This window comes from Pelodiscus sinensis, chromosome 4, assembly GCF_052426305.1.
Source record: "Pelodiscus sinensis isolate ZL-2025 chromosome 4, ASM5242630v1, whole genome shotgun sequence".
In the NCBI taxonomy this organism is placed as follows: Eukaryota; Metazoa; Chordata; order Testudines; family Trionychidae; genus Pelodiscus; species Pelodiscus sinensis.
The window spans coordinates 30,832,421-30,904,509 of NC_143055.1; positions in this window are offsets into that span (position 1 = coordinate 30,832,421).

Sequence of the window (72,089 nt, forward strand, 5' to 3'; positions counted from 1 at the left end):
GACAAATCAATATTAATTCCAAATCAATTTGGATCCTGGCATTTTGGTGATTGTCAGGCTGTGCTAAACAATTGTATATTTTTAAAAAAGCCAATTTAAATGCAAAGGAGTAAAATACTAATTGATCTTTGAGAATCTTGCAATACTGCTAATTTTCTTGAGTTGTGATCACAGGTTTATATAAACTGATGTAAACTGCATGGTGTTTAGTCATATTAATTGAATGCCAGGCTAATCTTGTGTGCTCTGTTCACCCTTTATGAATTCCCATCAGATCATGCATCAATATTACATCACATAACTTGCTAGGGCTGTGAATAATTTCATGTAAAAATAGTCAGATTTGATCAGACCTTCTCATGGTTTACATTTATCTTCAATTCTCATTTCTTGTGCAAAAGCATAGAATCATAGAATCACAGAGCTGGAAGAGACCTCAGAAGGTCATCAAGTCAAGCCCCCTGCTCTAGGCAGGACCAATCTCAACTAAATCAACCCAGCCAGGGCTTTGTCAAGCCGAGACTTAACATGACATAAGCAATATATAATGCAATATGTTTTCATGGGAAGCTGAAGTACCATTGGCCATCGGCACAGTCCCTGACCCATCCCTCTTCCTTGTCCTCCCCTGCCCTATATCACCACCTGCCTTAAGAACGATACAGGGGGCCACACACTTCCCTTCCATGGGTGACTCTGGTGATGACAATTGCAAAAAGGGAAACAATCTTTTCCAGGGTATGGTTTTGATATGGATGCTTCATTCAGTCATGCTACTCATTTTTTCTAGGATATTTGATAGAAAATGTAGGTAATTAAATTATAACTCTTGTCCTTTTTCTGTGACTTACTCTTGCATTCTGATCAGAAAGCTTGTATAATAGAAAATCTACCTGTGGTGACCTGTAAACAATGACCCTCAGATCTTTATATAATAAAGGACCTAAGCCCATCTGAGGAAGTCTTGCCTACTGCAGCCACAAAGGAAACATTGATTTTTGATACAAGAATTCAAAAATTTGCTTTGAGCTATGTTGGATAATAAAAAAGATGGGTGGGGTGAAGGAATTACAGGTTGAACCTCCCTGGTCCAGCATCCTTGGGACCTGACCAGTCCCAGATGAGGGAATTTGCTGGACAATGGGAGGTCCCCTGATACTGGACCTTCAGCCCACTGCCCCTCCCTGCTACTAGTTCCTTTGGTCCAGCTAGGCTGCCTGCTGGCCAACCCCAGCTCGGGTTTCGCTATCTGCCGGGTGGCACGTGGCCGGCTATATTGCTTCTGCCAGGCTGCTGTGGCCATGTCCAGGTTTCTCCTCCTGGGCTGCCATATCCGCAGCCTCAGTCCCGCTGCCAGGTTGCACGTGATCCTAGCTGTGCTGCTTCTGTCGTGCTGCCGCGACCCCACCTGGCTTCCCCCTCCTGGGCTGTTGCAGCTGCAGGCCTGGTCTCACTACTGGAGGCAGGCAGCCCCAATCATGCTGCCACTGCGATCCAGGCAGCTGCAGACCTACAGCTAACGCTCAGGATATTACAGCCCCACCACTGCCTGGGCTGACATGGCCTAGCCAGGTTTCCCCTCCGGGGCAGCCAGGGTCCTGGCCCTGCTGCTGAGTGGCAGCCAGCCCAGACAACTCTCCACTGCTGCCTGGGCTGCCCCGGCACTGCCTCTGCCACCGACTCATGACACTCCCAACGGCTGACTCTCCTGTTCCAGGGTTCTCTAATGCAGGAATATCTGTGGTCATGCTGGACATGGATGTTGCCAGGCGAGAGAGTCCCGGTTAAGACTGTACTAACCTGGCCATTGTGTACAGTATTATTAAGCCTCCTTCGGTCTGGGAAGAAAGATTTTATGCGCAATGGTTGTGATTTCCAAAAGAAAATTTAAAAATGCAGATCTCATAGATTTTCAATGCACTTCACTATGCAGATATGAACTAATTTCAGTGAAACCTTTGTTATCCAGCATTTTGTTAACCAGAAAACTTTGTTAACCGGCATTGGCCCCAGCCACAATACTGTCACATCTTCAGGCGCACAGGCCTGGCTTGCTTTACCATGATTGACTTAACAATTTTTTATTTAAGAAGTACTAATCATTTCTAACTCAAAATAGAAACGTGAGACCAACTGTGTCACACTACAAAACTACCAAGATAAAAAACTTGAGTTTTATTATTATTGTCCATTGGTTTTTCCTACATTGATGGGACCCTCAGATAACCAGAATTTTTAGATCACCAGAATGCCCTAATCCTCGAGAGTGCCGGATAACACAGGTTTTACTGTAATTAATATCATACCCCTTTGAGAGAAGTGAAAATAGTACTACCCAATTTTCTAAATCAGGTAGTGAAATAAAAGGGTACGTCTAGACTACCGGGTTTTGTCGACAGAAGTTTTGTCGAAAGTATCTGTCGACAAAACTTCTGTCGACAAAGAGTGTCCAGACACATTGAGTTCTGTCGACAAAGCAAGCTGCTTTGTTGACAGAACCCTGTAGTCTAGACGCAACCCTACAGGCAATAACACTTTCTGTCGACAGAACTCTGTCGACAGAAGGTGTTATGCCTCGTAAAATGAGGTATACCAGCGTCGACAAAACTGCTGAGTTCTGTTGACGTTATGTCGACAGAACTCAGCGGTAGTGTAGACGCTGGTATAGTTTTGTCGACAAAAGTCCACTTTTGTCGACAAAACTCAGTAGTCTAGACACACCCAAAGTGATTGTTCAAGTGAATCAATTGTACAGCTGGGTTGAAAATGCAGATCCTCTGGAATCCAACCCAGCCATCAGTCCTCCATACCATATTGCTTTGAAAGATATCATTTTTTGACTTTGTAACTGTGCTGGACTGAAAAGTACATTCTCTCATAGTTTTACTTTCTTTTCCCAATGATAAATACAAATTCCATTTGGCTGCATCTAGACTGGCATGATTTTGCGCAAATACTTTTAACGGAAAAGTTTTTCCGTTATAAGTATTTTCACAAAAGCACGTCTAGATTGGCACGGATGCTTTTGCTCAAAAGCATCTGTGGCCAGTCTAGACGCGATTTTGCGCAAGAAAGCCCCGATCACCATTTTAGCCATCGGGGCTGTTTTGCGCAAAACAGTTCTTCCCTGTCTACACTGGCCCTCTTGAGCAAGTATTCTTGAGCAAGAGGGCTTTTTCCCTGGTGGGAGCGTGAAAGTATTTGCGCAAAAAGGACCGATTTTGTACATTACAAAGTCAGTGCTCTTGCGCAAATTGAAGCGGCCAGTGTAGACAGCTGGCTAGTTTTTGCGCAAAAGCAACTGCTTTTGTGCAAAATCTTGCCAGTCTAGATGCACCCTTTTTGTTTTATATTTTTTATACATAGTGAATTTTCTAATCTGACTATTTTACATGCGCACTAAAAGTAAACTGCACCAGAGTAGGTCTACAAGTGATATGCATATAGATTTGGACAAGAAACTTAGTTTTAAAAACTTTTTTTCTCTGAAATTTGGATTAAAATTGCAAATAGATTTGCCTTTGAGATTTGTTGCTTGATTTACCAGGAAGCTTTTACAAATAATAATTTATGTAGAATGAAAAGTAAATTTATTTTAAATCTATGACTCAAATTATTATCCAGGTTATCCCCAGAAAACTGTTAGGCAACAGGGAAAGAGACATCAATTGATAGTTCTGAAATGTGACTTAGTAACTAACGCAGAGGACTGGAAAAAATACTTTCTTGGGGAAATTAAATATCTTTGAAAGGAGCATTATCTCTTCCAGAGTGTTTTATTTAAAAGAACACTCTTCCCAAATGACACATTTTAAGGTACTCTGACAGGGTATACTGGGGTATTCACAATCTCCTGCTGAAAGTCCTTCTGTCTTGGCAAGCTCCACATGAAGAAAGCATCTTCTGGAGAAAAAGACCAGTGAGTTCAGACCTTTAAGAGCTGCCTAGAGACATTAACCAGAATCAACTACTTGTAAAACCATTAAGAATTGGTCCTCTAGCAGTTAGGAAGGCCAAGAGCAGGCAAAAGCCAATTAGAGTCCATTGGGCAAGATAAAAAGGGCTGGCTGTTTTCTCCACTGGTTAATTCTTAGTGAAGTCTGTGTCAGGAGAAAAAAAGATTTTTCACATCTTAACACAAGCTGGTCAGGGACCATACTTTGATTGTATCTTTTGGAGCAGCAAAGGACTGTTTATCTTAGAAAATTTAAAGATCAGGTGCCCCTCCTGAGTTAAATATCAGTTTAGTGTTGTAAAATTAACATGAGCTTGCTTTGAGATGCCCCACTGGTGCAGGTAAGCCTGTCTCAGGTATTGGACTTCAGTATCAATATGGCCTTCAGTATTTTGTCTAATATTCCTTTATAGGTCCTCGTGTGTAAAGGGAACTGGCAGACTTTCTAGATTAATACGAGGTGAGCAAATACCAGCCCCCAGGCCGGATCCAGTCCACCAGGGTTAGCTTTGTGGGACATCACACAGCCACATTTATCTGCGTCTCCACAGGTACATGGATCACAACTCCTGGATTTCTGCGGATTGCTAACCCTGGTGAACTGCCTCTGTTTTATTGCCCAACCTTTCTCTAGAAGAAAAAACAGTGAGGATCATAAGGACAAGAAAAATGGGTAGAGCTGCTGAAGCACATACTTGCAAATAAATGTCCTGCTGTGTGATGATAAAGCAATAGATATAAAAAATATTTACAAAATCAGTAGACCTATCCAGGGGTGTAGAGAGCGGGGGGGCAGGAGCGGTCAGTTGCCCTCAGGCACCACGCTAGGGTGAGTGCAGGGAGAAAGGTGCACGCGGGTCTGGGATCGCCCAGCCCCATCACAGCAGCCATGGCCATGTCAGACCCTCGCATACTGTTCTCCCTGCGCTCGCCCTAGCGTGGCAGCCAGGGGAACTGCTCTCCTGTCCCCACCCTCGCTATGCTCCTGGACCTATCCATACAGACAAATTCTCTACTTTTGAATGTACGATATCTGCAAGTATCAGCTAATATGATTAATGTAGGTTAAGCAAAAAGGTTTTAAAACTGTTAGAATGCATTTTCCAGATGAACGTCCTGAACCTATGGACATTTATTCGTGTACTTACCTATTAGGCTAGTCCTTTTGATTTCAATAGGACTACTCCTACTACTGGAATATTTGCAAGACTGGGGACTACTTATATTAGTGTAAATCAGGACAGAACTCAGTCCAACATATCTAAGAAAAGGTTCACAGAACACAAAGTTATAAGAGAACTGTATTTCAAGAAAGCAATTTTTGAACATTTAAGAACTATGGGAGTATGGTGTAATCATGGGAGGAGATATTAAATTTATCTGTGGAAGAAGGTTGGTGTATCTGAAAATAATTGAAGCACAATAGACTATTTAATTCCAAAAGAAGCCTCTGCTGTTTTGTAAAGGTCTGCTTTCAACAATGTAAGATGAAATAAGAACGTGATAAGAAATAAACATGGTCACATATGACTTTAAGAGAAAAAAAATAGGCAGCCAAAGAGAGGGAGTTAATGTGAGCAGTTTGCAGGGATATAGGAGGAAGAGGAAATACGAGGAAGAAAACAGAACAATTAGAGGAGACACAAATCACCTATCATTCTAAAATAACTGAGCTACTATCCTTTTAAAATTTGCCTTTAACTAGAAAAGTAAAATAAAATGGACTGGAAAAGGGCAAATATTGTGCCCATCTATAAAAAGGGGAATAAAAACAACCCAGGAAACTATAGACCGGTCAGTTTAACGTCTGTCCCAGGGAAGATAATGGAGCAGGTAATTAAGGAAATCATATGCAAACACTTGGAAGGTAATAAAGTGATAGGGAATAGCCAGCATGGGTTTGTGAAGAACAAGTCATGCCAAACTAATCTGATAGCTTTCTTTGATAAGATAACGAGTCTTGTGGATAAGGGAGAAGCGGTGGATGTCATATACCTAGACTTTAGTAAGGCATTCGATACGGTCTCGCATGATATTCTTATTGATAAACTAGGCAAATATAACTTAGATAGGGCCACGATAAGGTGGGTGCATAATTGGCTGGATAACCGTAGTCAGAGAGTTGTTGTTAACGGTTCTAAATCCTGCTGGAAAGGGATAACAAGTGGAGTTCCTCAAGGGTCTGTTTTGGGACCCGTACTGTTCAATATCTTCATCAATGATGTAGATATTGGGATAGAGAGTACGCTTATTAAGTTTGCAGATGATACCAAACTGGGTGGGGTTGCGACTTCTTTGGAGGATAGGGACATAATTCAAAATGACCTTAGCAAGTTAGAGAAATGGTCAGAGGTAAACAGGATGAGGTTTAATAAAGAGAAATGCAAAGTGCTCCACTTAGGAAGGAACAATCAGTTCCATACATATAAGATGGGAAGCGACTGTCTAGGAAGGAGCATGGCAGAAAGGGATCTAGGGGTCATAGTGGACCACAAGTTGAATATGAGTCAACAGTGTGATGCTGTTGCAAAAAAAGCAAATATGATTCTAGGTTGTATCAACAGGTGTATTGTAAGCAAAACTCGTGAAGTCATTCTGCCGCTCTACTCTGCACTAGTTAGGCCTCAGCTGGAGTACTGTGTCCAGTTCTGGGCGCCACATTTCAAGAAAGATGTGGAGAAATTGGAAAGGGTACAGAGAAGAGCGACAAGAATGATTAAAGGTCTAGAGAACATGACCTATGAAGCCAGGCTTCATGAACTGGGCTTGTTTAGTTTGGAAAAAAGAAGATTAAGAGGGGACATGATAGCGGTTTTCAAATATCTAAAAGGGTGTCACAAGGAGGAAGGAGAAAATTTGTTCCTCTTGGTTTCTGAGGACAGGACAAGGAGTAATGGGCTTAAAGTGCAGCAGGGGAGGTTTAGATTGGACATTAGGAAAAAATTCCTAACTGTCAGGGTGGTCAAATATTGGAATAAATTGCCAAGGGAGGTGGTGGAATCTCCCTCTCTGGAGATATTTAAGAACAGGTTAGATAGACATCTGTCAGGGATGGTGTAGGTGGAGCTTGGTCCTGCCTTGAGGGCGGGGGGCTGGACTCGATGACCTCTCGAGGTCCCTTCCAGTCCTATTATTCTATGATTCTATGGCTACATGAACAGTTAGGGTCATATATTTTCTTTGTTCTGCAGAGAATTTTCACTGAAGTCCATGGAAGTTTAGCAGAAGGATCAGTGACAGTAGATGGTCCTTAGAATACAATAAAAGCCTTTTAAGCACTGTATAACTGCTGATACAAATCAGGTAAGAGAATACTTTAGGTATGTCTACACTTCAAAGTTAATTCGAACTAACAGCCGTTAGTTCGAATTAACTTTGATAGGCGCTACACATACAAACCGCTAGTTCGAACTTAATTCAAACTAGCGGAGCGCTTAATTCGAACTAGGTAAACCTCATTCTACGAGGACTAACGCCTAGTTCGAATTAAATAGTTCGAATTAAGGGCTGTGTAGCCACTTAATTCGAACTAGTGGGAGGCTAGTCCTCCCCAGCTTTCCCCGGTGGCCACTCTGAGCACCACCAGGGAAACTCTTCTGCCCCCGTCCCGGCCCCGGAGCCCTTAAAGGGGCACGGTCTGGCTACGGTGCCCGTGCCAGGTGCAAGCCTGCCAGCACCCAGCCAGCAGACCCTGCACCTGGCACGGCATGAGCCAGCCACCCACTGCCACCCAGCCCTCCCCCTCTTCCCGGGACCAGGCTGGCGGCTCCCAGGAGCCTGCCTGGGGCCACAAGAGGTGGGCGCCTGCCTGGTCTAGTGCGGACATCGTGGACCTCATCCACGACCTCTGCACTAGGCACAGGAAAGTGGCCGTCTAGGGCGGAGTAGCTGCCAGCCTGGCCAGCCAGGAGCAGGTTTGCATGAAAATCAAGGTGGTCCAGTGAGACCCCCGATCCTGAGCCCTGAGCTTAGAACGGCTGTACTGGGTCAGGCCAAAGGTCCATCTAACCCAGTAACCTGTCTGCCGACAGCGGCCAACACCACCTACCCCGGAGGTGATGGACCGAAGACAATGACCAAGCCATTTGTCTCGTGCCATCCATCTCCAGCCTTCCAAAACAGAGGCCAGGGACACCATTTCTATCCCCTGGCTAATACCACTCCATGGACCCAGCCTCCATGAATTTATCTAACTTCTCTTTAAACTCTGTTCTAGTTCTAGCCTTCACAGTCTCCTGCAGCATGGAGTTCCACAGGTTGACTATTTGCTTTGTGAAGAAGAACTTTCTGTTATTAGTTTGAAGCCTACTACCCATTCATTTCATTAGGTGTCCTCTAGTCCTTCTATTATGGGAACTAATGAAGAACTTTTCCTTATGCACCCTCTCCACACCACTTGTGCTTTTATAGACCTCTATCATATCCCCCCTCAGTCTCCTCTTTTGTAAGCTGAGAAGTCCCAGTCTCTTTAGCCTTTCTTCATATGGGACCTGTTCCAAACCCCTGATCGTTTTAGTTGCCGTCCCCTCTCCCACCCTCTCTTTTCCCCTCTCCCACCTCCTTTTCCCAGTCTCCCCGAGTTTTGTTCAATAAAGAGAGTTTCTATTTTTGAACACACGTGTCCTTTATTTTGTACATCAGGAAGGGGGGCTAGGGAGGGGTAAGTGGAAGGAGGTGAGGGAGGAATGGGGTACGAGCCCCCGATGGGGAGGACTGAGGTGGCTCTGCGGGCTCCTCGAGGTGGAAGCTCTCCTGAAGCCCCCCAATTGACACCCCCCCGGATGGCAGCCTGCGGCAAGTGCAGCCGGGCTGATGGCCGAGTGCTGTGATGTGCCAAGTGTGGGCATTCAGGGCACTCCAAGACAGGACTGCTTTGCTGTCCCTCATCGAGTTAGACAAGCGAGTGGGGAACCCCTGAGTGGGGGTCGGGTCCCTTTAAGCACAGCCCTCGGCTAGCCTGAGACAGCAGCTCCATGCTCTAAGTCCTAACCTGATGCCCTGCCGGCACTGTTTCCGGCCATCCTTAACCTTGGTTCAGGGTCCACTCAATGTGGACATGCTAGTTCGAATTAGCAAAACGCTAATTCAAACTTGTTTTTAGGTCTAGATGCGCTAATTCGAATTAAGTTAGTTCGAGTTAGTGCTGTAGTGTAGATATATCCTTTCAAATTTGCACCTTTTCTCTTCTGTGGCAGGAAGCAGAATTTTGAAAGCCAGTGTGATATCACTTGCAGGTTACTTCAGGAGTAAGATCTAATATCCTCTCATCTACTGCACGGACTATGGGCTTTTTTCAAAGGAACTAGGAGAAAGAAATCCTGCTGACCTGAGCATGAGGTAAGTGGAATGAATGCATCTACAATAACAGATCCTTTAGCTAAGTGACTTTGTGAAGCTGTTGCAGCAGACAGCTGATTCCATTCTAATGCTTCTAAATCGATCTACTTTTTGCTTTCCACTCCCGTTGGATCATTTCCACTTTTTCTGCTCTAGATTCCTGTGACGGGGTGAAGCAGCCTCGCACTGAACTCTCAGGGCTCAGCAAGGGATACCTGGCTGCCGAGGCCCTGCCCCTGCCCCTGCAGTTCTACCGAGCATGCCCAGGCTGCAGCTCATCTATAAAAGCCTGAGGAGAGGCTCAGTCTGGGCTGGCGGCTGGAAGGGAAGGACCTAGAAAGGGAGCTCCTGACCAGCATCCACCAGCGACCGTAGGAGAAGCCAGCGAAGGCACTGGGGCCAGTTGGGACATCGCTGGGGTCGTCCACATAGGAGGAGATGCTCCTGGGAATGTGGAGGACCCTGTGAGTATGTGGGAAGAGATCCTGTTGGACCAGGAAGGAAGTGGCCCAGGGAGGGTGCAGGGCAGTCTCTCCTGCCCCGGGAACCTCGGCACATTTCGGGTGGATTCCCTGCCGAGGGAGTGGTGGGCCGTCCTGCCACTCACAGGGCCCTGGGCTGGGACTTGGTGGAGTAGGGTGGGCCTGGGTTCCCCTACCAGAGGTGTGACCCCACCCCCATCAGTGGCCTGCCATCACAGCCCTGACTTAAAGGGCTCCCCATAGACTTTGCTTAAAGACTCCTGCCAGTGGGCCCTGCCTTAAAGGGCCACCCCACGATTGTACATAGAGACTCGGGCCAGTGGGCCCAGTGTTAAAGAGACAGTTACAGACTTTGCATAAAGATTCTGGCCAGTGGGCCCCAACATAAAGGGCCTCACTGTGACTGTGCATAGAGCCGCAGGCCAGTGGGGCCAGTGTTAACGTGACAGTATAGAGAGACTCAGGGTCTCATCCTGGCCCTCAGAGGTGGTTGGGAAGATAGCCCCGTGACAATTCCCCTCTGTTCAAATATAGAATTGCCTTACTGGCTAAGGGTCTTATTTGGAATAGCAAGTGTTTAAATCTATGCCTGTTTGGGAAAATCCTTAAGCATACATTTAAATAATGTTGATTTAAAAAAGAAGTGCTTTCCTTTGGGCCTAAAAATGCAGTTGAATAACTTAGAAACAGAGCTTATGCTCATATGCTGTAGAAAAAAAATGGGCAACATACAATTCAAACCTCATTGTCAAGTTAGAAATGCATTGAAATATAATGTTTAGGTTTCATTTGTCTATTAAATATTACTTATTTGTACTCGGCTAATGGTGAGGAGCTCTAGGCATGGATCAGGACATCACTGAAGTTAAACTCTGGAAAAGACATCCAAACAAGGCTTTTATATGGTTATACAAATACTGGTTGGGGTGGTCTAGGTTTACTTGCTTCAGCACAGAAGGCTGCACTTGATGACTTAGAATGATAGAATATTAGGACTGGAAGGGGCCTCAAGAGGTCATCTATTCCAGCCCCCTGCGTTCATGGCAGAACTAAATATTTATCTTTTAGACCATCCCTGACAAATGTTTATCTAACCTGCTCTGAAACTCTCCAATGCAGTAGATTCTGGAACCTCCCCAGACAATTTATTCCAGTGCTTGAGCACCCTGACAATTAAGAAGTTTTCCTAACGTTCAACCTAAACGTCTCTTGTTTCAATGTAAGACCATTAATTCTTGTCCTATCTTCAGAGGTTAAGAAGAACAATTTTTCTCTCTTCTTCTTGTAACAATATTTTTTGTTCTTGAAAATTGCTATCATGTCCCCTCTCAGTCTTCTTTTCTCCAGACTAAACCATGGTAATTACTTTTGAAAATTCCTTGAAGCGCTACATATTTATGTTTCTATGACTGTGCAAGATGCTGGTACAAATAACAAAAAAGAGGATCCTGCTACAAAGAGTTCTCTTTCTGAGCAATAATTAGTATTATCCCCAAATGTGTTGTAGGCACCTAAAACACAAATTAGGACTAAATTAAGTTTCATTGTTTGCTACTTCCTTTGAATCCACCTTTGATTTAATGATTGCTGCTTTCCTGTATTGTAGAGAACAATATGTTGCATTTGCCTCATAGCACATTACAGGCAAGCAAATGCTAAATTAATAAACCCACTTTTTAAATGTTATTAAATTGTGGATTACAACACTGGGCTTCCTTGTGCTTATTTCTGTCGTGAGCTTGCTGTCAGGAATTGTTTGATGTCAGAGCAAACATTGTTTGGCAAAAACTAGGTTTGTTTATTCTTAATCTGAGTTTGAAAACTGTAGCATTTAATATGAAAATGAAATAACCTAATCCTAAATCAAATCTTAATTTATATTAATTCATTCTAAACTAAAGTAAAGGCCTATTAATAGACGTGTGTATAAGGAATGTAGCACAGACTGACTATTACATACTTACATGTATGGTTACTAGTGTGGTTACCATGCAGTTCCACCTAGACCACAGCAACAGTTAAGACCAAGAGACCTCTGCAGCACTGGCTGGGAGCCAGCTGGCTTTTAGCTCTGAAGGTAGAGGCTCTAATACTCAGCTCTAGAGGGCCCAGGTTCAAAAGCTGTCTGGTGGTGGTTACACAGGCAAATACTTGTTTATATTATACATTAATATGAATTGGTTAATGGTAAAGCCAGTAATCACCTATCATATGTAATACTGAAGCACTGGTGTAAGTAATTATGCAGTTATTAGTATATAGAAGGAAAAAGATTAACCCCTTATGTGCCTCTTTTTCCCCTACTAACTGAAAAATAATGTCACTTAGCATTTAAAATCTGAAGAAACTTCAGAAAAGAATATTCCGTGTGAAATATCAGAGGAAAAAAGAGCCATGAAATATTAAGTTACATTGTTTTTATACTTTTTATGTGATTAATAGATTAGTTTGTTGTAAATTGAAAGTGCCTACTAGATTATTTATATGTTAATGTAAATATGAAGAGCAATGCTTCAAAGCAATTTAAGTATCAAAACTGTGCTTATCAGCCATTTATATAATCCTAAATGTAAATGTGAAGATGACTTGTGTCCTTAGCGTGTTTACCTTGGTTCCCTTGGCAATGCATAAACATTGCTAAGGGAAAAGACTGTTTATCTTCTCTTCTGTCTTTTCAATATATGAATTAATGAAAATTATCCTTGGTTTTCTAGGATTTTTGATTAAAAATAAACATGTACAATTTGCGTTTCATCTATGCAATATTCCTTTATGATATTATTTTAAAAAATAGGGAATTCTTCTGTAGATGTCAGTTGATATGCTGTAACTTTTCTATCCAAAACAAACATTTTTGCATAACAACAATTCAAAATATATTTTTTAACTATTGAACTCAACACTAAATGTTGGTGTAATAATTATTCTAATACCCACCACTGCCAATTTTTGGTCCCATTTGATATTTTTCTTGAATGCTAAAATTGATGTGTATCCTCGTGGCAATTAGCAAATAATAACTAATAGTTATATTGTCTCTGTCTGCAGAGTTCCGGCCACACTAGGCAATAAAAGTTGATCCCATTACACTTTTGGAAGCAAAGAATGGAGCAGGTATGCAGCTGTGTATGTTGGCCAGGGAAAGAATGAGGATTACTAGGGTGGGGTGTGTCTACACTACAAAGTTAATTCGTTATTAGTTCGAATTAACTTTGATAGGTGCTACACATACAAACTGCTAGTTCGAACTTAATTCGAACTAGCAGAGCGCTTAATTCGAACTAGGTAAACCTCATTCTACGAGGACTAACGCCTAGTTTGAATTAAGTAGTTCGAATTAAGGGCTGTGTAGCCACTTAATTCCAACTAGTGGCAGGCTAGCCCTCCCTAGCTTGCCCTGGTGGCCACTCTGGGCCAAACTAGGAAAACTCTTCTGCCCCCCTCCCAGCCCCGGAGCCATTAAAGGGCCATGGTCTGGCTATGGTGCTTGTGCCAGTTGCAAGCCTGCCAGCACCCACAAATTGTGCAGCAAGCCTGCCAGACCCTGAACCTGGCACGGGATGAGCCAGCCACCCACTGCCACCCAGCCCTCCCCCTCTTCCCAGGTCCAGGCTGGCAACTCTCAGGAGCCTGCCCGGGGTCGCAGGAGGCAGGCGCTCACCTGGTCTAATGCGGAGATCGTGGACCTCATTGAGGTTTGGGGGGAAGCCTCCAACGTCCATGATCTCTGCACTAGCTACAGGAATGCGGCTGTCTACAGCTGCATTGCTGCCAGCCTGGCCACCAGAGGCCACAGGCGGACCCGGGAGCAGGTCCGCTGCAAAATCAAGGACCTGCGGCAGTCCTACTCCAGGGCCTCCCAGCCAGGGGCTGACCTGGACGCCTGCTCCCACTTTGAGGCCCTAGACCGCATCCTGGGGGCTGATGCCGTCCATGCCCCCCTGGTGGTGATCGATCTCGGAGAAGAGGGACCCGTCCCGGACACGGAGGAGGATGCCGAGAGCCAGGAGCCTGCAGGGAGCCTGCCCAGGATCCCCGAGGCATCCCACAGAGCACATCGGCTGTGTTGTCCGAGGCCGAGGAGGGCTCCGCATGTGAGTGCCATCATGCTCCCCTTATGTGTACGGAGGTACGGGGGGAGAGGGAGCCCAGGGACCATTGCCTGGGCCTTGCCCACCATGGAGCAGCAGCTGGGTGTCATGCAGGGGCCCTGGCCTTGCAGAGGGGTGCTGGGTTTCCCCCACCATGTCCCCAGGGAGAACTGACCACTGCTCTTGTTTCACCACAGCCGCAGCACCTGGGACTGCAGGGCGCACCACCTTGCCTGCAACAGCCACCCGCACCTGGGCCAGCAAGTGCACCAGGAACCAGGAGGAATACCAGCGGTGGCTCCTGCGGCTCCTGGAACACCAGCTCCGCACCCAGGACCACTGGGTCCGGGAGGAGCTGTGGCTGTGGCAGCGGAGTTTGGAGGTGCTGGAGGAGCAGGGTCGTGCCCTCAGAGGCCACCTCCAGACCCTGGTGGACAGGTTCCTGCCTCCTCCTGCTCCAGCCTCTGCAGCCGTCCCAGCTCTCGCTCCTCCTCCCACCCCTACTCCCCCTCCCGCTTCCTCTGCACCCCCATCCCTCCTGCCCCACCCTCCACACCCACTCCCCCGATGCTCCCGCACCCACAGTGCTACAAGATGGGAGAGCCAGCAGGACCCCCAAGCCTGATCTTTCCCTTCATTTCCTCCCCTTCCTCCCCCTTCTAGCTCCCTCCTCCCAGGTTTCCCCTTCCCCTCTCCCCACCCCAGTTATGTAAAATAAAAGACATTTTTGTTGTCAAAACAGGTGTGTTTATTTGACATTAGGAAGTGAGGTTAGGGAGGGGAAAGGGGAAGGAGGGGGGGAGGGTGGAAGAAGGCCCCAGTGGGGCATGCAGGGAGAGTTCAGTCCTCCTCCTCCACCTGGAAGCTCTCCTGCAGGGCTTCCCGGATCCAGACGGCCCCCCGTTGGACCTCCCGGCCGGTGGCAGTACGGGACTGAGCGTACTGGCCAGACATGTGCTCAGCCTCAGCCATCCAGGCTGGCAGAAAAGCCTCCCCCTTTCACTCACACAAATTGTGCAGCAAGCAACATGCTGCCACCACGGGAGGGATATTGTGCTCAGTGAGGTCGAGGCAGGTGAGGAGGCACCTAAAGCGTGCTTTCAGGCATCCAGAGGCCCCTCGATCATGATGTGGGCCCTGGTGAGCCTGGCATTGAAGGCCTGGTGGGAGGGGTTGAGGTGCACTGTGTACGGCTTCATGAGCCAGAGCTGTAGGGGGTAGGCCGCATCTCCCACCAGGCACATGGGCATGACCACGTCCCCGATCCTGATGTGGTGGTCGGGGAAGAAGGTCCCGGCGTGCAGCCTCTGGCACACGGAGGAGTTGCGGAATACCCTGGCGTCGTGTGCCTTGCTGGACCAGCCCACATTAATGTCCGTGAACTGGCCCTGGTGGTCACACAAGGCCTGCAGGAGCATAGAGAAGTACCCCTTTCGGTTGATGTACTGGGAGGCCTGGTGTTCCGGGGCATGGATGGGGATGTGTGTCCCATCGATGGCTCCCCCCCCCAGTTGGGGAAACTGAGGGCACTGAACCCCCGGATGACGGCGTCCGGGGTGGCGAGGTGGACCACTCTGTGGAGCAGCACCCAGTTGATGGCCTTGACCACCTGCAGAGAGACACAGCAAACCATGAATCACTGGGGTGCCCAGGTGACTGGGAATGTTCGTTCCTTAGCACTGCCAGAAGCAACCCCTGCGGGCAGCGTGTAGTACGGCCAGGACAGACTGAACCCTCCCGTGTGGGGCACTGTCGCCTCCTCCCCCCCCCCCCGTTTCCCCTGGGATGGCCCATGCCCTCCTTGCAGCCGCCCTCCCCCCTGGCCCAGTGGCCAGTGAGAGCCGTACCTGCAAGAGCACTGCTCTGACGGTGGATCTCCCCACGTCAAACTGGTTCCTGATGGATTGCTAGCTGTCCGGCATGTGGAGGTTCCAAAGGGCGATTGCCACACACTTCTGGAGGGTGATGGCAGGCCTCATGTGAGTGTCCCGTCGCTGTAGAGCAGGGGTGAGCCACTCGCAGAGCTCCAGGAAGGTGTCCCTCTTCATCCTGAAGTTCTGGGTCCACTGTCTGTCTCCCCAGTGTTCCAGGATGATGCGGTCCCACCAGTCGCTGCTGGTGTCCAAATGCGGCGGGGCACGCTGGCGTCCGGGCGCTGCTGCGGCTCCTCCATGGCCCCCAGGGAGGCTAGGTGGAGAGACAGGGGGCTGACATGCACCAGGTGGTGCCAGGCAGCCTCCAGCCATTGCTGGCAGGCTTGCAGCAGCAAGTCCAAAAACTGCACCAGAAAGCCCAGGGCGAGCGGTGGCTTCATGTTGCCAACTGCGGCGGCGTCCCCAATGGGAACCACCGACACAGGCAGGTGCAGCGAAAAACGCTTTGCTGTCCCTCGGCGAGGTAGGGCAAGCAAGCGGAAAAGCTGAGAACCGGCTGCCCAGGGGGGTCCCTTTAAGCATGAGCCTCAGATAGCCTCAGAGAGCAGCCACACAAAGCAACTACTGACCTGATGCCCTGCCGGAATCGGTTTCAGCTGCCCTTTAATGCGACCCAGCATCCAATCGGTGTGGACACGTTAGTTCGAATTAGCAAAATGCTAATTCGAACTAGTTTTTAAGTCTAGATGCGCTAATTCGAATTAGCTTAGTTCAAATTAACTAATTCAAACTAAGTTAGTTCCAATTAGTGCTGTAGTATCGACATACGCGTGCAGTGTGTTTCCAGTGAGAGTGGTATGTGAGGCATAATCATAGGTATAGGTTTAGCAATCACAGCTTGCCAAGACATCCCTGTGCAATGTCGTGAATGTACAGTTGCTTAGTGCCTTGATGGTGCTCATACTTGGTCCTCAGAGCAAGTAGAGGAAGAATATTTATCTCGTATCCCAAATAGTAGTGTGTGTGTACACATATTCCATTCAGCAGGTACTGGATGAAATGTCTGTTTCTTCTCACTATGTCACAATTTCACTGATAGTTAATAATTTACTTCGGATAAATGCATTGTTACAGTCATCATTGACTATTAGGAATGTCTCTATGTTGTATAGAATTTGATACAGGATGTGGTCCCTGGTTAACAAGGCAGACAAAGGATGGAACATGCGCTGAGTGGAACCTTGTTTGTATGTCCAGTTGTAGCTCTTTTCTATAATAAATGCCTCTCTTTAACAATGATTCTATATTTTGTGATGCTTTGAAAAGGTAAATGGAAAGAGACTAGCGGTGGGTTTAATTAAGGCTAGATAGTCCTGCTGCCTCCCCAGAATTGCCCTTGCCAAGCCCTGCTACTGAGTAAATCATGATACTCCTCCTTCTTCTGAGACCTGCTTCAATCATTATACAGCTTGTAGTCTCCTAGCAGAATCGTAAGTAGCAACATTGAGGTGGTGGTCTGTTTACTTTCTTCTTGGAAGCTGTCTGTTTGGCCATTCCGTTTTATAGCATGCAAGGTTTATTCATGTCTGAACCTGTGGATTAGTTATTCTACTTGTCAGGAAATGTGCCCAGAATCAATGTGCATTTGAAGTACCTCAGCTGTACGGGCACTCTGCCAATACAATTCATTAGTGAATGGAGTTCATGGTATAACTGAAAGGTTTGAATTTTATTATAACTTACAGGATTGCAAAAAGAGTAAGGCTCACATTTTCAACCGTGTGCACTAATTTTGGTCTCCTTTATTAAACTGCATTTTTCCGTGGCCCTGATTCAGGAAAAGATTTAATTCGATACTTTAAGCATGCCTTAAATTCCACAATTTTGTTCTGAAAAAAGATACTTTTCTGAATCAGCATCTGTGGTAGCTAGTTATTATCATTGTATCTCTCAGTTGCAGCAGAATTTTCACAATTCATAGCCTTCAAATGTATTTTGGAAATTTTTATTAGGATGTCTGGCTGCAGCAGGTAAGCAGTGAAAGAGATGTTGCTTATTATTGAAAGTAGTATAGTATCTCCACTGAAAGAAAATACAAACAATTTTGTATTTGGGGATAATATATTATTTCAGACAGAACAGTTACTGTCATTTTTCCAGACCAGTGTGTATGAAAGGATGCAACAGTTTAAATAAAGGGTTAGCAAGACTGCTTATGGGAATTCTTTGGAATACACTGCTATCTTGTGACAAAAGAGAGAACTGCAGTCTGAAAATGCTTCTGAAAAAGGGCTTTTACTCCTCAGCCTATCAAAGCCTAAGTGTGTGTAATTTTACAGTGATTAAAGAAACATTTGTTGTATCATAAAATATTTCCAAATATGTAATATTATCTTGCATGCAGAAAGGAAAGTTTTAAATTTCTTTTTAATTATTAACCTCTTAGTGCCAAGAAGGTGTTGACCATATCTCTTCGGGTGCATCTAAACAGCATCCTAAACTAGAAATAAATTATTTTGATTGTATTGCAAAATAGCTTATTTCAAAATAATGTGCTATTTCGACACATCCCTTAACCCTCGTGGAACAAGGATTACAGGGATGCTGAAATAGAGTGCCATGTTTGAAATATAGTTCAAAATAACGGGTGTGTTTAAAAGACATGGGGTAGCTATTTTGGGATACATCTGTCTAGATGTACCTCTTTGGATATTTTAACTGCTGAGATGAATGGAATGTTTGAGCTTACATTAAGAACTCTGAGACCAGAATGTTCTTCATAAAATACCTTTGTTGAATTGTCTTCCCCTTCGAATCAAGTAGCATTTCTATTCAAATCAATATGCTTTGTCTCCCCCAAACAACAACAAAATCCCAAATGTAAATAAGTTTTGGTAATGTTGAAATGTTTCTCCGATTTATGTTGGTATTGCCGCATCATTTGGGTAAAAAGCTCTTAGCTTCCCTGTAAACACCCCATTCCCCAGTTTAAGAAGTTTATTTTGGTATTTTTAATTAAATATTTTGATTTTTTTTTAAAGTCTGAAGCAACTTTTGTTTCAACATTTCCTTATTTTTTAAAAAAATGGTTGGAATTTTAAAAAGTTTACGTCTTGATTCACTGCAAAAATGCCATATTTCCCCCCATCCACATGCTGTTTAAAGAATACAGCTAAATAGGGAGCAGAGGCCACAGTAGGAAGTGATCCAGGGAGCAGGCTTTGGGGTGTCTACCTTAGACCGCATATCTAACTTGGGCCATTAGTTAGAACCAGTTGGAGCAGGGAAGGCTTGGATTCCACTAATGCTGGCGCCCTGATTCTTGCCACTGTATGATACTATTGCAGACTCTCGCTACTGGGCAATGCTGCTATACACTCTTCCATTGGGAGATGCAGTCGCAAACTGTTGCCATTGGAAGACACTAATGTGTTCAGAAACCGAACCCCTGGGTAGGATAGGTTGTGGTTTTTTGGCTTTCTGATATTACATCAGATTTTCTCATTACTTCCAGTCTGTTTAATCTTTGGAATAAATTAAAGCATATGGTTGATTTGCAGCATTTCTTGTTACTGGACTTGTTAGTTACAAGCTTTTATTTGCTCAGCGTGAAAAAGAGATTTTCCTTTTAAAACTTGGTCATCTGTATTGTAATTGTTTTGCAATAAAATCTACTTGGCTCCATCTAAAGAAGTAAACTCTGACTCTGTGGTTACAAGTACATCTCCCTAAAATGTGGGCATTTAAAAGATCTCTGGGTAGCATTTACTGTACATGTATCCTTTCCACAGAAGCAATATTTCAGCTGTTTCATTGCTGCCTACCAAATTAGATATGTATAAACCAGATGGCAAGTGGTTTGACATTTCCGTTTGATTTATACCAATTGAAATTGACAACCTCATGTCAAAGTATGCTAATCCTTAATTGGAAAGCATATCCCTGTTGGATTACTGAATTTGTTTAGTTTTAATTGAAGAAGACTGCCTGAGAATCTCTGCAGAGATTCTCTGACACCAAGCAGACTAGAGAAGCTAGGCAAACAGTGCCTTTCTTTGAAAAGATATTTGAGAAGAAATTAATGTTCCTCTTTAAAAAAAAAATTAAAAAAAAATCATGTAATACTTCACCTAGTGGCAACACATTTCCCAGACCCTGAGATGGAAGTCATGAGGCCAAAGTCATGTTTTGTGAATTGCAATTAGTTTGGAGGTTTAGCTTATGCTGACCTCTTGGATTTGCAAAACTTGCCTGGAAATACAGGTGTTAATTGATCTATATCATGCAATAGGTGTCATTAATGGGTTCTGTAAGGGCTAAGACTGGTGCTTGGTTGCTTTCTCTGATTATCCTTTAGGGAAGAGAAGAGGGTTGTCTGGGATTGGGTCATTACCCAGTTATCTGGGGATCTGAGAGACAAGCTGGATTCTGTTCTCAAACAACATTACCAGTAATACAAATAAGTGTAATTGTTTCCTCAGCAACAGCTGTGGAACTCCTGTTGCCTTCCATGTAGAACCAGTTGGAGAACAATAGGAATATTTCACAAAAAGGGCTAAATAGTATCAGGTCTCTGTTTACAAAACCTGACACTTGTTTAATACAATTTAAATGTCATACAAGGATAGGATCATTCCAATATCTTTAACTCTTTTATTAAAAATGAAGGAAAAAACCTTCCAGCCCCAATTTATTCCATCTAAATTAATACCACATGCCCTCTCACCCATTTTCCAGTAGAGGGGGACTTTTTCCTAATAAGAGAGAATATGGGGAACCTTTTGTCCCCCTTCCATTTGTGTGCAAATTCCTTTCAGTCTTTTGTGGAAAATTAAGGTCCATTGTCAGCGAATATAGTGTCTAGAATACCATATTTCACGAACTGGGCCCTTGGTTTGCCAATTACTGACTTGCTTCTTATATCAATCAGGGTATTGACCTCCCAGAAATGTGAATAGCAATCAAGAGTTTCAGTCTCGTGTACAGATTTGTGTACATGTGAATACTAATCAAGTACTGCTCTTCATTGAAGGTAAATATGTCTGCTTCCACTTTGTTTCCATGGTTGGGTGGTTAGCTCAAGTGTTAAGAATCTCCTTCTGCTGGTGGTAATCACACAACTGGCAAATGTCACATGCTTTTATTAAGGAATGAAGCTGTGTATTGTATGTGTAAGTGTGACAGTTTTCAGAGAGTAGTTATCAATGGAAGTGCATAAGAAGTGGGGTTTCACAGGGATCAGATTTCGGACTGGTTTTGTACAATATCTTTATGAGCTATTTAGATAATGGCATAGATAGTACACTTATCAAGTTGGCAGATAATACGAAGCTGTGAGCTTTGGAGGATAAGATCATAATTCAAAATGATTTGGACAATCTGGAGAAAAGGTTTGAGATAAATAGGATGAAGTTCAATGAAGACAAATGCAAAGTACTCCACTTAGGAAGGAACAATCAGTTTCACACAAAGAAAATGGGGAGTGACTTTCTAGGAAGGAGTACTATAGAAAGTCTCTAGGGCCATAGCAGACAACAAATTAAATATGAATCAAGAGTATGACACTTATGCTAAAAGCAAGCATCATGTTGGGATGCATTAACAGGAGTGTTGTGAGCAAGACATGAGAAGTCATTCTTTTGCTCTACTCTGCACTGATTAGGCTTCAACTGGAGTATTGTGTCCAGTTCTGGGCACTGCATTTCAAGGAAGATGTGAAAAAATTGGAAAAGGTCCAGAGAAGAGCAACCAAAATGATTAAAGGTCTAGAAAACATGGGCTATGAGGGAAGACTGAAAGAACTGGGTTTGCTTAGTTTGGAAAAGAGAATGGACACAATAAAAGCTTTCGGGTACCTAAAAGGGTTATCAAGGAGGAGGGAGAAAAATGATTCTCCTTAATATCTGATGATATGACAAGAAGCGATGGACTTAAATTACAGCAAGAGAGGTTTAGGTTGGACATTAGGAAAAACTTCTTAACTGTCAGAGTAATTAAGCAGTAGAATAAATTGCCTAGGGAAGTTGTAGAAGCTCCATCATTGGAGATTTTTAAGAGCAGGTTAGACAAACATCAGTCTGAAATTATCTAGATGGTGCTTGGTCCTGCTGTAAATGCAGGGAACTAGACTTGATGACCTCTCAAGGTCCCTTCCATAAGAACATAAGAAAGTCCGTACTGGGTCAGACCAAAGCTCCTTCTAGCCCAGTATTCTGTCTGCCGACAGTGGCCAGTACCAGGTGCCCCAGAGAGGGTGGACCGAAGACAATGATCAAGTGATTTGTCTCCTTCCATCTCTCTCCAGCCTCTGACAAACAGAGGCCAAGGGCACCATTTTATCTCCTGGCTAATAGTCTTTTATGGACCTAACCTCCATGAAATTATCTAGCTTCTCTTTAAACTCTATTATAGTCCTAGCCTTCACAGCCTCCTCTAGCAAGGAGTTCCACAGGTTGACTACACGCTGTGTGAAGAAGAACTTTCTTTTATTAGTTTTAAACCTGCTACCCATTAATTTCATTTGGTGTCCTCTAGTTCTTCTATTTAGGGAGCTAATAAATAACTTTTCTTTATCGGCCCTCTCCACACCACTCATGATTTTATAGACCTCTATCATATCCCCCCTCAGTCTCCTCTTTTCTAAACTGAAAAGTCCCAGTCGCTTTAACCTCTCCTCATATGGGACCCGTTCCAAACCTCTAATCATTTTAGTTGCCCTTTTCTGAACCCTTTCCAAAACCAAAATATCATTTTTGAGGTGAGGAGACCACATCTGTACACAGTATTCAAGATGTGGGCATACCATAGTTTTATACAGGGGCAGTAAGATATTCTGAATCTTATTTTCTATCCCTTTTCTAATAATTCCTAGCATCCTATTTGCCTTTTTGACCGCCACTGCACACTGTGTGGAAGTTTTCAGAGAACTGTCCACGATAACTCCAAGATCTCTTTCCTGATTTGTCATAGCCAAATTAGCCCCCATCATACTGTACGTATAGTTGGGGTTATTTTTCCCGATGTGCATTACTTTACACTTATCCACATTAAATTTCATTTGCCATTTTGTTGCTCAATCACTCAGTTTGGTGAGATCTTGTTGGAGTCCCTCACAGTCTGCTTCTGTTTTGACTATCCTAAACAGTTTGGTATCATCTGCAAACTTTACTACCTAACTGCTTACCCCTTTCTCCAGATCATTTATGAATAAGTTGAAAAGGATTGGTCCCAGGACTGACCCTGGGGGGACACCACTAGTTACCCCTCTCCAATCTGAAAATTTACCATTTATTCCTACCCTTTGTTTCCTGTCTTTTAACCAGTCTCAATCCAAGAAAGGACCTTCCCTCTTATCCCATGGCCATGTAATTTACACAAGAGCCTTTGGTGAGGGACCTTGTCAAAAGCTTTCTGATAATCCAAATATACTATATCTACTGGATCCCCCTTATCTGCATGTTTGTTAACCCCTTCAAAGAACTCTAATAGATTAGTAAGACAGGATTTCCCTTTACAGAAACCATGTTGACTTTTGTCCAACAAATTATGTTCTTCTACATGCTTCACAATTTTATTCTTTACTATTGTTTCGACTAATTTGCCCGGTACTGAAGTTAGACTTACTGGTCTGTAATTGCCAGGATCGCCTCTAGAGCCCTTTTTAAATATTGGTGTCACGTTGGCTACCTTCCAGTCATTAGGTACGGAAGCCGATTTAAAGGATAGGTTACAAATCACAGATAATAGCTCAGCAATTTCTCATTTGAGTTCTTTTAGAACCCTTGGATGAATGCCATCTGGTCCTGGAGATTTGTTAACATTAAGTTTTTCTATTTGTTCCAAAATCTCCTCTAATGACACTTCAATCCGGGACAGTTCCTCAGATTCATCATCCACAAAGGACGGTGCAGATTCGGGAATCTCCCCAACGTCCTCAGCCGTGAAGACTGAAGCAAAGAAATCATTTAGTTTCTCCACAATGGCTTTATCGTCCTTGATTGCTCCTTTTATAGCTCGATCATCTAGGGGACCCACAGGTTTTTTAGCTGGCTTCCTGCTTCTAATGTACTTAAAAAACATTTTGTTATTTCTTTTTGAGTTTTTGGCTAGCTGTTCCTCAAAATCTTTTTTTGCTTTTCTTATTACATTTTTACTCTTGATTTGACAGTGTTTATGTTCCTTTCTATTTATCTCACTAGGATTGGACTTCCACTTCTTAGAAGATACCTTTTTGTCCCTCACTGCTTCTTTTACATGGTGGTTAAGCCACAGTGACTCTTTTTTAGGTCTCTTGCTATGTTTTTTCATTTGGGGTATACATTTAAGTTGGGCCTCTATTATGGTGTCTTTAAAAAGTTTCCATGCAGCTTTCAGGGACTTGGCTCTAGTCACTGTGCCTTTTAATTTCTGTTTAACTAACCACCATTATTATAGAGTTCTCTATTTTGGTAGCCTCTCTAATCTCCCTCAGTATTTCAATGTCAGTATCGCTGTCCTGGTCAGGTGGTCGGTAATATATCCCTATTGCTAACTTCTTATTATTGGAGCATGGAATTACTATCCATAGCGATTCTATGGAACATGTTAATTCACTTAATATTTTTATTTTTATTTCATTTGATTCCAGTTCTAGTATTCTATGAGTCTGATTCATTCCTAGTCAGTAAATACACTCTTGAGTCCATTTAAGACAGCTGTCAGTGCCCAAGTGCGGGACTTGTGTTTTTTGCATGTCCCCTTTTAGTATCAGGGGGAGGGTGGTGGTGGGGAGGGGAGGGGGAAGGAAGATAGCATCTCTATGTAGTTAAACAATGGTTCCATTCTACACACTTGCCTCCTCTTTGATTTGAAAATAAGAATTTTCTCTTACACAGTACTTAGCTTTTGTCTTCTGGCCACCCTGCTAGTGTCATTATGTGAATCGTACATGGTACAGTCTGGACCAATGAACAACCGTGTCCCCTTAGTTCTCCAAGCTTGGGTGCCCTTTACACTGCTTTGCATAAGAGCTGGTCTGCTCACACACAATGTCTGGCATGTAAGTCACTCCCAGTTGTACTGCATGAGTGGTGTGAATTATACTGTAGAGCAGGAGTGAGCAATAAAAAATGGCAGCCTGCAGGGTTAGTCCCTGGCAGGCCACTGCTGCTTTGTTTACCTGCTCCTCTGCAGGTATCAGAGGATCACAGCTCTGATTGGCCATGAATCACTGCTCGCATCCAATGAGAGCTGTAGGAAGCATTGCTGAATGGGATGCTGTGAATGATGATTTGTGGCCAACCAGAGCTGCAATCCTCCAGTACCTGCACAGGTGCAGATAGACATGGGGGTAGCGGCCCACCAGGGACTAACCCGGCAGACTGGATCCAGCCTGCAGGCAGGAATTTGCCCACCTCTGCTGAAGAGCAACACCAGCAAATGTCCAGTCCTAGAGTTCCTGAGAAATGTACGTCTTGCTTGGGTGCTGGGTGCAGCTGCTGCTTGAGGAGCAGAGCTGCCCAGTTTGTGGCCCCACCCATGCTCAGCAATAATCTGCTGAAATATTTAAAGCAAATTTTAAACTAAGTTCCTATGGACTAACAGGGTCTGAATAAATATGTAATGCACAACTGGTTTGGTCTATAAATTCAGAAAATGACAGTACGTACATTAGGGCTGGAAAATGCTTGTTAAATAGTTTCATTACCGCTTAGTGGTTCTTTTAACAGTTTCAATGTTATGCTAATAGGTGTGGCAGGCTAGAAAACTTTTCACTTTTAAGTTACTAGATCCCACCTGGAGGAAGACTCACCAGGCTGCAACAGCTTGCTTTGGGAGCCTGCAGGAAGTCAGAATAGGCAAAGGAAGAGACAAGGAGTTAAACAATGTCTTCCTGTTCTTCTTATACTGGTACCCATGATACCTTGTACTGCCCAGCCCTCTCCTGGACAATGTAAACTCATATAAAATTTGTCAGTTTATTTCTAGAGAATGATATGCAAAAATCCTGTTACCTCAACTGGAATTTTCCAGACACTTCAATCCAAACACACTGCTTAGATAAAACAATGGTAGAAGTGTAGCCGTGTTAGTCTGGTGCAGCTGAAACAAAAAACAGGAGAGTGTAGCACTTTAAAGACTAACAAGATGGTTTAATAGGTGATGAGCTTTCGTGCGCCAAACCACTGAAGTGCTACACTCTCCTGTTTTTTGTTTTAGATAAAACAATAAAGCAAGTACCATATATTCCTATTGTCATACTGATTGAAAGTCTTTCAGCCAGAATTCTTTCCCAGTCTAATGATGTTTCCGTTGTTCCTCAGATATTGCAGATGCTCTTATTAGAGATGAGGGGAGAGATTATTTGAGGCCATTATTCTTCTCATATTTTTCTCTTTTTTGAGAATAATTTTCAGCTTAGGTTCAGGAGACAAAGTCTATGTGGATGAGAATCAATAACTTTTCAAAACGTGAACCTTTGCCCATATCCTTTCTTCTGACAGAGGATGAGCACTTAGTCTGATAGCCCATTTGATTTTGTTGGCACCTGCTTGACACATTGGCTAGTATTTTGTTTCTGGAGAACTGGTTTGTGGATGCTTTTAACAATATCCTTCCATGGTATCTTGTAACTTCACATACAATACTTGTAACTTGCCATACATATTTTACCATATAATGATTTTACTAACAATAATCAGCAAATTATGAGTTTTCAAATGATACCTCATGACTTCCTGTGCACAAGATTTATCATCTAATATATAAAGGAGAATGTCTGTGCTCTAATAACTTGGGGTACATCTACATCTGAGGAGTAATGTTAGTTCGGACTAAGGGCTTTAGTCTGAACTAACGCATCCTGGCGTGCACTTCCTGGTTCGAATCAACTGTGATTCGAACTAGCGCGCCGGCGAGATCATGTTAATGAAGGGCAGGATATTTAAATCCCCGCTTCATTAACTACTTGGGTCATCTCCATTTGCATCCCTAGTCCGAACTAGGGATGCAGTGTAGACGTAACCTTGGACACTATGGGTGTGTCTCGACTATAGGGTTTTGTCGACAAAAGTGGACTTTTGTTGACAAAACTATACCTGCGTCTACACTGCTGCTGAGTTCTGTCAACAGAACTCAGCAGTTTTGTTGACACCAGTAAACCTCATTCTACGAGGAATAATGCCTTTGTTGACAGAGTTCTGTCGACAGAAGGTAAGTGCGGACGCGGGAGAGAATTTATATTGACAGTAAAGGCCTCTAGGAAGAAGCCCTGGTGGACACTCCTGCCACTGCTTTCAACTCTATTGATCCTGACTGTAGCCATCTTTGAAAGACACAGGCACCCAGGATCAGCATTCTGGCAGCAAGCCAGCTCTAGACAGGACCCTGACTGCGCAGCTCTTTCCAGTAAGGCAAGTCAGAGCCATGCCACAGGGACAAGCCCCCCAAGACCTTCCTGGCCCTTCCAGGGACACATCACCCCAGGAAGCCAGGGGCACAAAACGCTGGGCACCCTCCTGGTCAGGGTCCGAGATCAAAGCCCTCCTGGAGCTGTGGGCTGAGGAAGAGACTCTTCAGCTACCACAGTCCAGGCACAGGAACACGGACATATATGCCAGAATGGCTGATGGCCTGGCCAGGAAAGGCCACCACCCCCGCACGGCACCACAGGTCAGGGCCAAGGTGAAGGAGCTGACGCAGGGGTGTGTCAGGGCATGTGAGCGCAGCTCCCACTAAGGGGAAAGGGCACACTCCTGTGCCTACTACGAGGACCTGGACAGGATCCTGGGGGCAGGAGAAGCCTTGCCTCTCGAGTGGCTTGTGGACTCTGGCTTGGAGACCCCTGTGCAGCAGTGGCCACAGTAACTCCAGCCAGACGACCCGGAGGAGAAGGAGGAGGAGGAGGACAGCACAAGGAGCACCCAGGAGGACAAAACTTTTGTCGACAAAACTTTTGTCAACAAAAGCCTGTAGTCTAGACGTACCCTATAAGACCTACCACAACCAAACTTTCCATGGGATGACCTTTCCAAGAGAAAGTTTTAAGGTACTTTTGGACCCAATCTCAACTTGTAAAAATAACCTGCCATGCTGAGCTGCAGGGGTAGCCCCACCCACCCTAGCTCATGTGCTCACTGCCTGCGGCCCCAAAGCACTGTCCAGGACTCACCCCACCCTCATGCGCATAATGGCTCGGGCATCTGCCCCGCCCCCTGTGGCTACGGTTAGCAGATAGTCTAAAAAAACCCAAACCCGACCATGCTTGATTGGGGGGAGGGGAGCGGGGCTGGCTGGGAGGAAGGGGGGGGCCGGGAAGCAGGGCAGGTTGGGGGGGCAGTGGGGCTGGCTGGGGGAGATCAGGGGAGGGGTGGCTGGCAGGAAGCAGAGCTGGTCGGGATTGGGGGGGAGGAGCTGAGGCAGTGAGGCTGGCCGGGGGAGATCAGGAGGGGGCTGCTGGTGGGAAGCAGAGCTGGTGGGGGACGTGGATGGAGCAGTGGGACTGGCTGGGAGAGATGGGGGAGGCAGCCAGGGGAGCTAGGGAGGAGGAGAACTGGCCAGCAGGAAGCAGGGCTAGCAGGGGGGAGGTGGGTGAGCGTATTAGCCGGCACAGTGCGGGACTGAGCAACGCCAGGTAACTCCAGCTAGTAGTCCTATAAAAGAGGTTGATATAGGGGTAAAGATTGTCCTATACTCTCTTGACTTTCCTTTTCTGTAGCATCTTTGATTTCTATTAGCTTCGCTGTTCAAGCTAGGAGACTGAATCCACTCTCATGCTGCAGTATGTCCTAATCCACTTCCCCCAACACGCTGATGCTAGATAAAAATGCACTTCTCTGGATAGAGCCATGGAGTGAAATAGACTCAGGGAAATCCCTGGGTTATAATCTTTAGTTACCAAAGAGAAAAACAATTAGACAGCTCAAACATGATTTTCAACCCCCCAAATAAGGCAAACAATAAAACCTGGTGGACTATCTAAACGTTTCCCTAATTAACACATTTCAAGAAGTCCATTCCTGGGAAAGCCTGTCTCCCTCCATTCAGGAAAAAAACTGCTCTGATCTCAAACAGAAGAGAAAGAAAAACCCTTCTCTTGGTTTAAAATTCCTATCTAGACGGAGCTTGATCCTGCCTTGAGGGCGGGGGGCTGGACTCGATGACCTCTCGAGGTCCCTTCCAGTCCTATTATTCTATGATTCTATGATCTACATTTTTATTGGCTGGCTGCCTGAAGCCCCCTCCCTCAGGTGCTTTTTCATAGAATCATAGAGCACTAGAACTGGAAGGGACCTCGAGAGGTCATCGAGTCCAGTCCCCTGTCCTCATGGCAGGACCAAGCACCATCTAGATCATCCCTGACAGGCGACTGTCTAACCCGCTCTTAAGTATCTCCAGAGACGGATCTTCCACAACCCCCCTAGGCAATTTATTCCAGTGTTTAACCACCCTGACAGTTAGGAAGTTTTTCCTGATGTCCAACCTAAACCTCCCTTGCTGCCGTTTAAGCCCATCGCTTCTTGTCCTATCATCAGAGGCCAAGGAGAACAATTTTTCTCCCTCCTCTTTGTAACACCCTTTTGTTACAATATTAATTTGTTAGTTACAATATTAGTTTGTTACCATTTTTAATTGTGTTATCATTCTCTGTCTCTTCCATCCTCTTCCTACTCCTTCGAGGATAGCAAGGCAGGCATGGCCATAGGTTGCTTAAGAGTTGCTTAACTCTTCCTCACTCTTCAGGTAAGTTAGGCTCTCCTTAGCAGCTCCCATTTTTATAGGGTTTGAGGTCTAATTGCACTATTAGTGGTTGGCCATGGGTATACTAATAGATTTGCACCTTTAGTGGTTGGCTGTGGGTATTTTAATGGAATTACTTCCATCCAAATACCACAGATAGAAGTGCCTTTTCTGTTTGGCTTATTGTTGTGAGCAGGATTTTATATTTCATTGCTTTTTGCAGGGGCACGTAGTGTTTTTCCACTGCAACCCTAGGGCTAGAGGAATTGTCAGGTCTCACTATGGCCAAGGCCAGAGGAACTCACTTTTCCCACTTTGGCCCTGGAACTGGAGGTGGTCTCTCTTCTCACTCTGGTCACAGAGCCAATGGAGTTTTGTTGCCCCCACCCTCAATTTTGGGTAGTTCTTGTGTCCTTACTTGTCCCTGTACATGGCCCTAATTTGGACATAACTTTGTTCAGTCTCTGGTAGGCCTCTGCTGGCATAAAGTACAAGAGAGCATTGCCCAGTCTTTCCTCTGATGCATCACACTGCAGTGTTCATGATTCTACATCAGAACAGGGACATCTGTTATTCTTTGTGTCACTGTGTCAAATGCTAGATGCTGGCAACTTGCCTAATCCCAATCAACATCCTGCCTTGTAGCTGACATATGGGTTCTTCTGCTACAGCCAGGTGTGGACAAAATTTGGTCAGCAAATGTATCGTTCCCACAAAGTGCTGTAGCCCTTCATCCCTGTCAGAACCAGCCGGTTTCTGGCTGACTTGATCTTGTAGGAATCTGCTTTCAGTCCTTATGCTATGAGTAGATGCCTGTAATGTATTTCACCTCATGCTCTTTGGACTGGGTGTGTTTGAGTCCAATTCACTCCAAGAAATCACATTCCAGGAGGCCCTGCTATCCACCTGAAAATGCACATATTTCCCTATTTCCAATGTTGAATACATAGATCTTGGTATTGTCCAACAGCCCGAACAGATATGCTCTTAGACAAAATGAGAGAGTCCTAATGTCATCACCACCAATTGATGTCACCTCCCTTTCATGAAAGTCTAATTGCATCTTTGAGTTAATAGTATCATAGGGTTAAACAAGACTATAAGGGTCATCTAGGTAAAATTGTTGCATGTCCAAACTTCCAAGACCAATGACTATCCAGCCTCTTTTTGAAAACCTCCAGTGAAGCAGCTACCAAAACTTCCTTAGGCAGTCTATTCCATTGTACTACTTGTTCTTACAGTTAGGAAATTTTTCCTGAGATTTAATCTTAATCTGCTGTGCTATAGTTTGAACCCACTGACTTCTATGGCAAGAGATAACAGCTTTTCTCCGTCTTTTTTATGGAAGTCTTTAAAATATTTGAAGACCATTACCATGTTCCACCCACTTGGATCTCCTGTATTCCAAACTAAACATACCCTGTTACTTCAACCTTTGCTCCAATAGTTTCCATTCCATCCCTTTGACTACCTTTGTTGCTTGCCTCTGAATCCTTCCTAATTTCTCCACATCGTTTCTGTACCAAAATTGGACACAGTTCTCCAACTGCAACCTAATCAGCTTTTGTTGTTCTAATGGTCTTGCATACTCTGCTAAAATAGGCTCACTTCCTACTCTTTGACAGCCCACCTAATGAAATCATGTTACACACACAAACACTGTGGCAATAATTTTAGCAATGTACAGACAGGCAGAGTTAATCTTCTTGCTCAAGGGCATCTACCAGTGTGACCACAGGCTGCAGCTGTAGAGACAGTCATATGTACAGCATTCAAAAATGAAGAAAGTGCTAGGATTATGAAGCAAAATCTGGCTTAAACTGTATCAGAACAATCTGTATATTTGTATATTGGTTAGTATAAACATTTTGATTTTTGTTGTAACAAAACTGGGCAGAAATTTTACTTAGACATTTGCTGGATTAAAAAAAATTCCTTAGTTCCATAGACATTCTGCATCCTGTTCATTTTGTTTATTTTCTGTTTTCAGTCCATGAGATACAATCTGTATACACAGATGAAATACTAACAAATAATATATTACATATAAATTACATATTAATAAATTACCAGGAATATGGCAATTTCCTTCAATTTATCCCATTGTTCATTTATGTGGAATTATACTCTCTAATTCACACAAGCGCACGTACCACTGTGTAATGTTAAATCTTTAGATGCTTCTTTATTTTTGAAGGTTTTATCTTTCATTCGTTAAACTAATTTTTCACCCAAGTTGTTCCATTGCTTTACTAATGTAGTTACATCACTGAGAAGCCTTTGCAGAAAAATATCAGGATCCAAAGGGAGCTCTGCTGCTTAAAAGTGCATTTGCTCTTTGAACTCCTTTGTCCTGGAATTAATGTAGAAATGGACATTCCAAAAACATACCACACGCATTAAAATCATATTCTCTGCATCACTGCTCTAGCACTTGGCAATGGCTTTGATCTCTTCGTTGGCTATCCTGGATGAAGTCCAGTAAATCCTAAGAAATATTTAGCAATTTTACTTCATATCCGAGCCCTGGTCTACATTAGGGCTTTATTTTGAAATAACCTCCCTTAGGCTAAATTTATAAGCAGAGTATCCACACTACCAAGCCTATTATTTTGAAATAAGGGGCCACTTAGTTTAAAATCTGTACTCCTGCTTTTCTCAGGGAATAACACTAATGCTGAAATAGTTATTTCGAAATAGCATTAGTGTGGACGCTCCGGTGCCGCTATTAAAAGTAACCACTCCCCGGAGTACTTCGAACTAACTACTCCCCAGTGCTTCCTGGGGCTCTAAGTCAAGGTAGTGTGTCCACGTTAATGGTGTCTCCCTTGGGCTAAGTTTGAGACTTCTCTGTAGTGGGGGGACACTGTTTCGATTTTGTAAAATCCAGAGTTAATAAGTCCAATTTAGTTATTTCAAAATAGTTTCCTAGTGTAGACATGGCCTGAAAGTGTAATCTTGTCCTCCTTATGTCAATAGCAAAACTATTAATGGGGCCAAGATTTCACTTTAACTCTCAAGACCTACAGAAATAAAGGATAGCTGTTGTAAATAAAAATTTGGGGTGGAGGAGGAATATGTGAAACTAAAGTTATTTAACGAATAAATACGACACAAATATAGTTTTGTATTATTTAGTGAGATTATTTTAGAGTTCTCATTTAATCAAGATCTTGAGAGCAAGATCCTGAATATAGCTAAGTACATGCTTATCAGGTGTAAAGTTAAACCTGTGCATAAGGGTTTGCAGAATCTTACATTAGTTAAAGCAAAATGCAGGACAATGTAGCACTTTAAAGACTAACAAGATGGTTTATTAGATGATGAGCTTTCGTGGGCCAGACCCACTTCCTCAGATCAAATAGTGGAAGAAAGTAGTCACAACCATATATACCAAAGGATACAATTTAAAAAAATGAACAAATATGAAAAGGACAAATCACATTGCAGAACAGAAGGAGGATGCGGGGGGGTGGGAAGGGGGAGGAAGGAAGGTAAGTGTCTGTGAATTGCTGATATTAAAGGTAGGGAGAGTGGGATGTTTGTGAGTTAATGGTATTACAGGTGATAATTGGGGAAACTGTCTTGATAATGGGTGAGAAAGTTCAAAGACTTGTTAAGTCCCTGGTGGTAAGTGTCGAATTTTAACATGAATGACAGTTCAGAGGATTCCCTTTCAAGTGCAGATGTAAAAGGTCTTTGTAGCAGAATGCAGGTGGCTAAGTCATTTAGAGAGTGTCCTTTCTGGTTAAAGTGGCAAGAAACTGTTTTCTCTTTGTGATCTTGTCTAATATCTGTTTTGTGGGCATTAATCCTTTGGCGAAGTGTCTGAGATGTTTGTCCAATGTACATAGCAGACGGACACTTTCGGCACATGATAGCGTAGATTATATTTCTGGATGCGCAGGAATATGTGTTCTTGATCTTATAACTCACTTGGTTAGGTCCAATAATGGTATCAGCAGAATGAATATGTGGACAAAGCTGGCAACGGGGTTTGTTGCAAGGGAAGGTACCAGGGTTGGTATTAGTGTGGTATGTCCTGTGGTGGTTGGTAAGAATCATCTTGAGGTTAGGTGGTTGTCTATAGGAGACTATGGGTCTGTCTCCCAGAGCCTCTTTGAGTATGGTATCCTGTTCCAATATAGGCTGTAGTTTCTTGATAATGTGTTGGACAGGTTTAAGTTGGGGGTTGTAGGTGATGACAAGTGGTGTTCTATTGTTGGTTTTCTTGGGTCTGTCTTGAAGTAGATGGTTTCTAGGTATTCGTCTGGCTCTTTCAATTTGCTTTTTTGTTTCTCTGGGTGGGTAGTTGAGATTTATAAATGCTTGGTAGAGATCCTGAAGCTTCTGGTCTCTGTCAGTGGGGTTAGAGCAGATGCGGTTGTATCGAAGGGCTTGGCTATAGACGATGGATCGTGTGGTGTGTTCTGGATGGGAGCTGGATGCATGTAGGTAACTGTATGAGTCAGTGGGTTTTCTGTAGAGAGTGGTGTCTAATTTTCCATTGTTGATTTGTACGGTGGTGTCCAGGAAGTGGATCTCTCGTGTAGAATGGTCCAGGCTGAGGTTGATGGTGGGGTGTAGGTTGTTGAAATCTCTGTGGAATATCTCCAGTGTTTCTTGGCCATGTGTCCAGATCATAAAGATGTCATCGATGTACCGTAGGTAGAGGAGGGGTGAAAGGGGACGGGAGTTGAGGAAACGTTGTTCTAGGTCAGCCATAAAGATGTTAGCATACTGTGGGGCCATGCGTGTACCCATGGCTGTGCCGCTGATCTGGAGGTATAAGTTGTTCTCAAACCGGAAATAATTGTGGGTGAGAACAAAGTTACATAGGTCTGCTATCAGGTTGGCAGTAGTGTCCTCTGGGATAGTGTTTCTAATTGCTTGTAATCCGTCTTCATGTGGGATGTTGGTATATAGAGCTTCTACATCCATGGTGGCAAGGATGGTATTATTGGGGAGGTTATCGATGTTTTGTAATTTCCTTAGGAAGTCAGTAGTGTCTCGGAGATAGCTGGGGGTATTGGTTACGAAGGGTTTGAGAAGAGTGTCTACATAGCTGGATAGACCAGTAGTGAGCGTGCCAATACCAGAGATGATGGGACGTCCGGGGTGCCCAGGTTTATGGATCTTGGGAAGTAGATAGAACAATCCTGGTCGGGGGTCAGAAGGTGATTCTGTGAGGATTTGTTCCCGAGTAGCTGTGGGGAGGCTTTTAAGGAGACAGTGTAGTTTCTTTTGGTAGTCCAAGGTGGGATCAGAGGGGAGAGGTTTGTAAAATGTGGTGTTCGAGAGTTGTCTGGTTGCCTCCTGGTTATAGTCGGCCTTATTCATAATGACCACAGCACCCCCTTTGTCAGCTGGTTTGATTACAATGTCCAGGTTGTTTTTGAGACTCTGGATGGCATGGTGTTCAGCGCGGCTAAGATTGTGTGTCGCTTGTTGTCGTTTGTGAATAATGTCAGTCTGTGCGTTGTTGCGGAAGCTGTGTATATAGAAATCCAGATTGTAATTCCGACCGTCAGGGGGAGTCCATATAGAATTATTTTTCCTTTGGTGTTGGTAGGGGGGATCTGGTAGATCAGATTGATGTTCAGTGGTGGTTTGGAAATACTCTCGGAGACGGAGGCGGCGAAAAAAAGCCTCAAGGTCACCACAAAATTGTATCCAGTTTGTGGGGGACGTGGGGCAGAAAGAGAGACCCCGGGACAAGACAGACTCTTCTGCTGGATTGAGTTTGTAGCTGGAGAGGTTAACAATATTATTCGGTGGGTTGAGGCAGTTGCTGTTGTAGCCAGTGGTATGGAGCAGGTTAGAAAATTTATTGTCTTTTCTTTGTTGTAGGGAATAGAAGTGTGTATAGTAGATTTCTTGTCTGGTGGAACAAAAGTCTTGCAAGGTGTCAGTCGGTGTGGATGTTTGTCTTGAGATGAGACGATCTAAGTTAGAAATGTCATTCTTGATGGTTTTCTGTTTCTTGTATAAAATACTTATCAGGTGGTTTCTTAATTTCTTGGATAGTGTGAGGCAGAGTCTTTCACTGTAGTCAGTGAAGTATGTTGATCTTAGTGGATTGTTCACTTTCAGTCCTTTGGGTACGATGTCCATTTTCTTGCACTTGGATAGAAAGATGATGTCTGTCTGTATCTGTGCGAGTTTCTTCATATGGTTGATGGATTTCCATTCCAAACGGCTAAATGTAGTGCCTTGCATGTAGAATAGTGATAGAAATGTAGCCGTGTTAGTCTGGGGTAGTTGAAGCAAAATGCAGGACAATGTAGCACTTTAAAGACTAACAAGATGGTTTATTAGATGATGAGCTTTCGTGGGCCAGACCCACTTCCTCAGATCAAATAGTGGAAGAAAGTAGTCACAACCATATATACCAAAGGATACAATTTAAAAAAATGAACAAATATGAAAAGGACAAATCACATTGCAGAACAGAAGGAGGATGCGGGGGGGTGGGAAGGGGGAGGAAGGAAGGTAAGTGTCTGTGAATTGCTGATATTAAAGGTAGGGAGAGTGGGATGTTTGTGAGTTAATGGTATTACAGGTGATAATTGGGGAAACTGTCTTGATAATGGGTGAGAAAGTTCAAAGACTTGTTAAGTCCCTGGTGGTAAGTGTCGAATTTTAACATGAATGACAGTTCAGAGGATTCCCTTTCAAGTGCAGATGTAAAAGGTCTTTGTAGCAGAATGCAGGTGGCTAAGTCATTTAGAGAGTGTCCTTTCTGGTTAAAGTGGCAAGAAACTGTTTTCTCTTTGTGATCTTGTCTAATATCTGTTTTGTGGGCATTCAACAATAGAACACCACTTGTCATCACCTACAACCCCCAACTTAAACCTGTCCAACACATTATCAAGAAACTACAGCCTATATTGGAACAGGATACCATACTCAAAGAGGCTCTGGGAGACAGACCCATAGTCTCCTATAGACAACCACCTAACCTCAAGATGATTCTTACCAACCACCACAGGACATACCACACTAATACCAACCCTGGTACCTTCCCTTGCAACAAACCCCGTTGCCAGCTTTGTCCACATATTCATTCTGCTGATACCATTATTGGACCTAACCAAGTGAGTTATAAGATCAAGAACACATATTCCTGCGCATCCAGAAATATAATCTACGCTATCATGTGCCGAAAGTGTCCGTCTGCTATGTACATTGGACAAACATCTCAGACACTTCGCCAAAGGATTAATGCCCACAAAACAGATATTAGACAAGATCACAAAGAGAAAACAGTTTCTTGCCACTTTAACCAGAAAGGACACTCTCTAAATGACTTAGCCACCTGCATTCTGCTACAAAGACCTTTTACATCTGCACTTGAAAGGGAATCCTCTGAACTGTCATTCATGTTAAAATTCGACACTTACCACCAGGGACTTAACAAGTCTTTGAACTTTCTCACCCATTATCAAGACAGTTTCCCCAATTATCACCTGTAATACCATTAACTCACAAACATCCCACTCTCCCTACCTTTAATATCAGCAATTCACAGACACTTACCTTCCTTCCTCCCCCTTCCCACCCCCCCGCATCCTCCTTCTGTTCTGCAATGTGATTTGTCCTTTTCATATTTGTTCATTTTTTTAAATTGTATCCTTTGGTATATATGGTTGTGACTACTTTCTTCCACTATTTGATCTGAGGAAGTGGGTCTGGCCCACGAAAGCTCATCATCTAATAAACCATCTTGTTAGTCTTTAAAGTGCTACATTGTCCTGCATTTTGCTTCAACTACCCCAGACTAACACGGCTACATTTCTATCACTATTTTACATTAGTTAGTAATTCATAATGTTCAGGAAAGGTTTTTTTAAAAAGTGATGTACTAATACTTCTGTTTCCCCTGCATTTGTTGTTACCAGTTACAAAGATTCTAATTAAGAAGCTATTGATATCCACTGTTAAACAGAATATCAGCTTAATGAGGTTTGAAAATGTTGCACAGTTTTTAACTTCTGTGCAAATTGATTCCTAAAAGAGTAACGGAAATTGTCTTGTTCTAAGTGCTGATAGATTTCTAACTTGTCCTTTAGTCTACTAATGGCTAAGTATGCACCAAAATGTCTGTCTAGGCTATGTCTAGGCTACCTTTGCCATGCCAATTGGCCCATTCTTCAACTAAGTGCATGCTTCTTTGGAACTATGTTTACATAAATACATAGTCTGAATATTTTTCAAAGTTTCTGGAAAGCTATTTAATTCTGTGGGAGACAAACTGCTTTGGCGAGCTGAATCCTGGCTTTTCTTCTCTGCACTGGTAGTTCAAAAACCAGAGTCCAAATGAAGCACATGCAGGCTTTGTTTACTCTTGCAGTGATATGTAGCATATACATACCTAAATGCCACACTGAAACAGAGGCTGCATCCATATGTTGGCATGTAGTGAAAGGCATAGTCAAGGGAGGCTTCAGGGAAAGAGTCCAGAAGTGGGGAGCTGCTGAAGTCATCTCACACTTCTATAGCTTTCCACAATGTCCTACAAGGGCTTCAGCACCAAGGCACTGAACTGATAAAAATAGCAGGGTAGCCATGGGTGTGTAGAATCATAGAAGGGACCTTGAGGCCACTTCCCTGCTCTCAGGACTTATAAGACTCCTACCAATATATCCCAGAATGATGTTTCCTTTTTTTTTTTTTTTGCAAAGGATTACACTTGACCTGGTTTTAAAGAGCTGTGTAGGGCATATACCATAAGATTTTGACATGTCTGCACTCCACTTACTTAAGCACTCCACTTCTATTTATACCTGTGCTAGGTGGGCATGCAGTGTATTCACTCAATACTTATCTGTAGGTGTATACATAGCCACAGAAGGAGTAGCACTGAAACTCTACAGTGTAATTATTATGACTTCTCATTGCTGAAGTACACCAAACACCGTACTCTGTAGTTTGTTTGGGTTTTTTTGGTTTGTTTTTTAAACCATCAGAGCAACATCTGCAGTTACATCATGAAAACACTGCCTCTAAAACAGCATTTATCGCTACCTGAACACACATTTCAGTTCATTCTGGACGTGGGAATATTTCATGCTGCTACTAGAGCACTTTCTAAATTCTTCCATAATATTTTGTCACCTGCTTCAGTAGTGTGGAAACTGAATAATTTCTGTTCAGTCTCTGTGGCAACACTGGCCATGGAGTGTATGTATTGTGCATCAAAATGATGGTAGACACAACTGGATGCTTTGTTTTTGATTAGGAGATCCAGGAAATTGGTGCATGCTCCTGGGGCTCACTGCAGTCGGGTTTTATAAGATCTCCTTCTTCATTGCAGTTCTTGTATTTGATGGAACATCTACAAATGAAAGCCCTCTTGGTTACTTTTTTGGGGGAACAACACTGGGCTCCTTTCACAGTATAAGAAAAGAGCTCCTTTCACAGTACAAGAGCAAGGAAGCCACGGTGAGTACAAGACAACTCAAAAATTGTAAAAAAAAGCTTGTAATTTTTGAAATCACAGAAGCATGTAGAGTCCTCACCTTAATACGACTTCTTTATTTCAATTCCCCATTTTATGGTTGAATCTGTCACTTCCAGTGCCAGGGCATGCATACAATTCTTAGCTGAATACCACAGTGCTTTGGAATCTCTGCTCCTGTTGGTTTTCACTGCTGAAATCTACAAACTTTGAATCTTTGACTGCAGATTGCTTGCTTCTAGACAGAGTTCTGAAAAATAATGGTTGACCCAAGGAATTAAAAGTGGAATATGTTGGAATTTTAACAATAAAAATGGGATTAAAAATCTTTTAAAAATTAACCCTGGGATTTGCAAGGATCTATTCAGATAATATAATAAAAAGGATTTTCTAAAAATCACATGAGGCACTAATGAGAAAATGAGTTTTACGCAATTTAAACTGCATTATTAATATATTTAATTTAACCCATTATTGAATTAATGAGCATGTATAGAACATAATACAACCATTACAATTAAAATTCTCCATTTCAATTCCACTTCTGTTCCCCATCTGTCTTCATATATCATGACCTCATCTCTGCCCGGATATTGCAGAGTATGTTACGGGTAAAGTTAAGTGACTACAAAGCTAGTTTCTAGCTCTGAAGTTTAGTTCCAAAACAAAGTTTAGAACAGTATGAGCTAGAATAGGTATTGCTTTCCAGATTCCCATTAGTGTCTAAGATGTCTGTTTTCTGTCCTCCATCAACATATTCACTGTAAAAACATCTGGCTGGCCCACTGGTTCAGCTTCCAACAAGAAGCCCTCAATATATGACTTTCTGACCTGTCATAAACTGGAAATACTTCTGTCTTCATAATGATATTGGCACTGAAACCACAGTATTAAAATAGTAAAAAATTAGACCCACAGGAGATAGTAAAGCAAAACTAAATATTGCAGCAAAATTCCAAGAAAACTATTTCTAAGAAATAAAGCATTAACTCTTCAAAGTTTACAGTCCTTTGAAGAATAATTAAGAGGACTATTGATATGATGTCCCTCACTCCCTTCGTGCAAAATCTCACTGACATCTTCAGAGAATAGTCTGGCAAGTAGAGCTGTGTGAACTACATATTTTTCATTTTACTAGCAATTCTGAAAAAGTGAAAAGGTAGTTACAGATCAAGCTGAAAATGATGCAACATTTCCCCAGAATTTTTGCCACATCCAAAAGTGGAAAAAATTTCAGCTGAACAAAATATTTGGTTGATTGGAAATGAAATATTGTCTTAATTTTGAGCATATTAAATATTTTTACAGTTAAAAACATATAAAAGGAAATTTTAAAACAAAATAAAGTTTCAATCCACGTTTTAAAATTAAACATTCTAGGTTTTTGGTTTTTAAAGATTTTTCTAAAAAAATTTGAAACAAGGATTGGTAAAATCAATATGAATTGTGCCACTAGAACTGAATTTTTTGAAAGGCTTTGATTAAAACTTTTTGCCCAGCTCTATGTAAAACCTGCCAGTCTCCCCTCCTCAATAATAAAACCCTCTTTCTTCCTCTCCTGTAACCCTTACTGAACTTTGTTGCCTTCTCTTTACCTCCTCTATAATATCATCCTTTGCTATTTTCTAACTTCTCTTCCTCCAGCTCTTAACCCCCTCTTATTTTTCTTTCCCAATCCTCACGGTCCACTGACTCCTCACAATCAAAACATGTTCCAGTCTTCCACAGTGTCAAATATCATCCCTTGATGTCACTTATCCCTCCATCTACGATTTTATTGTATGTTTCAATTTTTCTTTAACCTCATAAACAGTGTGATTTACAATCATTGCATTGAGTTCCTCTTCCCTAGTTTCATCTTGAATTCAGCTTTCCCACTTCATTTGTTTGCAGATTCTCTCACTAAAACTTCTAAAATTTCTCTGGCCAAACTTCGCTCTCTTTGCTCCTTCCTTCTTCTTCTGTCTGAACCATTTTTACACCTTCTTACCTCTACAATGAAAATCTGTAACCTGTTGATATCTGGCATTTCTCACATCCAAATTGGCCACTGCCCTGCCAGTCTACATGCAACCTCTAAGATTGTCTTCCTTGCCTCTCACTCTGACCATATAAATTTCCTGTTTTGAATTCTTCCAGTGTCTTTCTGTTCTCTAATGTATCAGTCAGGCTTCACACTCCTAGCTAATTTTCCCTCCCTGTTATTTGCTCTTTCCACATTGTTTCCTGCTCCTTTTGCTCCTCTAATTTGATAGAACATTTTGTTTATTCTCCTACAGTTGTCACTATGCTTTCTTCCATTCCATGTATGGAATGTCCAACCTGTGGTGTTTCACAAGTCCACAAATCTGTCTTTCTATAGCTACTTCTATAATGATGCCTACACAAAACTGAAGAAGTGGTCTGAAGAAGTGGTCTGTGCCCACGAAAGCTCATGATACCATCTACATGTTTTGTTAGTCTTTAAAGTGCTACCAGACTATTTGTTGTTTTTCAAGTTTATCCTGTACAGGCTAACTTGGCTACCCCATGAAGCTACAAAAACTAGTTGACTGCTAAAAGCAATATCAAGAACATAACTGGGGAAAGAATATAGATCTAAAAGTCCAAACTCAGCTACTGTGTTAAATGTTGCATTGAGAATCTGAGGGTCTTGCCAATCATTTCCTTTGCTACTCTCTTTTGTAAGTCTTCTCCCCGCTTTCCTCCATTGTCTGTTGGTCTTGTGCTTTTAAATTAAGGCAGAGACTGTACCTTCTTTTGGACAATAAAACAAAGTGTCTGTTACTGTAATTTCAGTCAGTTAATTATTATGGACCGCTAATATCCAATGAAAACTAAGAATATAACAAAAACAAACAAACCAGAAGTAAGCTTGAACAGTCTATTTGTAACATTTTGGACATATTCTTTTGCAGAAAAAACAAGACAGAAACATAGTCAAAAACAGGTTTGCAAAATTTCCCATAGGGAGTATTAATCCTCAGGAAGCATAATAAACACAGGGTTTGATTTCCCTTTCCTTCCTTAATATAAGCAGGACAAGAAGTGCTGTAGAAAATTAGGAATCCCGAAGTCAGACGAGAAGCAATCGACTGACTCTAAAATACCCTGGGTCTTGTTAGCATTAGATAACCATATGGCTCATCTGAAACATAGAAAAACAGACTTACTAATTATAGCATCAGTGATGAAAGCAAGCTTAACCCTAACCTTCATTAAAACAGCAGCTGATGAGATCTCATCACAATGGAAAAATGGTCTAGAATATAAAGGATACTTTAGGTCTGTTATCCAAGAATCACATGACAGCAATCTGTACACAGTCTGAAAGTCATGACCATTTAATTTGATTTTAGTATATACTAGCTCTGTTGTCATAATTAACTTCATGAAACTGAAGAACCAGAATCTACATGCCAGAATACAACAGTCTTCAAATCTAACTGTACTACCTTGATCATCATCATAACCTTAAGTTTTTAGATGTGCTGCTGCTTCTTATTTTTACTTTTATGGTATCAACCAGCTACTGAAAATTAGAGTTGGTTGGGAATTTTTGAATGAAACAGTTTTTTCATCTTAAAATGCTGATCCATCAGAACCAAAACTTTTTTGTGGAAACCGAGGAGGAGGAGAGTCACCTGGGCCTCCCATATCTCAGGCAAGAGCTGAGATGATAGTTAGTCTCTCTCTCTCCTGTTGGAGTTGTTCCACTATGTATTGATAATTATTCACTGAGCCTAGACAACAAGACTGACCCTATAACATGATGGCTAGTGCACTCTCCTGGGATGTAGAAGACCTAGGTGAGTACACTAAGTATTGGCTACTCTGGACATGCGCTCGCGTGTGCTCTCTCTCTTTTAAATACAGGCAGTCCCCGGGTTACGTACAAGATAGGGACTATAGGTTTGTTCTTAAGTTGAATTTGTATGTAAGTTGGAACTGGCTCCAGATTCAGCCGCTGCTGCTGAAACTGACCGGGGGCTGACTACAGGAAGCCAGAGGCAGAGTTGCTCTGCCCCCAGCTTCCTGGAATCAGCCTGATCAGTTTCAACAGCTGCTGAATCTGGAGCCTGGGACAGAACAGCTGGGGCGCTGCCCGGTAGGTTCCCACAGGACCAACCCGGCAGCACCCCAGCTGCTCTACCCGAGGCGTCCCGCAACAAAAGCCTGGTCTGCTGTGGGGGGGCACACTAGCTGTGCCCTCTCCTCCCCCAGCAGACCAGGGAGACCTGAGCAAAGCTGCATCTAGACTTTCGAAAAAGGCATCTAGACTGCATTTTTTGACGAAAAAACCTCTTCTGCAAAAAGGGTCAGAAGAGGATATGCAAATGAAGCATGAGACTATGCTAATCAGTGCTTATTTTGCATTTCTTCTTTTGGACGAGGAAAGCAGTCTAGATGTACCCTAAAAGGCCATCTAATTCAGTCCCCTGCACCTAAAACAAGACTAAGCAGGGTGTAAACCATCCCTGGCAGGTGTATGTCAAACCTGCTCTTAAAAATCTCCAATGATGGACATTCCACAGCTTCTCAGGGTAATTTATTCCAGTGCATAACCATCCTGACAGGAAATTTTTCCTAATCTCCATTCTAACTTCCCTTGCTGCAATTTAAGATCATTGCTTCTTGTCCTATCCTCAGAGGTGGAAGAGAACATTTTTTCTTCCTCTCTCTTGTAACAACATTTTATGTAGTCGAAAACTGTTATGTCCCCTCTCAATCTCCTCCTCTTCATACTAAACAAACTCAATCTTGTCAATCTTCTCTCATAGGTGATGCTTTTTAGATATTACATAGTTTTTTATGCAGCTGACGAAGTGGGTCTTTGCCCACGAAAGCTTATGCTCTAACACTTCTGTTAGTCTATAAGGTGCCACAGAACTCCTCACTGCTTTTACATAGTTTTTGTTGCTCTTCTCTGGAATTTCTCCAGTTTATGCTCCTCTTTCCTGAAATGTGATGCCCAGAACTGGACACAGTTCTCCAGTTGAGACCTAATGAGCTTGGAGTAGAGCACAAGAATTCCTACGTCTTGCTTACAACACACCTGCTAATACATTCCCAAATGATGTTTGCTTTTTTTGCATCTGTGTTACATTGTTGACTCATATTTGGATTGTGATTCATTATGACCCCTAAATCCCTTTCTGCAGTACTCCTTCCTAGGTGGTGATTTTGTATGTGTGCATGTTAGTGTTGCTTCATAGGTGGAGTACTTTGTATTTGTCCATATTGAATTTCATCCTGTATAATTCAGACTATTTCTCCTGTTTGTCCTGATTATTTTGAATTTTAATCCTATTCTCTAAAGCACATAACCCCTCCCAGTTTGGTATCATCTGTGAACTGTAGAGGCATATTCTGTATGCCATTATCTAAATCATTGATGAAGATATTGAACAGACCCAGATCAAGAACTGATCCCTGTTGGACTGCACTTGATTTCAGCTTGACTGAGAATCACTGATAGCTACTCTCTGGGAATAGTTTTCCAATCAGTTAGGCACACACTTTATAGTAGTTTCATCTAGTTTGTATTTCCATTGTTTGAGAAGGTCATGTGAGACAGTATCAGAAGCTTTACTAACTTCAAGATATGCCACGTCTACTGCTTCCTCCCATTCACAAAGCTTGCTCCTTTGACAAAAAAAGCTATTAGGTTACTTTGACACAATTTATTCTTGACAAATCCATGCTGACTGTTACTTATATTATTTCTAGGTGTCTGCAAACTGATTGCTTATGTATTTGCTGCATTATCTTTCTAGGCACTGAAGTTAAGATGACTGGTCTATAATCCCTGGGTTGTACTACTTCCTTTTTTCTTATTTTCAATATATTTACCGTTTTCTAGTCCTCTGGAACCTCACCCATCTTTCATGACTTTTTGAAAATAGTTGCTAATGGTGCAGATATTTCCTGAGCCCCTTGTTGTGAACCAATAAACAGGATTCAGTTTTGATTAGTGAATGATTGTATCATTTCATTGGACCTGAAAGTGGAAATAGACATCTGTGGTAACACAAAAATAAATCTCTGATTTCAAGGTAACAAATTTCCCCCTGTAAAACTAATTTATAATTATTTTGTGAGCCAAAATATAAAGTAATAACGAGAGAGTATTTCCATAGCAGGGAGAATTATAAAAAAGTGTTTAGACCTCTGCCAGAAACACACAGACCTAAACCTCAACTCTGATGCAATAAGCAAACAGGATATGTTCCTGTCTATAATAGTGTGTGCCAACATTTTAAATAATGATGAGACAGTTCTCAGTAACTAGGGAAACTTCTGAAGGTAATATGGTACTAGACTATTGCTGCCAGAATCAGTTACATGCTATGGCTAGGAGGAAAAATCCCTACCCCATTTTTTCCATCTACTGTAGAGTAGATAAGGGAGGGCTACTAAGGCACAATTTTTCTTTCTGATCAACAAAGTGAAAATAGCTTCTACTGAACTTAGCTGATCTTTCTAGTCACATGAAATAGACTTAGTATGTCTACACTGCATTCCTCTTTCATGAGAGGAATGCAAATATAGCTGAGCAAAATTGCAAATGAAGGGCGGATTTGAATTTCTCGTGCTTCATTTGCATAATTGTGTCTGTGCGCTATTTTGAAATACCTTATTTCGAAAAAAACCACTGTCTAGATGCAGTTATTTCAAAAGAAAACTCTTAGTTAGAAATTACCCCTAGGACTCCTCGTTGCTTTCGAAAGAAAGGTTTTCTTTCGACATAACCGCGTCTAGACTGCATTTCTTTTTTTGAAATAGGGTATTTTGAAAAAGCAGCCAGATGTGATTATGCAAATGAAGCATGGGAAATTCAAATCTATGCTTCATTTGCAATTTTGCTCAGCTGCATTTGCATTCCTCTCTCAAAAGAGGAATGCAGTGTAGACCTACCCTTAGAATACAGCTAAGAACACAGGACAGTCACTGGACCTCAGTCATATGACTTGCACCATGTAATCTCTCTCAAAACCATGGTCAATCCCAACATGCACCAGGAAAAAAGGTGAGTGAACACAGCAAAATGAAATATATATGACTGATTTGAGGGCATGAAAATAGTGTGAGAATCCACTGTTTGTTCTTGGAGGCTGATGAAACTTGAATCAAAGCCAGTTTGGGGCACTATGGATGATCAAGTATAGTAATCTGCACATCTGCAAATTTCAGTGATTTGTTAGGCAGGGAACTACAGCTCTCATTAGCCTCCTCCATCCCCCTGAAGTATATCCCCTTCTTCCAGGACAGATAAGGAGAAAGTTCATGAACCAGGACATAGCTGGGCTCTGTTTGAAGCCACATGGCACTGCCAGATCTGCAGGGAAGTCCCTGGAACTATGTGCAGACTCTCATGTGGAACAGTTGTGTGCCTGTCTGTATGGGACTTAAGACAGATCAGCAATGGTTGGATGGGGAACTGGTGCAGATGGGCCGCACTGAGCTTGTCCTGGAAACATGTGAGTGCCTATTTTGTTGAAATAGAGCCTGAACTGGACTGGAATCATTTGGCCTGAAGAGTCCTGGCTTTTGTTTGGACCCCAGGGGTAGTCCAAAAAAGAAATGTATTGTTCACTTTTGAACTGAGAGTTTAAGCATCTGTAGCTAGGGTATTTGCAACCTTTCCCTTTTCTGCCAGCACCAATAAAATAGCCTTTCCTTAGCCATATGTGTGAGTTATTACCGGGACCTACCAAGGCTAGTGCCTAAGCAACTAGTTGCTGAAGCATCTATTGTGTTTGTTTCCAAGTTGCAGTACATGTGGCACATTACTTGCACCCTTGGGAGTAACCCCAGTAATTATACTGCCTTCTGATCCTTCCTGCTGATCACAAGGATAAGGATGGGGGTTTAGATGGAGAGGGGAGCCAAATTGGAAATACGACCCTGTCTATAAAAACATTGTTTTTATTTAGTCATCAGAGAAACCCTGGCAAAAAGCCTTCTTTGCACTATGAAAAAAATTAAAAGCAGTATTCAGTGAACAATGAATTATTTTTGTCTTTTTGGAAGTGTGATGGATAGGAGTAGTGCTGGCCAGCACTCAGTGACTAAAGGGTTAAACTCAGGTAGCTATGGGTGTTGGCAAGGGGCCAGAAGAACAAATGGGAAACCAGTGCTGAAATTTGATTTGCATATAGATACCTTGTTTGCTCTCTTTGTGAGTGAATTTAAACCAGGGGTTTGGGAGACAGAGAATGAATTAATCCCAGGCAGGAAATTCGGGGCATGGAAGTGGACTGAACTATGAAGGGATCAGGAGTGAATAAGGAACAATGTGTATTTAGTCATGATCAGGGTATTTTTTTTCTCTGTTTTGGTGGTTTGGTTAAATTTCTCCATGTGAATCTATACCTTCCTTCCCCCCACTCACCGTTTTCTAGTCACTGCTCAAAGAGCTATGGTTCTTTGTGTTTTGAGCTGTTCTTTTCTTAGTTGCTCTGTAACTCCTAGCAATCAAATATGCTTTATTAAATATATCTTTTTGTTTTGTTAATAAAATCACCTTTTTGAGGAGATGATTTGATTCTTGTCCTGGAAGGTAACTGGAGGGTCTCTCTGTGTGTCTGCCTAGCCAGCGATCAGAAATAGTGTGTTTTCTGGGGTTTTTTTTTCTAAAGCTCTCTGGAGGCAGAGGAGCTTGGGGTACCCATGGAGAAGGAATTCAAGTGTTCCTTCCTAGTTTTTCAGGGTTCTTTAACATCACTTGATGGTGGCAGCCTATCTTGCAGAGCCAGTGCATCTGTAACTCTGTTGTTGTTTTAAGCAGAGCCTATAGAGGCAAGGTATTTAAAATCTTTTTGCGGGACCCCACTTTCTGCACTCGGAGTGCCAGAGTGGGGAACAGGCCTGACAGGAAGAGATTAATTATAGAAATTGAAGTACATCATAAGTATAAATTAGAGAGAGCAGACCAGAATGACTCACTTTATCATATACCACAATAATACCACAGATTATTTGTGCTATATACAATATATACCTTTTTTACCTCATTTTCCTGAGACAAGAATGATTCCTTTGCTATCCTAGATTTTTGAAAAAATTACATCCAAATCATTTTGGCCAGCCATTATCATATATTTATTACACATACAACTGTAAGTACACATAATAGAAACACAGTTGGCAGTTAGCTTATGATAGAGGTAAGGTTTTTACTACATATGAAGAATACAATAGATCATCCCAAGATTTCAGTTCTGAGTACAGAATGAATTGCCTGAGAATTTACATGTATGGGTTCCTTAAATTTAGTACCCTGTAATCCAGAATAATCTTAAAGGCAACATTATTCAGAACTTTCCATATTGTTAAAACTCAGGAAAACCTAATGCATTAGTTGCATTTGAAGATTTTTTTTTTTTTAGCATTCATACAATTGTGTCATTTTTCATTTCTTCTTTAGCTTGGACCAAAGAGTAATGACCTTTAGAAGAGCAAGTCACAAAGATTTTTCCCTTTTCCAAAATGGTTGCTACCTCTATTGTTTTCAATGGGATTGAAGACACATCTTACCCTTAGGGAAAATGGTATTCCCTCTCCTACATCCCATTTACCTAAGGGATACCTGGGCATTCAGGGTATGTCTAGATTACATGACTCCATCAATGGAGCCATGTAGATTTGTTTACTGGGCATAGGGAAATGATCAGCTGTTTGTTGGCTCAGAGCGGCAGCCATTTAAATTTAAATGAAGCTGCAATTCTTTAAATTGCCGCTTCATTTCCCTATGCCCAGTAAACAAATCTACATGGCTCTGTCACCAGAGCCATGTAATCTAGACATACCCTTAGACTGCAGGTTAACTTTAAGAAATCCAAACAGTTTAAAGCAAAGAAATGTACAATTAATTCAATGGAACAATCTTAACTACTAAGCAGTGATTTCGAGTGGGAGGAAAAAAAAGAGACGAAAACTTTAACGTGTTTAAAAACATTAGTTTAATTTAATCTGGGATATGAGCACTAGTAGGTATTTCTTATCCCTGGCATCACTACATGGCTTGGGTAGTTTTCTCTGGGAATTGCCTTGCAGCTTTTGTAGTTTGTATACACATGCGAAATAGCTGTAAATACTAGGATCAGAGCGGTAGCTATGTTAGTCTGAATCTGCAAGACCAATAAAGTCCTGTGGTACCTTAGATTAACAGATTTATTGGAGCATAAGATTTCGTGGGCAAAGACCAACTTTGTCAGATGCATCGTTGATGTCCGTATGGGAAGGAGGTGGACAGCCCTTGGTGGGGAAAGAACAAGTTAGGAACTATTTAGAAAAGCTAAACATACACAAATCCATGGGCCCTGATTTAATGCATCTGAGGGTATTGAGGGAGTTGGCAAATGTCATTACAGAGCCTTTGGCCATTATCTTTGAAAACTCGTGGAGATCGAGAGAGATCCCGGATGATTGGAAAAAGGCAAAGGTAGCGTCCATCTTTAAAAAAGGGAAGAAGGACAATCCAGGGAACTACAGACCAGTCAGCCTTATCTCAGTGCCCGGAAAAATCTTGAAGGGGATCCTCAAGGAATCCATTTTGAAGCACTTGGAAGAGGGGAAAGTGATCAGGAATAGTCAACATGGATTCACAAAGGGCAAGTCATGCCTGATCAATCTGATTAGCTTCTATGATGAGGTAACTGGCTCTGTGGATATGGGAAAGTCAGTGGATGTGATATACCTTGACGTTAGCAAAGCATTTGATACGGTCTCCCACAATATTCTTGCTAGCAAGTTAAGGGATTATGGATTGGATAAATGGACTGTAAAATGGATAGAAAGCTGGCAAGACTGTCAGGCCCAATGGGTAGTGATCAATGGCTTGATGTCAGGTTGGTGGTCAGTGTCTAGCAAAGTGCCCCAAGGATCTGTTCTTGGACCAGTTTTATTCAACACCTTTATTAATGACCTGGATGAGGGGATGGATTGCACCCTCAGTAGGTTAGCAAATGACACTAAGCTAAGGGGAGAGGTAGATATGCTGAAGGTCAGTGATAGGTTTCAAAGTGACCTAGACAGATTAGAGAACTGGGCCAAAAGAAATCTGATGAGGTTCAACAAGGGCAAGTGCAGAGTCCTGCACTTGGGACGGAAGAATTCCCAAGTATTCTTGCAGGCTGGGGACTGAATGTCTAAGTAGCAGTTCAGCAGAAAAGGACCTGGGGATTACAGTAGATGAGAAGCTAGATATGAGTGAACAGTGTGCCCTTGTAGCCAAGAAGACCAATGGCATATTAGGGTGGATTAGGAGGAGCATTGCCAGCAGATCCAGAGAAGGGATTATTCCCCTTTATTCAGCTCTAGTGAGGCCACATCTGGAATATTGTGTCCAGTTCTGGGCCCCCACTATAGAAACTATGTGGAAGCAATGTAGAGAGACCTGTGGAGGGCGACCAAAATGATTAGGTGGCTGGAGCGCATGACCTACGAGGAGAGACTGAGGGTTTTGGGTTTGTTTAGTCTGCAGAAGAGAAGAGTGAGGGGGGATTTGATAGCAGCCTTCAACTTCCTGAAGAGGATGGAGAAATGCTGTTCACAGTAGTGATGGATGGCAGAAGAAAGACCTATGGTCTCAAGTTACAGTGGGGGAGGACTAGGTTGGATATTAGGAAAAACTATTTCACTAGGAGGGTGGTGAAGCACTGGAATGGGTTACCTAGAGAGGTGGTGGAATCTCCATCCCTAGAGGTTTTTATGTCTCAGCTTGACACAGTCCTGGCTGGGTTGATTTAGCTGGGATTGGTGAAGCCTTGGGCAGGGGGCTAGACTTGATGACCTCCTGATGTCTCTTCCAGCTCTGATTCTATGATTGTTCTTGTTCATACTAGGGAAGAATCTGGTTGATGGTTATTTATTTGTTTCATATAAGCACAGCTGTCCAGGAAAAGGAAGGCTATATTTTTTTTACACATAGTTGGAACTCAGTTTGTCCAGGCACACAGGAATTCAGGTGGATGATTTTCAAAGGATCTAATCTATGAATAGAGTATATCTTCCCTTATTTGAATACATTTGTGAAAATAGTCCTTTTTGATTAATTTTTCTGGGACTGTCCCAAGTTTTATGTTACAGATAAAGGTGTCAATGCAAAGCAAATACACTGTAATATATTCCCTGTTTACTAGTGAAGAAGTGGAAGGTTTTATTGAATCTGTCTCAGCTTACCTATCACGACATATCTAAAGGAGGAGAACCTGTTAAATTCCATGTTTAAAAGGTTAATAAAATTCTGAGTATTTATCCTAACCAAGAAATAGAATAAGGGGAAACATAGAATGATGGTGGTCCTTCCTCAGTGCATAAATATGTATAAATATTGATGGGTGGACACCCTCATTACTGCAAGTATTTAGGCTCACAGCCTCAGAAACTAGACAACATATGAGAAACAAAGAAAAATCTGAATCTTGCACATTTTAAGGAAGCTGCCTTGTCATCCACCAATAAGGGGTTGCTCTCAAAGGATTCTTAAACAGGCAAATGGAACCTAACAGCAAGAAGGAATTTGGAAGCTGCGTTAGTGTACAGACATCAGTCTCTGCCATCTGCTTGAGAAAGCAAGATGCAAAGTTTGGAATTTACATCTGGTCCTGCTGCTTTGAAGTATAAGAGATGTCAAGTTAGCAGCCATTTCATTTTCTCTGCTTAATGGTGAGTAGAAATGACATCAAACTAAACTCTTAGAAGTTGGCACGCAACTATATATATATATATATATATATATATATAATCAAATTTATATTTATTGTGTATTATATATGTATTGGAGGGAGGCCAGTTTTACATGGTATTATTTCTTCCTGCTTTAATAAGGGTTACTCCATTAAGTATGTCCTGTTGTGTTGCATGGTTCTTGGCATAGAGGCCTTGATTCATCATTCCAATACTACTATTTTTCTTCTGCTGCACAATTAATATTATGAAACACATCATTATATTCATGCTGTATGTCATAACTCCATGAGATCAAATTTCACTTGCCTTGTGACTGAAAATCAGTTTTAAGTTAAACGAACAAGAAGCATATTTTTTCTTCTATAAAGGTCTCTAACATGGCTCTATCCTCTTTCCCTTCATGTGTGGGTGGAATTTCACATTTGGTTTCTACATTTGCATGCCTGAGCCTCTTTTGTAAGACATGTCTCAGGAAATTTACTTGCATCTTTGGCTTCCTTTCCGTTAGATGACATTCAATAGTTTTACTCAGACATTCCCCATTGTTTGACACTTGAAAACATCCACTGTCATTTTTGCATACATTGTGTACTCCTCTTTGCAGAGGCGTGTCCCTTGAAAACTTTCTCTAACTGTAGCAGACACCCCCTTGCAATAGGCTTGATTCTTAGCAGTGCTAAGGACTTGTTAAATTGCTATGGTTCTTAAAATTTGTGCGAGTGGAAGGTGCTCAGTCCTTCTTAGGTTCATAACAGGAAAATACTCATCTGAAGATTCACTTCTTTAAACACATCCCTTGTTGGCCATAATTCATGTCATTTAGATGACTTCATGTGCTTGCTCTGGGTGATTTAATGTATAGAATGCTCACAATGACTTAGTGCTTGAGAAAATGTTAACATTTTAAATACATGATAGGGCAGGAACATTTGAATAGCTCATAAAACTTTTTCATACATTTTATTATTACCAAACTTTGCGTGGCCCATTTTCTTCATCATCATTGCCTATCATATGGAGAAAACTCCAGATGTATGTTGCAAGTAAAGAAGATTAAATCCAGAGCTGTACACTTCTGGATTTTCATGTAGTTTGTTTCACTTGCTGTCAGATACAGACAGTTCAGATACCATGGAGTTCAAATGTCTTTTGGGATCCAGTTTCCTTTCACATTGGTATGCAGACTAAAACATGGAAATATATTTAGAAATGTACATTGGTGCCATTAGCTCAGACATTTGAGCACTCTGTATCTGTAAAACAATCAGCTGATGAAATAACAATGTTACAGAGTGTTCTACAATTAACAGGCCTTTCCCCCCATTGCTTATTATAAAGATAAATTAAAAGTCTTGCCAAAGGAATAGGTTTTAGCATATGATGTAAAGCTTTGTCAGACAACTAATAAGTATACATTACTGGTGCATGAGCCCGCATAGGCGCTGAAAGTAGCGGTGCAGGGGTTGCTGCAGCACCCCCAGGTTTTGTGACCCATATCCTAGCCACAGAGCTTGCTGCTGCCTGGGGACTTTACTTTTGGCCCCTGGGTCCCACCCTACTGCTGGCACCAGAGGCGCCGCTGATGACCCCAGCATCCTGACTGCCCCTCCTGCATGCAAGCCTCCTGGTCATCGGCCCCACTGCAGGCCTGGGGCTCCGCTGCCTACCCGATGATCCTCTCAGCTGCCGATCCTGGGCGCTCCACCTCTGGCACCGTATGCAGGGCTCTGCTCAGCTACTGGCCCTGCACTCGGGGCCCTGCACTCAGGGCTCTGCTTGGCCACCTGCCCTGGGGGCAATGTTAGCTCTGGGCTGCCATTGCTGACCACAGCTCTCAGGTAAGGTGAGGGGCGTGGGCAGCCAGGTGGGAGTGTGTGTGTGGGGGGGGCAACTCATCACCCCTTCTAAGAATTGATTCAGTGCCACTTTGAGCCTACCATCAATGTGGAATACATTTTGTTATGTTCACTGAGGCATGTATTGATGTGCACCACCAGTAGAAACGCATGCTGCTGGCTGTAGGCACTGTGGGCACCCTGCTAATCAGCTAGGCAGCACTGAATCTGTCCTGCGTGAGTGCCCAGGCATGCCTCTTACAGGGAACACTGCCCACCACCAGTCAAGGGAAGCTCTAACTCTCTGGAACCAACAGCGAGAGTAGATCTAACTCCCATTATGGGATATAGCACTGATTTTATTACTGATACTTTATTACTTCTCCATATAACTATTGCTATTGACATTATCTTATACAGTTTTTGAATGTTTGGATGACACGCCTTCTGATAGATTCCATGTAGTGAGCAAATAGAGGACTAAAATATTTTCACAAATATATAGAAGCACTATTTTTACAGCATTCCATGGAAGCTGTGGGACATTTAAAAAGTTCTCTTACTGATAAAAATGTAGCTGTAAAATATAAACAAAAAATGGCTAAACAAATCATGATTTTTCTTTAGTAAAATCTTCAATGTTTTAGTGTTTATAAAGGAAAAAACTAACTTCAGATGGTACAGTTAAGGACTCATATAGCCCTTAGGTTACTGGTCTCAACAGGGAATGTTGTTAAAACAGCTGCATCCTGCAGTTTAATGAAAAGTTAAGAGGAATCTTTTTAGTGCTCTCATTCTTTTCTTTAGTCTAAAGAACAGGATTGGGAAATCAGAAGTTCCAGGTTCTAATCTTCCCCACACCACTGATTTTACTATGTGGTCATGATCAGTTTCATTAGTCTCACTGATTCTCTTTGTTCATCTGTAAAATGGGGATATCTACTCCTCCAGAATACTGAGACTGTTCATTAAAGTGCATTTCTTTAAAATTTCTTAGAAAGTAATGTAGAAATGAAAGGAAATAACCACTGTAGACAAATGATACTTATTTAAATACATATAGACTGTGTCTAGACTGGCCAGTTTTTCTGGAAAATCAGCCGCTTTTCCGGAAAAACTTGCCAGCTGTCTACACTGGCCACTTGATTTTTCGCAAAAGCACTGGCGATCTACTGTGCGAAATCAGCCGCTTTTCTGGAAAAGCTTTGCCGCTCCCGTTCGGGCAAAAGTCCCTTTTGCGAAAAACTGTTGCGCAAAAGGGCCAGTGTAGACATCTAGCTAACGCTTTTGCGTAAAAGCAGGCTAAATGGAAAAAAGCGGTTTGGACGCCGGGAGACCCTGTAGGAGCCCCAGACTTCCTGGTAACTCGAGCTCTTAAAGAACATGCAGGACTGTGCCACAGAGCTCTTTGCCCTGAGGTCTGCCACGGTGCCCCTGTCCTGCCCAGCAGCCATCTGAGCCAGCCATGGCAGCTCCGGGCGCTGAGCCACCTGCACCCCCAGCGCAGGAGGCCCCTAGGGGCCAGAAAAGACAGGCTCCCTCGTGGTCCCCCAGGGAGCTGGAGACCCTCCTGGACCTTTGGCAGGAGGAGGAGGGCCTCCATGACATGAGGTCCCGGCGTCACAACGCCGACATCTACAGCCGCATGGCCCAGGCGCTAGCCCAGCACGGACATCCTGCCCGGAACGTAGACCAGGTCCGGCGAAGGTAAAGGAGCTGCGCCTGGGCTACATGTGGGCCAGCGAGGGTAGGGGGGCAGGACCAGACACCTGCATGCCATCCTTGGCCAGCCAGCCCCGCAAGCCCCGGATATGCCCGTAGACACCTGCGAGCACCCCCCCCCCCCATCACCCAGACCACCTAGGAGGGGGAAGGAGAAAGCAGCACTTCAGAGGAGGAGGCCTGCATCATCACCCAGCAGGCCCCCTCCAGCAGCCCCTCCGAGGCTGGGGAAGGATCCACCGGTGAGTCTTGCACTTTGCACTCACAAGGGTGGGAGGCGGGGGGAGGGAGGAGCCAGGCGCCCAGAGGGGGTAGGGGAAGAGCACGTCACTCAGGCCATGTGAGCTGCACGCTGTGTAGCATTAGGCAGCAAGCAGCACGTGCAACCACGTGCAGCCTGGTGACCGAGCGGCACGTGGCCGCAACAGGCAGCTGCAGGGCACGCCTGGGACCGTGCTGCTCACACACATTTCAGCGGGACCAGGGGGAAGGGTGGATGCCGGCTGGAACCGGCCAGGGCGCCAGGGACTCAGCCCAGAGCCTGCACCTCTGCCAAGGGTGCAGCACGGAGAACAGCACACTGTCCCATGCCTGGCTGTGAGGCACAGGCAGCTGTTCTTGGGTAAACTGCAGCATCACAGCCCTGTGAACGTGGCCCCCACCGAGCCCCTCACCTGCTCCCGGTGCCTTGACTGGCTCGCCGAGGGAAGTCCCCACTGTGGCCACACATGTCCCTGGGCTACCGTGTGTGAGGGATAGTGGGAGGGAGAAGGGAGGAAGCGCTCAGGCCGCCCTTAGGGCCGCCTGAGTTTTGCTGCAAGGATGGGACACCCCACCCCAAGTCACTCTTCTGGTTCCGTCGACGAGATATCCCACGGGATGGGGATCTGAGAGCCCAAACCACCTCTGCCAGATGTGCTTCCAGGCACTGTGTGGGGATGCATCTCGCTCCCTGTCAAACACCAGTGATTAGCCCAAAGCCTTCACAGTCTCCACCGGCAGGGAGTTCCACAGGTGAACGCAACACAAGCGCCCTCCCACCCTCCATGGGGCCAGGACACAGACCGGTGGTTACAATACATGGAGGAGGACCCTACTCCAGGGGCAGTCCTCCTTGCAACATACAACACGGGGGACAGGAAGGGAACCGAGTGGGCCCAAGCCACACTACTGTGGGGTCACCTGGGCTCAGGGGTGGAGGGCATGAGGTGTGGGGATAGTGGCCGGCCTGCCTGCCTGACCCATCCTTTTTTCTCTTCCCTGCAGTGGGACCAAGCTCAAGCCAGGGACCCTCCAGTCCGGCAGCAGCGGCACCCCCAGCTGCCCAACCACGGAGGCACAGGCTCCACCACCGCGACCAGCTCCTTCGCCAGCACATGCAGGCAGTCGAGTGAATAGAGACCTCCATTTGCGAGCGCGTTCAGGGGGACCTGCAATGGCACCAGGAGGCCGGGCTGCCTTTCAGGCCCAGTTCACCAGGATGGCTGACTCCATCACCACCCTCACAGCGCACATAGCACATGCGATACATTATGGCATGGCCGTACCCCATGCACCCGCCATCCCTCCCGTAGCACTGCCCATGCCGCCTCCTGCCCCTGCAATGCCTCCTACTCCTGCCGCCCTTCAATGCCCCCTCCTCCTGCCGCCCCTGCAATGCCCCCTTCTCCTGCCCACCTTCCCGTGCAGCCTGCCCTGATGCGGCCTGCCCCTCATGTGCAGGTCTGCCCCCGCAGGAGCGCTCGCAGGGGCCACCCCTCCCAGAAGTAGCTCCTCCCCGTCCCTGTCCCAGTTGAAGGTCTCCTCTCTCTCCCCCTCCCCCTTGTAAATAAAAATAGACAATTTTTCAGTTGATGATTGTGTTGGTTATTGTGTTACTCGAGGTAACTGTAATAAGTGACTTGAGATGCCAATTAGCCACCTAACTTTAAGAGGATTACAAATGCGGACACCAAATTCTGTATCTATCACCGGTCATCCCTTTAAGTGGTCATTGGTTTGTGGCGCATAAATAAATACTGATACTTTTAAGTAAAATTTAAACCACAACTATATTAACATTGATAACAAACAAGCAAGAAAGGTTAAAAGACACACATAAAAGAATATGTAACATAGTCTAGATGCAGGGGACGATTGTAGTGTTGCTGGCAACCTCAATCCTTTGGTCCTTCCGGGCCTTAGGAGAGGAACAGCCAGGAGATCCCTTGTAGACGACTGGAATCGGGTACGCTGACTCGAGCCTTCCGCACGAACCACGAATCCTCTTCCTGTTCTTCGGGACAGCTCGGACAGGCAATGGTGGCCTAAACTGTAGCCTAAACTAAAAGAAAAACCCTAGCTACGTTTGACGAACATTCACAATGACGGCCGATGTGCTTGGAACCAACGCTTTACTATTGGGGGGAGGTAAGGTGAGGGGGGAAAAGGGAGGGTATGGGAGGGAGTTGTATGGGGAGACCCAGGCGACCCTACTATGGGGCTTGTGCGAACATGTGCGTCAGGTCCTCTCTGATGCACTCCCCATCCTGGAGTGCCTGGCGGACGGCAGCTGTGTGGGGCTGTTTGAACGTCTGTGCCTCGGCTGCCATCCATGCAGGGAGGAAAGCCTCCCCACTCCACTCCACAATGTTGTGGAGCACGCAGCATGCGGCCAGTACCTCCATTGCATTCTGCTCACCCATCTTGTGACAGGTGAGCAAACAACGGAAGTGGGCTTTTAAGTGTCTGAAGACGAGGTCCACCTGTTTTCGGGCCTGGTTGAGGCAGCAGAGGGTAGGCCGCGTCCCCGATGACGCAGATGGGCATAGGCACATCCCCGACAGTCAACTCCCACCGGGGAAGTAGGTGCCCGCCTCCAGCCTGCGAAAGAGTCCGGAGTTGCGGAAGATGTGGGCGTCGTGTGCCCTGCCAGACCAGCCCCGGTAGATGTCCAGGAAGTGGCCTGGTGGTCCACGAGGGCCTGGAGAACAATCGAGCAGTACCTCTTCCTGTTCGTGAAATGGGCTGCTCGATGCTCCAAGGCCCAGACGGGGATGTGGGTTGCATCCAGGGCTTCCCCGCAGTTGATGAACCCGAGGGCAGCGAAGCCAGCCATGGTAGTATCCACATCGCGCAGGTGGATGACTGTTGGGAGCAGGACATCGTTGATGGCGTGGACGACCTGCAGAAGGGTGCAGAGAAACACAAGGGAACACATCACATAAGGCATGGGCGAGTGTGTGCTCCCTTGGGCCCCCCACCCGTGATTCCCTCTGTCTTCACTCTCTCTCTCACACACACACACACACACACACACACCAGGGCTCCCACGCACCGCCCCCCACCAATAGGCCTGTGCAAGGGAGGGACGTCCAAAACCCCTGGGTGACCCAGCCTGGAGTCTTGCCTGCCCCTGGGCATGGAATACAGCACCCTCCCCGCACCCACTCCCCCTGGGACTTACCTCCATAATGACGACACCGACGGTGGATCTTCCCACCCTGAATTGCTGTGCCACCGAGAGGTAGCTGTTCGGGGTGGCCAGCTTCCACAGCGCGATGGTGACCCTCTTGTCGACGGGGATGGATGCACGCAGCCGGATGGTGGCTCTCTGTAGCGCGGGGGTGAGCCAGGCGCACAGCTCCAGGAACGTCCACTTTCGCATGCGGAAATTCCAGAGCCATTGCTGGTCATCCCATTGCCCGAGGACCAGCCGGTCCCACCAGTCCATACTGGTATCCAGTCTCCAGAGTGGCCTCTCCACAGTGGGATGCTGATGCCACAGGGACACCATGGCCTCCCTGGTGAGGGAGTTGAAGGTGATCTGTGCCTCCTGGTCCTGAAAGACGAGTGCACCGGCCTGGATCACCAGCAGCAGGCACTCAAAAATGGCCGACAGGGGCCAGAGCAGGCACATGGCCACCCACAGCTCCATGGCAGACAGAGCAGGGCACAAGAAAGCAAAATCAGGAAAAAGCACTAGCTGGCAAAAGGATGGTGTCCCCAAAAGTCAGAGGGCAACCACTAAACCTGCTATGGCTAACAGTACCTGCCAGAGGTCCTAACACACGGAGCAGGAGACAAATGGCAGTCCGGTGATACCCCTTTAAGCACATGTCTGAACGGAGCTCCAGCCCCGCCCCCGGAAAGGTCTGGTGGCCTTTTGCCCTCTTCAAAATGGTTCCGGGCTTCTGCTTTTGTGCAAAAGCGCACCGCCAATCTAGACATGCTTTTCCGCAAAAGCGCATCGTTATAAAGATAACTCCAGGACTAACCTAGACGCGCTTTTCCGGAAATACTTTTAGCAGAAAACCTTTTAAAAGTATTTCTGGAAAATCATTCCAGTGTAGATGTAGCCATACTGTTCTTATCAGAATGTGAGACTCTTCTCATTACAGAAGGAGATGTGTCAGACATATTTGTCAGGTACTTAACTGTTTAAGGACAAAACATCATGAAGCTAGGGCTAGTCCAGTGATCAGGGTGCTAGCTAGGCTGATTGGAGTTAAATTATTTGCTCTGACAGACTCCAGGTGTGACTTTGGGAATGTCACTTAGACAGTTAAGGCATGCCTACACAGCAGGACAAAAGTCGTTTTAAGCTATGCAACTTGAGCTACGTCAATTGTGTAGCTCAAGTGGAAATGGCTTAATTTGGCTTTGGCGCTGTCTACATAGCAGGAAGTTGAAGGAAGAACCACTCTTCCTTCAACTTCCCTTACTCTTTGTAAAATGAGGGTTACAGGAGTTGGCGTAATTATTTCAAAATAATGGCTTGCCGTGTAGACGCTCTTTGTTGTTTCGGAATAATTGACATTATTCCAAAATAAAGCTGCTTTGTAAACATACCTTTACTGATGCAAGTTGGCTTCTTGTGATGGTTTCAGAAGTACATGAAGGTGCTAGGTGCCTTGCTCCCAATAGAATTGTGGTGTCCAACCCATTTCAGTGTTTTTGAAAATACCACCACAATTTCTGAATCTCTAATACCTAAATACCTTAGAAAATCTGACCCTTAGGCTCTCTGTGCCTCAGTTCCCCATCAGTAAAGTAGAGATAATGGTACATTTGAAACTCTCTAGTCTCAGTGGCTGGGAGTGGGGGCTGGCTGGGAGTCCAGTGGCAAAGGGTCTGTCAGCTGATGGGCTAGTGGCCAGGAACTCAAGTGGGGCAAAGGTCTCAGCTGGTCTGAGAGCAGAGCAACTGGGAGCCAGGCTGGGGCTAGGAGTGGAACCCAGTGGCCAGGACAACAGTGGCATTGGTGGCTGGGAGGAGAACCTGGCAGCTGAAGCCAGTGGCCATGAGGGGAACCTGGCCATGAGGCAGAACTCTGAGATGAGCAATTACCTTCCCTGGTTTAGAAATCTCTCATTTGGGACTGGCCAGTGTTCCAAGGGTTCTAGACTAGGAAACTCCAACTGTATTTTCTAATGAATTGAAGCTTGTGAGGTGAAATATAAGTACCTCATGTAGCTAGTGTCAGTACAGCTTTGGAGAGAGAAATTTGATCTGAAGCACGTCAATCTACTCAGAGGATGTTTTGAAAATCAGAATTATTGCAGAATTATTTAAAAATATCAGAGTAACTATTGCAGATTCTGAAGCTCTGTTTTCAAGGATCGCTAAGTCAACAGAGTGCTTGGAGGTAACATTTAATAGCCTCGGTTATACTGTTTCTCTTTCTTACCATTATCATCTCTGTTAAAAGAGCTTGCTCTCCTGTTCACTCATTTGCAGGTCTCATTTTACTGCCGGGTGTTCTGAAATTACACCCCAAATGGAAAATAAATTAAAATTCTATTTTGATGCAGCTGCTGTCTGAATACAAATCACTATGAAGAAGATAAGAGGGCTGCCAAATGGAAAGGACAATCTTCTTGTTTGTTCCATGTTACTGAGGCTACCCACAACAGAATGGAAAGACAAAGCAACCAGCGGACCATGGAATAAACAGACATCAATCCCAATGAGCTGAATTTAGAAACTCCAAATGGCTGAATTTGTCCTGTACAGTTTCCAAAATAGTAAACAGTGTGTTATGTAAATCTTTTTATTCCGGCCATCTAATACTGTTAGCGAGTATTGCACTATAAATCCTGGCAATGGTAAGGAGTCACACTAATGATATAGTTTACATGTGTAATCTAGCCAAAGTGATTGCTGTTACTTCAGCGTTTACTTCCCTAGGGTGAATGGAGAAAACAAACTCATTGGGAGACACCGGACTCCTCCCCTACTGAAAGCACATTGTAGTATATTATATGTTCATATAATATAGTGCACATGAAACATGCCAAATCAATAGATTAAAGGCTTATCTTCAGTACTATCTACTGCACAGGTATAGTCCAGGCATTGGTAGCTACCCAAAAATCAGAACCACCTCTTGGGAAAAGAAAATCTAATCCAATCTATCTCCACCTTTCTGAAATTGTTTTTCATACACCTAGCTACACTCTGTGGGTATGTCTAGACTGTATCTCTCTGCTGATAGAGAGATGCAGATTAGGCACCTCCAAATTGCTAATGAAGAGGAGATTTAAATATCCCCCGCTTCATTAGCATAAAAATATCTGCCACTTTTTTCGGCATGGAGCTTTGTTGGAGAAAAGTGGCTGTCTAGAAGCTGATCTTTCAAAAAATAAAGCCTTTTTTGAAAGATCCCTTATCCCTTGTGAAATGAGGTTTACAGGATCTTTCGAAAAAGGCTTTATTTTTTTGAAAGATCAGCCTCTAGACTTCCGCTTGTCTCCAACAAAGCTCCATGCTGAAAAAAGCGGTGGCCATTTTTATGCTAATGAAGCATGGGATATTTAAATCCCCGCTTCATTAGCAATTTCGATACGTCTATTTACATCTCTTTTCCAAAAAAGGAATGTAGTCCAGATGTACCCTGTATGTGTATTATCGATCTTCAGGTCTGTCCAGGCCAGGCATGGTGTAAGACTATGTTAACCTGGAAAAAAATCAAGACTTTCCTATTTAAGGCTGTAATTCCATCCTTACATCATATCATTAAGTGGAAGCATTACTAACATTTCAAGAATGTGTGTGATCCTAAATGCCTTGTATGCAGCAATATCTAGGAACACTGGAGAGAGCTATTGAGACAGTAATAGCTTTAACTAGGAATTTCCTGCATTAAGTTAATTTAAATTAGACCCTGAGGGGTGTATTTTCTGCAAATCAGAGCCCTGAAAAGATGTGAAGCATTTTCATAAACCACCACATTTTTAGTGTTGCAGGTTTAACTACTCAATTGCAGCACAAACCTAATGGTTTTTTGTGACTACTCATATTTATACCAAAAAAAAAAAAAAAGAAAAGAAAAATAAGAGCTGGGTCCTTTGCATACTGACTGTTTTAAGTAGTAACTTAACATTAAAAAGAACAAATTTCAGCTTCCTACCCTCAATTATCTTATTCACATACTGGTGTAATGGCTCCAATATTAACATTCACTAAATAGTGTATGAAGTGAAGGGGACAGGGAAAGATTTTCAGTTAAGATTGGAACAGCTCCTACACAGTCTTGGCAAAAAAAACGGCCTGACACCCCAGTGGTTTTCAGAGTATGGGTCACAACCCCATACTGGGTCATGGACTGTCAGGCACTGGGTCTCTGCTGCAGGGAGATCAGGTGACCAGAGGGGACACTAAGGGAGCTACCTGCCTGTCTTGGCACCAGAGACTGTGCTGTGCCCTAGAAATAGCTGACAGCAGGCCTGGCTCCTAAGTGTGTAAGGGAAGAGCGCACAGGGCTACGTACCCTGCTCCTGCCCTGAGCACTAGTTCTGCGTTCCCATTGGCTGGGAACCTGCTGCTGGCTGCTTTTATGGTGCAGCATGGTCTGCAGTGCCAGGAGAGGCAGGAAATCTGCCTTAACACCCCCCACTGCACTGCTGATAGGAACCGCTCAAGATAAGCCCCTCGTGCCCCCGTCCTGACCCCCAACACCGAAGCCTGAGACCCCTTTTGCACCCCAAATTGTTCATCTTCAGCCCACGCTGGAGCCTACATTCTAGTCAAATTATGTTGGGTCCTGGGCATCAACAATTTTCTTCAACTGGGCAATGAGAAAAAAAGTTTGAAACTCACAGCCCTATCTCGCCAAGTAAAAATAAGTGAAATAATCTCACTGTATCTAAGTATTTCAAGCATAGTGGATTTCCAGTAGTGACTCTTCAGTTAAAAGTATATGTCAGTTTCCATTGCAATCCTGATTTTCACCCTAACCCCTCGCTTTGTGCAAAACCAGGTTACTTTAGCCTGAGATTTGTGTGTTCTCTGGTCAAAGGAGAATTCTTTTGAAAGTTTGAGGTTTCATAAATTGACGTGCTACCACATTTGCCACTATGATTTGTGGTGGAGAGTGTTTCCTACATTTGTTGCTCAGCCAGAAATTTGTATTTCTATATCCATCATGAAGGTAGAGTTGGGATTAGCTCAAATGATGCATGCAAAGCATTCCTTAGTGGCTATTTAAGTGAGCTTTGGCTATTTCTATAGCAACTTTAAAATTCTTCAATATGCCTCATCCACTATAAAATAATACATTGAAGATATCCTGACCTTAGTCACCTTTGTGCTAAAACAAACAAACCCACAACAAAATTTAAGAGGAAGCAATGAATAAAAGTGTGATTGGCCTGACTCTCCACTTACTTCAACTTGATTCTGGTAGAATACATTCACCTTAGTGGTGTTATGTTGGATTTACAATGTTGTTTGTGAGAGCATACAATCCTAGAATATCTGCAGAAAAAATTAGAACAGGGCTACTCAACTTTGGAAGCTCTGGGGGCCACAATGATACTCCCAGCACATGCCGAGGGCCACAACTTAAGTGTGGTTGCATATACATGCAAATATATATGCAAATGTATGCAAACAGCTTTTTTCACACTGATGAGCATGAAGACAAAGATTAAGGCAAGACTACACCACACAGACCCCATTTAAGTAATTGAAATCTCCTCTTATTGACCCCCCCCCCATTTTGTGGCCTCTTATCTCTCTAAATATTTCACAAACACCATTGCTATCCTGGTCATGTGGTTGGTAGTGTAGTCCTAGTGCTATACTATTATCAATCAAACACCGGATTTCTATTTATTGGAATTCCATGGTTTAAATTCATGATTCATTTAAAATATTTACTGTGTTTATCTCTATGCTTTCTTTCACATATAGTGCCATTTCTCCACCAACATAACATACTCAGTCATTCCATAGGAATGATTGAGTTGTTGTGTCTCCTTTATTAGTATTCAGTTGTTGTGTCTCCTTTATTATTATTCCAAAAGGTTGCCATGATGCCTATTGTATCAATATGCTCATTTAATAACAGATACTCAAGTTCACTCATGTCACTGGCCTTTGTACACGGGTGTAACCCACACACCTACTGGGTCTGGTTTAATGTAGTGGCACTTAGACCACTTACAGAGAGAGAATGAATTTCCTCTATAGCCTTAGCTGAGGCCACAGTGTGGCTGCTTCTCGGGCTGCACCATAGCTCCGGACCCAGCAGCAGCCTACCACATGGCTCCGCTGGGCCACATGGAGGCCACCAGAGATGGAACCGGGGCCACGGTGCAGATGTCCCAGTAGGGACAGCCGAGCCATGACCCGGATCCAGTTTCAGCACACTGGGGAGTGGGGATGACCAAAAATATCATATTTGGTGGTGTACTGACCCATATTTGGCTCATGCTGACCCCTGCTCTGCTCTCTAGAGCCCTGCAAACCTGTGGATATCCATGCGTCATTTTTGTGGATGCAGATACAAAATTTGTATCTAGAACCCTGCAAATTTGTGGATGAAGATATCTGCAGCTACTTTTGCAGGAAAAGATGCGAATACAGATACACATTTTTATCTGTACAGGGCACTACTGATCCCCTTGTATTAGACCTGGTCTGATTTTTGCTATGATCAGATGCCCTCATCCAGCTTGTGACAATATCCCATTGAAGGGAGAGTGATCTGAATATGATCAGCAAGGTTAACTAATTAGGGACTTTCATAGAAAAATCAGAATCACATTATCCAAGAAGCAATGGAATGATTCATTCCTCACTGTCATGTCCTTTTTGACTTTAGGATCTCAGGAGTTTGGCAGCAATTTTAATTCTAAATTGTGCTTACTTTGCTGAGTTAACTGCTGAATAGACCTCTAAGCATAGTCTAATCATGATAAATCATGAAAGGAAGCCTCCCTGGCAGAAAAGAAATAGGCTAAATGATTTATCACGGGCAATACAGCTCATTAGTTTATGATAAGGTCAGTTCCAACTGTTTAAAACTGTTGAGAATTGCTCACTGATGCCCATTCTATGATGATATGTGGATATATTAAAAACACTCTACAGCAATACAGTCACACAATTAAGAAGTAAGCAACATTTAACAAGTGGTGGTTAAATTTTGATATGTTAATATAATATTTATCCCAAGATGAAAAAGTTAAAAAAGATTATCCTTAGATGTTACTAGCTGCTGAGCCAGGCACGACATCCTTTACACACATGAGTAGTCCAGTAAAACTTATTAAGGACAAAATCCTGGGATTTTTCCTGGTAATAGACACTTACTTTTAGTGAACAATACATTAGTCTAAGTCATGGGTTTTCAAACTCTGGGTCACAGCTTGTAAGGGCAAGTTGCTAGCTAGTCATGCAATGCTTTGTTTATCTGTGTCTCCACAAGTATGTATGATCACATCTCCCATTGGCTGCAGATCACCATTCCCAGCCAATGAGAACTGCAGGAAATGGTGCAGACTGGGTCACCACTTCCTGTAGCTCCCACTGGCCAGGAATCGTGATCTACAGCCAGTGGGAGTTGCGCCCATCTATACCTGTGGAATAGATGTGGAAGTGGAGGTAAACAAAAAAGTGTCTTGTAGCCAGCTAGCAGCTTGCCCTTACAGACTGCCGCCCAGAGTCTGAAAAACCCTGGTTGGAGTGTGCCATCTGTTTACTTACAAAATACACAAATTAGTACTCACCATGAATAAAAGGTTGAAGAATCTAGGCGCAAATCAGTGGGACTACTCCAGAGGTGAGCAATAAGGTCAGATGTAATTCACTAGATCCCCAAATTAAATAAAAACATTGAACAAAAGACCAAAAGAAAAGAGAAGTAAAATACAAGGTCCAAAGCTTTATATATGGCTACCTCAAATTAGGCTCCTAAATCTTTATTTGGGTGTTTGTGTAAGTGGTGTGCTTTTAAAATGTGTTGAGCTTTAAGAAGTCTCTATGGGCATGTCTGCACTAGGAAATAATTTCAAAATAACTCATTTTAAAGTAACTACAGGGACGTCTCAATATTAGTCCAAGGCAGGTTCCCTTCGGCTACGTCTATACTGCACTCTTCTTGCGCAAAAGCCTAGGCAAATGAAGTGCAGACTAGCATATTGCCACACTTCATTTGCATAATTAATTAGAGGCCATTTTTCCGCAAGAGGCTTTTGCGCAAAAAGGAGCTGTGTAGACGGCTCCTTTTTGCACAAAAGCCCCCTCTTGCACAAGAGCCGTTCCTCCTTATTTCTTAGCTATTTCCCCTTGTTTCCTCGCATAACTTGCCCTAACCTTAGGGATACTTACTCAAAAGCAAGAGAGGATTGTTACCAGATTTGCCCAATACTCTGGGGTATGCTCATTTGTCAGGGTTACCCTTATGGGACTGGGGGAAGGTTAACAATTCTATCAGTGTGCTGTTGGTGCTTACTTGTGCTCTCATATGGAGCTGAATTCTCTCTGCTGCCAATTCCCCCTCCCACTGGAGCTCTCCTGCAGGAACCAGGTTCCTCAGGATGGGGTTCTTGCCACCTTGGCAACACACACAGATACTCACACCCTCTAATCAGAGCACGTCTGAGAGGACTGGGTACTCAGCACTCACAAGCTGACCCCCTCATATGTTCCTGGACTCAGCTGGCTGGGTTTCACAGCAATGCCACACTGCACCCTCATGTGCCTTTGGACTCCGTGGGCTGGATTAAACAGCACTTTAAGCTGCCATCCTCATAAGCCCCCAGGTTCAGCACCCCCTATCCCTACTTTCACACCACAGTCATTCACTGGTAAACCACACGATGAGCAAACCCCACAGGATTTTGGGCACTACAGGGATCTTTTGCTTGGGTACAAGAAGCGTTGTTGCAGAGCGAATGGGGAAGCCAAAACAACACTCCTTAAGGAAGAGTGAGCAAAAGAGAAAGAAAGAGAGAGAAGCAACCAGCTTAACAATGAAAGTGATTTATTTCTGAGTAGTGAATAGATATCAAAAAGTTACAATATTAAATCTAACAATTACCATATTAAATCTAAATTGAAACTGATTACAAATGTTAGGTAACCATATAACAGTTTACACAGGGCAGGGTCAGGAGGCTATGCTTAGAGAGATAGTTGATGAGAGAGAGAAAGAGAAAGAGAGAGAGAGAGAGAGAGACCTCACCACTCCATGGAGCTTGCACTGATCAGGGTTCCCAGATGATGATGGTAGCCGGGGGTCCAGAGGGCAGGAGAGAAGCAGGACAAAGCCCCCAGCACAATCAGACAGGAGATGAAGAAGTCTCAATGGAACTGATGCAGTTTAAGTCCAGGTATCAGAACAGTTTTCTTGGGGCAAGGATAGGAGTTTTATAGAGATAGTTCAAAGAGAAAGAGGAGAGACAATAGAGACTGATCACCCCTGGTTATGGGTGATGTTCCTTGAACAAGCTCACAATGCAACTAGGCAGTTTCAGTATTTTAGGTGTCAATAGGATCGTTACTAGAATTGGTCTGATAATGACTCATTTGGGTGTGAGCAGGCCTAGGTTCATTAGCATCTGGAGCAGGGATTTCCCATCAGGCAGTGCTTCTCTGCTTTCGGTGTCCCATAGTTCACTGCGGTTCCTGCCTTGGAAGAGCTGCTCTCCATTCTGTATGTTAATGAGATGTCCCTCTGTTCCATCTGTAATGCAAATGAGGCTGGGGTGTTTCCTTAATTGTATCACCCTTGTCTGAAGCAGTTTAGGTGCATCTTCCCCGGCCTTTTTATTGCTTTGTCTTTGATTCTAGCAGAGGCCTGAGGGAGGGGAATGGTTTTTCATGAATGTCACTCCCTGGCTCCCCAAGAGCACAAGGCTGACAGGTGACCATGTTCTGGTTCCCCAAGAATCACAGAGCTGGTGGGTAACAGGATCTGACACCACAAAACCAGATAGAGCCTGGGGAGAAAGGCACTCATGCCCACCTGACTCTGGTCTTGTGCACTAGAGTCAGGGTCAGCGGGATGGATGTCTTTATCAACCTATTCACCAAGATTACTCCTTTCCTAACGGTGACCCTGTTCTCTGTTCTGATATTTCTGAGGCAACTCTGGAATTGGATAGCTCTAGCACAAGGAGACTTTCCCTCATAAGCCTTAAATTGGACTGTATACCCCCATTAGAGAGAGGAAAAGAATGAATCTCACATCTAGGTCCACTGACAGGGGGAGTAAAGGGGACAGTTGCCCTAGGGCCTGGCGATTCAAAGAGCTCTGTGGCTCCTGGCTGTCACTGCAGCTACTACATCAGTTGTGGTGGCCCTGTAAAAAGATGCTGGAAAGGTGTGTTGCACGCTCACTGCTGCTCTGAGGGCAGGGATGGTGAGCACTCTGCACCTTGGTTTGTCTGGAGCGCTTCTTGCCCCTAGTCATATCTCTCCTGGCTCAGACCCTTTCCGTTCTGAGACTACACTGCCGCACTTCACATTTTGCCGAGGATCCCATACAGGCTGTCAGCTCCCCTGCTCGCATCTGAACCTTAAGTTGAACATTTACACATAACAAATGTTGTAATTTCAGTTATAAATGAAATGTACTCACCTCTAAAGCAGAATATTGCAGTTGTAGCAGAGGACAGCAACACAGAAAAGTTATGTTTTTTTCCCCTGACAAACTAAATAGGGAACTAGTTAGTTATACCAGCTGGAATGTATCCAGTCCATAGGCATAATACCTTGTCTTTGTGAAAAGTGCTATTTGGGAGATGAAATGTCCTTAAGTAGCCTGGACCTCAGTTTAATATTACATCTAAAGATGTCAGAAAGAAGCTAATTTACCTAGCAAGAGAAACTACAGAACTTCTCAAGGTTAAAACAAATTTAGATCTCCTCTTCCTCATTCATTTTCTAAATGAAAAGTATGTAAATGTGATGTTAACACAATGCAATAAAAAATAAATCTGTGACAGTATCCACCTGCCAAATGGACTTTCTCTAGACCCTAAAGAATCATCAACCAGAGGGAGAAAAAAAGTTTAATTTTTTTAAATTACTGGCTTGTGGAATCTTTCCAGGAAGAAGAAATTATATATGAACTGCCCATAATGTACTGAGAGAATATACACAGGACTGTTTTATATTATTGGTAGTAATGTTGTTCTCAGATATGGATCGAAAACTTTTCAAGGCTAGAAATAGCAGATGAAAGAAAGAAGAGATCCAGGTGATACTCGGGAATCAGGTTAGTACAATGACACAGGGGCTACATCTAGACTGGCATGATTTTCCGCAAATGCTTTTAACAGAAAGAGTGTCTAGATTGGCACGGACACTTTTGCGCAAAAGCACTTTTTGCAGAAAAGCGTCTGTGCCAATCTAGACGCAGTTTTGCACAAGAAAGTCCCGATCGCCATTTTCACAATCGGGGCTTTTTTGTTCAAATCAATACCGTGTTGTCTACACTGGCCCTCTTGTGCAAAAGCATTTGCGCAAGAGGGCTTTTGCCCGAATGGGAGCAGCATGAGATCGTCAGTGTTCTTGTGCAAATTCAAGCGGCCAGTGTAGACAGTTGGCAAGTTTTTCCGCAAAAGCAGCTGCTTTTGTGGAAAAGCTTGCCAGTCTAGACCCAGGCAGGGTGTTTATCTCTAGGCCTTACCTAGTCCAAAACCAGCCTAATGTAGTAAACTTTCAGAATCATTGAGAGGATCTGAAGGTGATCAATTCAGCCTGAGCAATAGGTGAATGGACACCACAGAAGTCCTTAGGAACCCGGGGCAATGTAGACCACTCTCTTGGGAGCAGCTGAAGTCTTCTTCCTTCAGCTGGTGTGGGACCAGAGGCACCCTGACTAGTCAAGGAAAAGTTACAATCAATGAGCAGAGTAGGTCAAGACCAGGGCACTGATGCTGGAAATACAAACATACATGTTTAATTTTATTGAATAGTCTCATTGAAGTTAATGGGACTATTCTCATAAATAAGCATATGCACAAGGGTCTGCAGAATTGGGGCACAGGGCCAGAGCAGCTGTCTTTCCTCTTTTAATATAGTGATCCACAATAAAAGTTCTGAATACTAATAGAAGCTTTAATGGCAGTACTCCTAAATCTTGAATTCCCAGGCATAACATGTAAAAATTCATTAGGGTTTAAACCAAGTATATTAAGGCAGCTAATGCAGTTTGTACAACATATATTTGGTCTTCAGTAAAGAACAAACAGATTTTATTCTTAATCAGGTTTGTTTTGCACATGACCCAAACAATTAAGGCCAAGTAAAAGAGATTTTTTGTAATACTCACTCTAATAGCCAGTCTTCTAGTTTGTATAAAGCTTAAGTGTCATTAATAGTAAGGGAAAAGAGCTTTGCTTTTTTAACAATATATAGTTTTGAAGGAAACACAGTGCTCATACCTAATTATACCAGATGCTGCATGAGGATACTGTGTTAGAAGTGATTGCAGAGTAATTAATAACACTTACCTTTGGACAGCAGGCTGTGTATTGGAGTTGATTTTAGTGCAGGTTTCATGCATAAAGCCATCAAAGGACAAATCTGCAGTTGGTGTAGCTCCATTGAAATTAGTAGAGCTGGATTAATTTGCACCAGATGCAACTCTGTCCTGAAACATGTTGAGTGGAAGATCTAGTTCAGAACCTCTGTGTTGGCCTTTCTAATTAGAGGGAGAAGGGGATAATTAACACTGGAATGATTAGTGACAACTAGATGGATAATTCAGATCTTTAAGCCATTTGTATAAATCAATGAAATTATGAATGATTTTATCAGTCAGAAGTGGTCCTGATCTATGTATTAGAGAGACAAGAACAATAGAAAAATCACAGGGGCCTTTTACATAGGGCAATCTTTTTTCCTTTCCAAATGAAAATGCATGGAAAGTGAGAATCCACCTTTCACAAAGAGTTGTACCAAATGGATTTCACTAGACCTCCTGCATGGATCCTTTTGGGTTGCAGATCAGTTAGTAGCATGGCGTGATTGTGGAAGGAGAGTGGTTAGGATATTTCTTTGGAGCCTCATTCCAGCAGGCCCTCCTTTAACATTCATGGAACATTAGGATGTGATGTGGTCCACTGCTTTGGCTAAATTCAGCATGCTTAACATGGTATCAACAGGTGTTTAAGCAGCAACAATAACATTTCTCAGTCAGTGCCCCACTGAGATGTGCATGCGAGTTAGCACCCATCTTAGTGCAATTCTTTCAGTCAAGTAAAAAGGCTTGAACTGAAAACGCATATTGTGAGCAGCAGCCTGAACAAGTTGGCAGGAAGGTCCACTGACTGGGGGGGATGGGACAGGGGGAGGTCAATTGCACAGAAGCACAGTGGAACTAGCAGGGTCTTTTTAAACAGTGCTGCTACAGCAGCAGATGTGGGGAGCCCTGGAGCTTGGATCAACAGATCAGGAGGGGTGTTCTGAGCTCCCTGCGGCTTTTAACCCTGCACTGAGATCAGCCAAGCAGAGGTGCGGAGGGAGCAAGAGCTCCTTGCTGCTTTAAGTCCTGCTGAAGTCAGTAGAGAGGGGGTTGCAGCAGCATAGTAGGGGGCAGGAGCTCCCTGCCACTTTGAACCTCCTCCTAGGTCCATGGAGTGGCATGGGAGGAGGGCAGAGGGAGTGGCGAGGCAAGAGTCAGGGTGAGAATGGAGAAGGGAGC